The following is a 63654-nucleotide window of genomic DNA, read 5'->3' on the forward strand; positions in this document are numbered from 1 at the left end:
CACATACTTCAACAAAATTAACTTGCCACCAGCCGAGAGACATTTTAATTTCCACCCCAAGTTTATTCCTCACCCAATTGAAAATAGGATCCAAATGTAAATTGGTTAGCCTCCCATTGACAATAGGTGCACCAAGATAAGTAAAAGGAAAAGCACCTTCTATAAAACCAGTGATATTGATTAGCTCCCACTTCCTCCCTGTTGAAAACTGCTTAGCAAAATACATGGTCATTTTCTCCTTACTCACTCACTGCCCAGACCAAGACTCGTAAGTCTCAATAACCTTCAACAATTCTCTCATTGAATTCTTCCCCCATTAGAAAAAATAACTACATCATCCGCATAAAGAATGTGAGAAACAAGAGATGCACCTCTTGCGTGAGAGAAATTTTTAATATTGCCACACAAAAAATTCCTCTTTAATAATCGAGAAAACACTTCTGCCATAATGATAAAAAGATATGGCGATAACAGGTCACCCTAACGCAATCCCCGACCTCCTTGAAGAAAACCCTGAGACGTGCCATTCATCATGATCGAATACCAAGGCGAAGCAATACAATTCCTGATCAATGCACTAACAGAAGGAGAGAAACCAAAAGCTACCAACACATGCAAAAGAAACTCCCACTGCACCCTATCATATGCCTTTGCCATATCAAGTTTCAAAATAACATTATCACCCATAGCCTTCTTATCAAGATAACGAACCATTTCTTGCGTAAGGCTAATATTATCGAAAATACTCCTACCTGGAATAAACGCACACTGCTCGGAGGAGATCAAAGAGGACAAAAGAGGCTCAAGCCCCGCCACCAATACCTTAGTGCAAATTTTGTAGAACACGGAACATAAGCTGATAGGCCGAAACTTATCAAATCCCGTCAGCTAAGCCATTTTCGGAATAAGCACTACAAAAGAAGCCGTATAGAATCTGGGAAGAGGAACCCCCCAAAAAATTCCCGTACCGCCCCCACCACCTTCAAATGTACAATATCCCAGCATGCACAGTAAAATCCTGACCCAAAACCATCAGGCCCTAGACTACTCTCTATGGGAATACTGAAAACTACTCGTTTCACCTCTTTTTCTGCAGGCAACGAATAGAGTCTCAAATTTTCTTCATTAGAAATCACATTAGCCACTAAATCACCCAAATCCAGCAACACTACATGTGTAGACTGCCCCAATAATTCCATGAAATATTGCACGGCACCATCATGTATTTCTTACGGTGACTTTAACATGGACCCATTCGTAAGGCTCATCTCCATGATCCTTACTTGCTTCCTTTTTTTAAGAATGCCATGAAAATAACAAGAATTTTTATCACCATGATTCCACCATCTAACTTTAGCACACTGAGCTAGCCGAACTTCTTCACGATGAAGCCAAGTGTCTAACTACATTTTTTAAGCAAACAGGTCGAGCTCCACCTCCTCATCATACCGGATCTGCAATTGATCTTCCAGCCGCTCAATACGATTCTACAACTCCTGAATGTGCCCATTCGTCCATCCAAAAACTGACTTATTCCATCCTTTGAGAGTTACTTTCACCTTTTTTAATTTTGCCGTAAGATTCATGAGTCCACTACCAACATCAATTTGTTCCCAAGCCTCTCATACGCATCTAGTAAAATCAACATGATCCACCCACATTTGTTAAAAACGGAATGGTGACGACCCATACACTTCAACATTTTTCACCAGAGAAATGACCATAGGAGCATGACCCGATGAGGTACGAGGCAAATATCTCATAACTGAATCCGGAAATGCATCAAAAAAATTATGATTTACCAAAGAACGATCCAACCGAGCCCAACTACGAGTTTGACCAGCATGCCCATTACACCATGAGAAGCTCTTACCCAAGAAATTTAATTCCAGTAATCCGCAAGAGTGGATCCAAGAATTAAACTCCTCCATAGCCACCACAAGTTGTGGCCGACCACCACGTCTCTCTCCATAAGAAGCAATGATGTTAAAATCCCCTGTTACTAACCATGGATCAGCTGAGTTACTCTCCCTAGCAAGATCTGCCCATAGTTCATGCCTTTGCTCATAAGAACATTTTGCATAGACAAATGAGATTTTATAGTTCATCATACCAGTAGTAACAAGAACAAAAATTTGTTGAGTTCCACAGCTTACCATACTCACATGAACATCCTTCATCCACAAAACCCACAATTTATCGCCCCAAGCACCTTCTTAATTTCATCCAATTTCTCATCCCATAAAAAAGGCTCCGCTATCACAACAACTTTTGATTTATACACTTGCATAATCTTTTTCAACCTACTCCAAGAAGATCTTACCCCTCTAATATTCCAATGCAAAATTGGACTAATCATAAATTCAATTTAGATGACCGAGTAATAACCCGCTTACTGTTGCGAACTTTCATGGGTATATCCTCAACCTTTTTCTTCACTTGATCAGGCATTTTAGAGTATGAAAATACATCCTTAGTCTGTACATTTTTCCTTCCACTATCTCAGTATCAGATAAACTGCACAGACCACCTTGTACAGCTTCTGAATGATTAACCATGATGGAGACCAGAGCCTTCTTCTAATGTACATTAATCCTTGTAGGAACAGAGGAACCCACCACGTCAAGCACTATACAGGGTACCACCTCCGGAAGAACCCGTGGATCCTCTTCAAAAACCACCCGAAACTCCACTGCTTTCGGAACCACTTCCTCAGAACCATTAGAATAGAGGATACCACTAGAACCATTAGAACCATCTCCTCAAGAACAGAGGATACCACTTCCGTATGGACGTGCACCCCCCCTCCTTTGCCATATCCCTAGAGTCAATGCCATGCACATCCACCGACTGTAACGTAGTCTCTTCCTCACCCTCCTTATCAACTTTATGTTGATCAACACTAACCAGCACCAACGCATCTGAAACTTTGCTTTCTGTACCCATATCTGCCACATCCGTTAGCGCAAGTTTCGAACATGATGGATCTGCAACTTTCAATAGTTTTGGCACTTCCTTATACACAAGTCAATGCTTCTCTTTCTCCTTCCTTAAAATACCTTTCTTGCAAATCTTCAAATTATGCCCTTGGATTTTACATTCGATGCAGAACGCAGGCATCGTTTCATACACCACCTCCTGCATACGACTCACAGGACAAGATGGTGCACCAATCCAGAACGATAATAGAGAAGATTTAGCAACATCTAATTCTAAACAAACCCTTGCCCCGTCTGCTCTAGTAGCACGCCGCGTAGAATTATCACTTCAAATATATTTTCCAATAGGTGCAATAAGGCTTTTTAGGATGGAAGGATGATAGAAGTTTGGAGCCAAACCTGGTAAGAAAATCCAAACTGGAACCACCAACGGCTCCTCCTCTTCAGAAAATTCAAGGGTCTAGTGAAATGGTCGATATGCCACTCCTATCAACTATTGATCCCTATGAATGCATGCTTATGCAAATTTCTTTAGTCACAAATAATCACTATAGTCCTTAATGATATGATAAAAGCCAATTATTTGGTAAGCAAGTTCATCCCAACACTTAATCAAGGCTAAAAACCTTAATCTTCATTAATCCTCCATTAATCAACCTTGATGTTTCTAGTGTAAATCACAAATGCATACTTTCAAAACTCACACAAAACATGCAATTTCATTCTTATCCCAATCTTAAGGTTTCTAAATGATTAATCATCAAGCCTAGGTGGAATAAATCCAACTTCATGCCTTAATCACAAACTTACTTAAAACTCATGCATGTTTTGATGACCAAAACAAGATAGAATTAAAATCTATCATGGCATGATTTTAATCAAAAATAAAACCTTCCACGATCATTCTAAGACATTAATAAATCATATCAAAATATGTTAAGACATGCCATACCTAAAAGTTTCACTTTAAAACAATTTAAACACTTAAATCATCCTTAATGAACCCAATTTTGAATCAAGCATAGTAACATTTTCCGAATTCATCCAAAAATACTTCAACACTTAAAATCACAACTTGACATGTGAACTAAGATCTAAGGCAAGAATACTTACAAATTTCGTAGCCCACTCAATCTCCTTGCACAAGAACTTTAAGAACACTTAAGCGCACCCACCTTTCAGTTTCTCTCAAAACTAAGGGGGAAGATGGCTCTCAATGTCAAGGGGGAGCTGGAGATGAGGTGTGGAGACAATGAAGGGGTGGAGGGCTATTTAAAGGTGGCCAAGGGGGTGGAGAACTTGGCCTAAGTCCAATGGGATTGGATGAGGTGGGCAGTGGTGTAAGGGGCTGAATTTTCAACTTGCACTTCATCACCTTGTGTCACTTGGCCAGACTGAATAGTCCCTAAAGCCACCATGAATTCACCACTTCAGGTGCTACATTGCTCCTAAGGGTGCTGGTCAAGTCTTGGTGCAAAAGCAAGAGAAGAAAAACCATAAAAAACTATCCATGGAGCTGACGAGTTCAAGTGGTTTTTCCTTGGGCAGTTTGATCATGGCCTTGACTCAACCCTTTGTCTCTTCTTCAAGGCTGATTTGAGCAGGTCAATGGTCACTTCTTGACGGCTTTTTCAAGTCATATAGAGTGGAGGGTTGGCTGCCATGTGATCATGTAGGTGTAGCCCAAAGAAGATGATGCAAGGGAGGATGATTGCCGAGTGGAGTGGTGCACAAAAGCCATTCGGTTTTGGTGCCTTCTTTGGGTGGGAGAAACTGGTCAAAGGCTCATGATGACGACCATGAGTGCCTCTTGGGAATTGGGTGGTGCTGGAGGTGGCGTGGGGTGGTGGCTCAGCCATGGGCAGATGGGAGGTTGAAACCCAATTAATTCGGTTCCTATCCAACTAGCCATTGGGTGCAATCAGTTTGGGGTTTTGGTTTGGTATTTGAAACAAAATTTCATCCAAGGCTTGGTCTGGGTCAAAAAGGATAATATGCGGTGTTTAAAGACTATAGTGCCCTTGAGAAAAAGGCACAAAAAGTTTGGGCTTAAGGGAGAAATAGTTCATTGCACACAAAGAGCACACATGTGTGCCGATTGGTGTAATTTGGGGTTCGATATGTCATTTCTTCTAATGAAATGTTTGGAGGTTTTGTAGGGTCTTAATATGATCTAAGAATGATGTAATTAAATAATGAGATAAGAAAATTTTAGATAAAAAAGGTTAAGAAAGAAAATTAAGCTCTAAAACATGGTATAAAGATTACTAATCAAAGGTAAGTTGATTAATGGTCTTAACCCAATTTCAAAACTTAATTTAGGTACTTAGGGTATGACTTGGCTTGAGAAAGCCCACGGTATGGTGTATTGGGCTTTCAAATTGAAGAGTGAAATAGAAGCAAAACAAGGCTTTGGGCCTTGTGGGCTTAAAAGGGCCATGAGTGTGGGTTAGCGGTCCATGGGCATTTGGGTTTGAGTGAATGGGGGCCTTGTTTTCAGATTTTGAAGGATTAAAAGTCGCCTCAAGATCTACTAAAATGGAGCTTGAAAGGCTTTCCTTGACATAATTGGGCCATGGGTCAAATCTATACCAAGCTTGAACCAAAGGCCTTATGCCTTCCTCATACTTGGGCCAAAGCTATCCAACCAAGTCTTGAATTCCTAAGAGGTTTGGTTAAAGGCTTCTAAGGCTTGGTCCATAAATGTCCTAAGGTTCTAAAGGCCTTAATAGAATTTTTAATGGGCTTGCGTCTCTAATCCTTTATGCTTAATGGCACTAAGTGTCATGGTCTAAATAAATCTAACCAACAACATTGAAGTAAATAAATAAAATAAGCAATAAAATAATATAATAATCATGGTAATGATAAAATAATAAAAAAATTATTTAAAGCCCAAAATCATAAGTTTAATCCAAGGACATTTAAAGATTAATTCTAATGGTTAATTAGGTGAGGTGTTACATCCTCCTCCCTTAAAACAAGATTTCGTCCTAGAAGTCGGAGTCAAAACAAGACATGCAATAAACAAAAGTTAAGTGGGACTCACCAACCATGCTAAAGCTCAGGGCTCGATGGGGGTCTCTCATCGCCATCCTCTGACATCTCATCTTGAGTGTGGTAATAATACTCATCCTTCTTTGAATTATAGAAAGTGTTAACTCTCTCCTCATGGCGTCTCCATTGCTTAAATTCCTTGTCCTTAAGCCAGGGGTTTCCCTCCTCACAAAAATGAACGCAACTCAGGGAAGAGTCAGAAAGATCTTATGTGTCGAGGGGAGTGGGGTCAGGAATAAGCGGCTCTTGCTCAACTTGACACTGCTCGGCTGCCTGGCTCGACTCAGGTTGATCTAGCGTGACTGAGAGAGTCGATCTCATACGACATCTAAGCCATCTAATCCTAGTTTTTCCCATCCATCGGATGGGGTCATAAGGCTCCCGCTCCTTATGCAACAGTGCTCTCCTCAAATGGATGTTACACCTCTACCATCATGGTCGAGGATCTAAGTCCAATGGTACTCCAGCCTTTCCTGCTTAGTCCAAAATGTGTCAACCATATGGTCTAGTCGTCTCCGTCGCTACTCAACTCTCAGTCTTCAAGGTCGACTGGGGGTCATATAAGTTCGACGGGTGATCCAACCATTACTAGCCATGGTGCAACTAAAAATGATGAGAAAGAATGCAGATCACACGATGAAATAACAATGGATGCCATGCATGCATGAATGAAAGCGAATGCCATGATGTGATGTCAAACAATTCACAGGCCAAACAAATAGGGGTATTTATTTCTCATATCGGCTTCTTTTTCCCATGTAGTTTCATCAATATCATGATTCTGCCACAGAACCTTAACTAGAGGAAGTTTCTGATTCTGAAGTTCCTTATCCTTCCAATTTGTGATCTGAACATGAACTTCTTCATAGGTTCGGTCAGGTTGGAGCGAAATATCTCTCATGTCTACAACTGTTGGTATCTCTCTCTCGAAGCTCTTCTTGAGGGAAGATACATGGAAGACATTGTGAATTCCTCAATCAGTGGGAAGATCCAGTCTATAAGCGACTGCTCCAGTGTCTCAAAAGGTCCTACGTATATTGGACTTAGCTTCCCCTTCTTTCCAAACCAAAAAACTCCTTTCATGGGCAATACTTTGAGGTAGACCCAATCTCCAACTTTGAACTCAAGGTTCCTTCTTCAAAGTTCGGCATAGCTCTTCTGTCTATCTTGGGCAGCCTTCATCCTTTCCCTTTTTAACTGGATTTGATCCTTCATTTCTTGAAGAATCTCTACACCATAAATCTTACCCTCTCCTACTTCATCCCAGTATAAAAGAGACCTACATTTCCTTCCATATAAAGCTTTGTAGAGTATCATCTGAATGGTGGCCTGGAAGCTATTATTGTAAGCAAACTCAATTAATGGCAAAAGCCTCTCCCAATCTTCCTTTTCTTGCAAAACACATGCTCTCAGCATGTCTTCCAAAGTCTGAAATGTCTGCTCACTTTTCCCATCAGTATGAGGGTGATAGGCACTACTGAATTTCAACTTGGTGCCTAGAGCATCCAGAAGACCTTGCCAGAAACGGAGGTAAAACATGTATCCCTATCTGATACAATCGTTTTTGGAACTCCATGTAATCGCACTATTTCTGATACAAATAGCTAAGTTAGCTTCTCCACTGGGTCGGTATTTTTTATTGACAAAAAGTGAGCACTTTTCATTAAGCGAACAACCACGACCCAAATAGAGTTATTACCCTTCGAAGTCCTTGGTAGTCCAACTACAAAGTCCATGGATATAACCTCCCATTTCCATTCTGGGATTGGAAGTGGCTATAGTTCACCAGCGGGTCTTTGATGCTCTGCCTTGACTATTCTACATACCAAGCATCTATGAACATACTTCGCTACATCTTTCTTTAAGCCTTCCCGCCAAAAGTGTTGCTTCAAATCTCAATACATCCTTGTGCTTCCTAGGTGAGCCGTGTATGGAGTCTAATGCGCTTCTCTTAGTATTTTATCCCTAATCTCTTGATCAGCTGGCATAACTTTTCAGTTTTGGTAGTATAACAACCCATCATCTCTGAGGGTGAATCCTTATGGTCCCTCCTTCTTTTCTATCTTTTGCCTAATTTATGCCCATTTGGGATCCTCCATCTATCAATTTTTCACCTCTTCCCATTCCATAGGTACAATTTCTTGTACTGTGGTCAGGAATGCCTCAACAGGAAGATCCTTGATCAATAGACTTCTCATACTGTGCAGAAGGGACTCTACTTCTAAGGCAGGGTTGTGGGATCATCCTTTTGCGTCTTCCGACTTAGCGCATCCGCCACTATGTTAGCCTTGCCAGAGTGATACTTGATTTCACACTAGTAGTTGCTAATAGTTTCCAACCACCTTCTCTACCTTATTTTTAAATTCTGCTAACTAAATAAGTACTTGAGGCTCTTGTGATCGGTGAAGATTTTGCATTTTGCGCCATACAAGTAATGCCTCCAAATCTTTAAAGTGAAAACTACAGTGGCTAGCTCCAAGTCATGGGTGGGGTAGTTTTGTTCATGGTTCTTCAGTTGTGAAGCGTAGGCAACAACCCGCTCTTTAGTCGGATGCTTCCAATTTACCATGGCTTCGACCTTGTTGGGATCAATTGATACTCCTTGACTTGAGATCACGTGCCCTAAAAATTTTACCTCCTTTAGCCAAAACTCGCATTTGCAAAATTTGGCATACAACCTTTGTTCTTTTAGCCTTTCTAGTGCCAAACGGAGATGCTACTTGTGGTCTTCTTTGCTCTTCAAGTATATCAGTATGGCACCAATGAATACAATAACAAAGTTATCCAGGTAGGGTCTGAATACTCTATTCATCATATCCATGAATGCGGCAGGGGCATTGGTTAGGCCGAAGGACATCACTAAGAATTCATAGTGACTGTATCTAGTTCGAAACACCATTTTAGGGATATCCTTTTCCCTAATCTTGAGCTAATGGTAACCAAACCTTAAGTCTATCTTGGAGAACACTAATGCTCCTTGTAATTGATCTAACAGGTCATCGATGCGAGGTAACGGGTACTTGTTCTTAACCGTTACTGTGTTTAACTCCCTATAATCAATGCACATCCTTAACAATCCATCCTTCTTCTTTACAAACAGAACTAGCGCACCCCAAGATGATGAACTAGGTCAAATAAAACCATTTTTCAGTAGCTCTTCTATTTGCCCCTTTAGTTCTTTCAGTTCTAGAGGGCCCATACGATAAGGGGCTTTATGGACAGGGGTTCCAGCGAGCTCTTGCTCTATAGTAAACTCTGTTTCTCTATTGGGGGGTAATCCGGGTAGATCATCAACGAAAACCTCAGGATATTCCTCAACTACAGACATCCCTTGAATCTCCTTATTACAACCATAATCTTCCAATATGAATGCTAAGTAGTCTGTGGCACCACTAGCGATGCATTTCCTTGCTTGCAAGGTTGAAATTAGAAACGAGGTAGCCTTCACAATCCCTCCCTTATGACGGATTTGCCCACTTACAGGTGAATCAAAGATAATCTCCTTGTTCTGGCAATCTATCCTAGTACAGTGTTTGGATAACCAATCCATTCCTAGTATAATGTCGAACCCTAGTTGCTCAAAGGCAATCAAGTCAGCGTCCATCAATCTCTATCTCAGGGTTAATGGGCAGTTCTTCAACATGCGGGTACAGGTGATCATGCTTTTATCAAGAATTGACACAACTATAGATTAAGGTAACGTTTGAGTCAGCAGGTTACACGTGTGTACAAATGCCACAGACACAAAAGAACTTGTAGCACTAGAGTCAAACAAAGCGAAAAGCCGTGTACCTATATAACATGATTTTACCTAAGGTGTAATCAACTACTCAGCACTAAGCAACTATTTAAAAAGCTACTTTCTAAAGAGGGGTATTTAAAGAAAAATACCAGTAATGACTCCCATCTCTTCATCTTTGGGTATCTCCTCGTTGATCTCTCAAGGGGTGATGGTGTATACACAAGCTTAAACAGGTGGCCTCTGATTGGGCCGATTGTTAAGAGCGTTCCTTCCACCTTGCGCATTCTGATGGCACTCCCATATCACATGTCTTGTTTGAGTTTAATCTAAATTTAATCTAAGGACATTTAAAGATTAATCCTAATGGTTAATTAGGCGAGGTGTTACATCCTCCCCCTTAAAACAAGATTTTGTCCTCGAAGCAGGGGTCAAAGCAAGACATGCAATAAACAAAAGTTAAGTGTGACTCACCAACCATGCAAAAGCTCAGGGCTCGATGGTGGTCTCTCATCACCATCCTCTAACGTCTCATCTTAAGTGTGGTAATAATACTCAACCTCCTTTCAATTATAGAAAGTGTTAACTCTCTCCTCATGGCATCTCCGCTGCTTAAATTCCTCGTCCTCAAGCCGAGGGTTTCCCTCCTCACAAAAACGAACACAACTCGGGGAAGAGTCAGAAAGATTTGATGTGTCAGGCGAGTGGGGTCAGGAATAAGTAGCTCTTGTTCTACTTGACGCAGCTCAACTGCTGGCTCAATACAGGCTGATCTAGAGTGACTGAGAGAGTCGATCTCATACGGCGTCTAAGCCATCTGATCCTAGTCTCTCCCATCCATCGGACGAGGTCATAAGACTCACGCTCCTCATGCGATAGTGATCTCCTCAAATAGATGTTATCTCTCCCATCATGGTCAAAGATGTGAGTCCTATGGTACTCCAACCTCTCCTGCTGAGTCCAAAATGTGTAAACTTAATGCTCTTGAAAGGTAAGGAAATTGGTGTTTAAGCTCAAATAGGGTAGGGAATATGAGATTTACAAGAAAGAAAAATATAAAGTCAAAATATAATTCAATAAATCTCAAAGGGGTGGCTAGGGATGAAGATAATAAATAGGTAAGTTTAAAAGGCTCAATCGGTCCAAAAAATGCCTTAATCATTTCCCTTGTAACGTTCTGTCTAAGATTTCACCTTGAGTGTAATCAAACAAATTTTAGAAGAAGTTGAGACCATACAAATTCACAAAATTCACAAAAAAAATTCTCTAGGTATGCAAAACAATTAATGATCATGATAAGCATTCATTAAATATAGGAAATCTCAAATTAAGCAAAATCAAGTCAAGGATTAACAAATAGACTCAAGCAATAAGAATGTTTCCTAAAAACTATAATCAATTTCAACCATATTCTTATCATAGGCTTTTTATTCATCAAACCATACTATTTTTTTTCTTTTAAACATAAACTCCCTTCCCCCAAATTTAAATAACACATTGTCCTCAATGAGAAAGAAGAAGAAAAACAAAAAAGAATGAGAAAATGTAAGAAGTGCTCCCTCAATTTCCAATTGAATGTTGTCCTTGAAAGTGCAACCATGTAACTCATTGGAGAGTCCCCAAACTTATACAAACCTACAAGATGAAAACAAAAATAAAAAGATTAAACAAAAATAAAAATTAAAGAGAAAAACAAAAAAACTTGAATTGCCTCCCAAAAAGCGCTTTATTTAAAGTTTATAACTAGACATTATCCTCTCATCATTTATCATTGGCGAGATAATTGGAACACTTTTCCGAGTTAAAGTCTCCATCCACATAGGATTTTAATCTCTATCCATTTACATTAAATGTCCCTTTTGTCTTGTGATGGACTTCAACTACCCCATAGGGAAAGATACGAGTCACAACAAATGGTCCCGACCACCTAGATCACAACTTTCTCGGGAATAGTCAAAGTCTTAAGTTAAATAATAAAAAATTCTACCCGACTTTGAATTCCCTTCTCAGAATATGCTTATCATGCCATCTTTTAGTTTTATATTTGTAAATTTGAGCATTCTCATAAGCATCATTGCGAAACTCATCCATCTTGTTAATTTGCAATATTCTCTTCTCACCAGCCGCTTGTAAATCAAAGTTTAATATCCTTGTCGCCCAATAGGCTATGTGTTCTAGCTCCACAGATAGATGACATGCTTTTCCATAAACGAGCTGATACGGTGACATTCCAATCAATGTTTTGAATGCAGTCTGATAGGCCCATAGCGCATCATCTAACCTTCTCGCCTAGTCTGTCTGAGAGATACTCACGGTCTTCTCCAGTATGCGCTTCAGATCTCGATTAGACACCTCGACCTGGCCACTCGTTTGAGGATAGTTTGGTGTCACCACATGATAGGTAACTCTATACTTAGTCAGTAGCGCTTCGAATTGGCAATTGTAAAAATGTTTCCGCCATCACTGATTATGGCCCTCGGAGTGCCGAATCAGAAAAAGATAGTTCTTCTGTAGGAAATTCACTATGACCCTCGCATCATCGGTCGACAAGGCGACCACTTCCACCCATTTTGTGACTCCCCAACCTCCGCCTGGGATGGAATAGAGACTTAGAGTGTCGGGACATGCAACACGTGGTTACATACCCGGTTTGTGACATTTAATATGCAATGCATCCTAGTATGCAACTAGCAGAATGCAATAATCGCAGCGGATAGAAGGGTGAAAACAAAACTTATGCCAGAATAAATAAAACATCCCAATTTCATTAGAAATCATCAAGTTCAAAAAACCAACATAGCATAGACTTAGGTACAAAATTAAATCGTTCTCTTCATGCAATCTAAGGCATGACGGATTAGGGTTATAAACATGATGATCAAATCTAGTCTCCTCTCGAGGTCAGACTCCTCCTCAATCAGTTGGATCTAGTGCTCCATCTAATCTGTCCTCCTCGTATCCTGACACAACTTCTATCATTCCGGAATGATAGTGGGTCCACAAGAGGTGAGGATTTACATAAAATTTTAGTTAGTTAATAGCCAACTTGCACAAAGATAAATTATGTATAAAGGATGATAAAGATGTAGTGCATGAAATGCAGAGAAATGTATGTTTGTCTCCCATCCAGATTTCCTCGACACTCTTAGAAAAACGGAGACACATTTTCGTTCAAAGAACATTTTTATTTCTCATTCCAAAAACATGACGTTTCGAAGAGAACATTTCATACTTCATTGCTTTCAAAAATCATAACATTTCATCATTTATTAAAGCCATCATTAACATACGTTTGGTAGCAACATGGTTCCCCATATGCACCATGAGCACCTGCCAGTGACCGTAGCACTACTCATGTTGGCACTACATCATTGTCTACAGACATCATTCTCAATGCATTACTAACACAACATCATAACGTGTACACTCACCAGCATTAGGTGTCATAACATATTGACTTCGCTCCGTCGTTCTTTAAATAGAACTCATTCGAAACTCGTTGACTGTTCTTTGTCAACCTAGGGAATACCACTCCATTTTTAAATACTCCAGAGTAGACAAAGGAGTTCAACTAGGATAATTCTCCATCTTAGCCTTTCGGGTTGTGTCAAAAATTATTTTTATACTATACTTGAAAAATATATTTCATGACATGTGCATATGTAGCAAACTTTTTATGTGAAATGTATTTTTATATGCAATATGCTAAAATGGTAGAAATATCACATGTCATGTAAATATACACTCAATGTATCATATAACATGATATTTTATACTCAATGTGATAATTGAAACATGAATGAGACATTTATCAATAAATCATAAATAATCTATCAAGGTGTAAGTTAGAAGCCAACTTATAAATTTTCAAAGTAATTTGAGAAATAATGTCGTAGCTTCGTAAATCAAGTGTGTACTAAGTTAGGATACTTCTATGGGTGGAGTCCAAAATCAAAGTGGAACTTGCCCAAATAGTCCCAATCCTTGGCATGTACTTTAGCTGATGCCTAAGTGTATTTTTAACTATTGGTCCCTATGGTTGCATGCATATGAGATTTTCTTTAATTACAAATGATCACTAACATCTTTGATGATATAGTAAAGACTAATTTTTGGATAATAGAGTTCATCCCAACACTTAATCACAGCTAAGATATCCTTAATCTCTACTTCTTTCAAAACCGATTCATACTTGACGATCAAAACAAGATAGATTCAAAACCTACCATGTCATTCTTCTAATCACAATTTAAACCTTCCATAATTATGCTAAGACAATAATAAATCATGCCAAATCATGCTTAAGACATGCCATATCTAAATTTCCACTTAAAATCATTTAATTATCCAAACCATCCTTAATTGACCAGGTTTTGAACTAAGCTTGATAACCTTCTCAAAACTTACCCAAATTTTGTATCAACACATGGAAACAAAGCTTGACATGCTAACTAAGATCAAAAAGCAAGAAAACTTACAAATTTCATGGCCTTCCAAGCACTCTAGACAGCCTTACACAAGAACACTCAAGAACTCATTTGACTTCGCTTTTTTTATCTCTAAGAGAAGGAAATGCTCTTCAAGGCTCAAGAGAAAACTTGGAGCTGAGGTGTGGAGGAAATGAGAGGGTGATGGGGCCTTTTATAGGCAGCCAAGGGGAAGGGGATGTTGGCTTTGGTCAAGGGGAATGATGGAAGATGGTGTATGAATCTCAATTTTCCATATTTGCACTTCATCACTTGTGTCATCTTGTGCGGGTCAAAACAATGCCCTAAACCACCATGGCTTCACTTCTATAGTTGTTACATTACTCCCATGGGGGCTGGTCAAGTCGTGGTGCAGAGGAGAAGGGAGAAAAATCATCAAAATACCCAAGGGGCCGATGAGTTCAGCTGGTTTTCCTTTGGCAGATTTTAATCATTGTCTTGATTAATCCCTTTGAACCATCATCATGGCTGATTTTATAGGAGCAAGGTCACTTCTCGAAGAATTTTACTGGTGGTAGAGGGTGGAGAGGTGGCTGCCAAGTGATCATGAAGGTGCAGCCCGAAATAAGGTGATGAGATGGAAGTGTCTTGCTAAAATTTCCAAACTGCCTTCTACAGTTTGTGTCCTTTTGAGCAAGGGGGAATAGTGGCCTGCAACCACCATGATTTCTTCCCTACTGTGGCTACAATGGTCATATAGTGGTGACCAGATCATGGGATGATAAGTGTTCTTTTTATTTGATTTTTATCCAAATCGGTAAGAGGCAACGAGATCTGAAGAAAGCCGACAAGACTTAGGCGAGGAGCCTTGTCCCGTTGGCAGCAAAGAGATTTCTCTTACCCAAAGGCGAGAAGGCTTACCTCTCGATAGGCGAGGAGATTCACGACCTTAGGGTGAAGACCAAAGGGCCTGAAAACTTGGCACCAATATATTTTACCTTCTGGGTGAGAAGACTTGGCGACAAGGTTCTGGGCGGTTAGATTGGGCGACTAGTCTAACCGACCAACTTAAAAGTCCAACCTAAACAACATTGTGGGCAACAACTAAAAAAAAAAGGTGAGATGAGTCTTTCATCCTGATCGGGAGCCTTTCCACTAGGGGCAAGGAGGGGGCCGTGTGGTCTTTGTAACCTTTACGCCCATTCATTTCAGTGCGCATGGCATTTACCCGGAGGGATAATTCCTCCTAACCAGGATCGATCTACTACCAACCACCAAAACCAAGTTATGCAATCAATCTGTTGGCGACCAAATCCTTTCGAGCTCCACTATTCAAGTCACATATCACTGATTCTTCCATTTTAGATAATCCCGCTAGTATTATGTGAATTGTACTAAGTGCCAAGATTAAGGCTAAACTTACCATCAATCCTAATGTAATTAATAACCCAAAATTTTAAGCCTAATATAGAATGTTTAAGGGTTGATCTAGTGGTTAATTAAGCGGGGTGTTACACATTTGGAGACATAATCTATAGCCACCAAAATAAATTTATTAGAATATAAGGATGGAAAATGACCCATGAAATCTATACCTCAAACGTCAAATAATTCAATCACTAAAATATTGTTTAAAGGCATCTCATGTTTCCTGGAAATGTTGCCAATCCTTTGACAATGATCACATAAATTAACAATATCAAAAGAGTCTTTGAAAATAGTCAGCCAATAAAAGCTGCATTGTAAAACTTTCGCTGTCGTTTTTGCTATACCAAAGTGGCAGCCAACTTCCAATGAGTGGCAGTGTCTTAGTATGCTCCCCATTTCCTCCTTGGGCACACATCTTCTAATTATTAGGTCCACGCAGTGTTGGTATAGAAAATGTTAGTCCTAAAAATAATATTTCAAGTCCAAGAAGAACTTTTTCTTTTGTTGATATGTCATCTCGGCCGGTAGAATTCTGGACACCAAATAATTTACCATGTTGGTATACCATGGAACGACTTGTATAGCCATTAATTGCTCGTCCAGGAAGATCTCATTAATTGGGAATTTCTCCTCACCAGCCGCCTCTTTAAGCTCAAGACAAGATAAGTGGTTGGCCACTACATTCTCGGTACCTTTCTTATCTTTTATTTTTAAATCGAACTCTTGTAAGAGCAAAATCCATCTTAACAGTCTCGGTTTGGCATCCCTCTTTGACAATAAGTATTTAAGAGTGGAGTGATCAGTGTAGACGACCACCTTTGAACCTACCAAATAAGAACGAAATTTGTCAAAGGCAAACACAACCACTAACAATTATTTTTCAGTAATAGCATAATTTAGTTGAGCTTCTGTTAAGGTTTGACTTGCATAATAAATAACATGAAAAATTTTATCTTTTATCTACCCCAAAACAACCCCTATAGCATAATTGCTAGCATCACACATTAATTCAAAAGGTAAATCCCAATCCGGTGATATAATGATAGGTGCTGAAATTAATTTCTTTTTCAATGTTTCAAAAGCATGCAAGCATTCATCAGAAAACTCAAACCGAGTATCTTTAATCAACAAATTACAAAGTAATTTGGGAAAAATCCTTGATAAATTGACTATAGAACCCGGCGTAACCTAAGAAGCTTCTCACGCCCTTCACATTAGACGGTGGTGGGAGTTTGTCAATAACTTCTATCTTTGTTCGGTCAACCTCAATTCTCTTGAAGAAAATGCGGGGACCGAGCACTATTTCCTCCTCAACCATGAAGTGGCATTTTTTCCAATTTAAAACAAGATTTATCTCATTGCATCTCTACAAAACCAAAGATAAGTTAGATAAGCAATTATCAAAAGAGTGACCAAAAACCAAGAAGTCAGCCATGAAGACTTCTAAACATTTTTCCGCCATGTCCGAGAAGATTAACATCATGCATCTTTGGAAAGTGGCTGGCACATTGCAAAGACCAAAAGGCATGCACATACATGCAAAAGTGTCATAAGGACAGGTGAAAGTGGTTTTCTCTTGATCCTAGGGTGCAATGGCTATTTGATTGTAACCGGAATATCCATCTAAAAAATAGTAGTAAGCGTGGCCAGCAAGTCTTTATAGCATTTGATCAATAAAAGGTAAGGGAAAATGGTCTTTACGAGTTAGATCATTAAGTCTTCGATAGTCTATGCATACTCGCCATCTCGTGACCGTCCTCATCAGTATGAGTTCATTGTTATCATTCTTGATCACGGTTATCACTCATTTCTTTGGGACGACTTGCAATGGACATACCCATGCGCTATCTGATATTAGATAAATGATCCTGGCATCTAACAACTTCAGTACTTCTTTATGCACCACTTCTTTCATGGATGGATTTAGTCTCCTCTGGGGTTGGACAATCGGCCTAAAATTATCCTCCATTAAAATCTTGTGCATGCAAATTGAATGATTAATTCCTTTGATGTCCGAGATGGTCTAACCTAAGACCATCTTGTGTTCCCGCAAGACTCTCAACAACTTCTCATCCTCTACATCACTCATTGAACTATTAATAATAACTGAAAAAGTAGTCTAGTCTTGGCCTAAGAAATCATACCTTAAATTTGATGGAAGCGGTTTGAGTTCAAACTTGGGTGGTTCCTTACTTGGAGATATCGGCAGAGATGAGTTTAGCTCTTCCACTTTCGGTTTTATTGAAGGAGGAAATGTGATGTAGCTACCAAATATCTCTCACATTTCCTAACCTCTTCATCTTCGGATTCAATAGATGTAGAGTGAGTAAAACATACCTCAAGTGGTAGTTTTGGAAATTCAGCTCCATAAGTCTCGTCGACCATAACCACGTCTCGGTCGCTTATTTGAAAACAAGAATGTACCTTGAAAGGGAATTCCATAGATTTAAATATATCAAAAGTGAACTGCTCCTCGCCGACTCTCAAAATGAGTTTCCTTTGCTAAACATCAATTAAGGTTCTCCCCGTCGCAAGGAAAAGTCGGCCCAATGTCAAAGGGATCTCCTTGTCCTCCTCCGTATCGAGCACAATGAAGTCGGCCGGGAAGATAAACTTATAAACTTTCACTAGTACATCCTCAATGAGTCATCTAGGGTATTTAATAGATCTGTCAACCAACTGTAGAGAAATGATGGTCGGCTTTGCTTCTCCAAGACCTAGTTTCCTGAAAATAGAGAGAGACATTAGATTAATACTTGCCCCTAAGTCGCAAAAAGTTTTATCAAAATACGAATTTTCTATAGTGCAAGGAATCATGAAACTCCTCAGATCTTTCAATTTAGGCAGTAGCTTCTTTGTAAAACTGCACTACTCTCCTGGGTCAGCGTTACAGTCTCATGCTCCTCCAACTTCCGCTTGTTTGATAATATATCCTTAAAAAATTTTGCATATTTAGGCATTTCCTCTAAAGTTTCAATGAGAGGAACATTAATACGCAGTTGCTTAAATATACTCAGAAATTAGAGAACTTATTATCAATCTTATTTTTTCTTAATCTTTGCGGAAAATGAGTTTTTGGATCATAAATTGAAGGAAAATAAGTTTCAGATATAAACTCCCTGGATTTCTTGGGTTTTAAAACCCCTTTATTCTCTTTAGTCTTCTCAGCTTGCTAGTCGACCGCATCCCGCTCTGCTTCTTTCACCTCAGACTTAGGCTTCCTTCATCTCAAACTCCACGTTTTCGGTAGCTTCTGCATCTTGCTCAGTACTTATTGTTTGCGGCTGGTCATATGACCACCCACTTCTCAATGTTATGGCTTTGACATATTCTTTTGGGTTGGTCACAGTGTTGCTCAACAAAGTCCCTATTGTCCTCTCAGTAAGCATGAGAGCTGGCCGATTTGTACCTCAAGATTACGGATTGAAGCCGAGTTGTTTTGGATCACCATATCAGTGTTTTGCATATACTGCATAAACATATCCTCAAGTGTCGATTTCTTCTTTTGTTGTGGAAATTGTTGACATGGTCTAGCCAGCCCTTGATTATTGCTCCATGAAAAGTTGGGCTGATTTCTCCATCCGGGATTAAACGTGTTTGAATAATGATTGTTTTGACGCTGGAAATCGGACACGTAATGGGTTTGTTCAAAACTCGGTTAGGCAAAAGGATTCCCCACTTGGCAATCTACACTTGAATGATTTTCTGCGCAATGATCACAAACAACATTAGTTTGAATAACATTAACGTTCATCTTCCCTAGTTATTTGGATAGATTTGCCAACTAGGCCGCAATTGCGGACATAGAATCAAGCTCCAAGATGCTAGCCACCTTCCTTGGCATTGCTCTCTCTCTGCGGCCCACTAATAGTTGTTAGACGTCAACTCTTCCAGAAGTTCATATGCGGCTTCATGTGTCTTACTCATTAATGCTCCTCTTACGGCCACATCAACCATAGTTCTATTTGTGGGTCCCAAACTGTAACACCCTGCATTTTAGTGTATTTTTACTAAAGGATTATTTTTATTTATTTAAAAATTTATTCTCTTATTTTAAAATTGGTTGGATTTTTTAATGAGTTTATTTCTATGATTTTAATTTGGTGAAAATTATTTTTATGTGCTTTCTTAATATTTATTTATTGTTATGCATTTAAATTGCTTTTAATATTTATTTAATTACTGTGGGATTTAATTATTTCAATTTGACTTTACCATTACGTTTAAATTATTTTATTTAACTTGTGGTTTTAAAATCATCTCCGTTGGATCATTTTTGTGACCCAAGTTATGAGGATTGGACCTCATTTCTTTTCCCTCTATTTTTCTTTCCTCTCATTTTCTTTTCTTTCTTTTCTTTTTTTTCTTTTTTCTTTTCTTTCCTCCTTATTTCTCCTCCCCGCGCGCAACTCCCTCTCCCTCCCTCTCTCTCTCCGTCCGTTCTTCCTCTCCCCCAGCCCGCTGCCGTGCGCCGGCAGTGGTCGACACCGCCCGGCTCCCCAGCTCCCCCAGCCACCGGCGACGCCACACCTCCGTTTCCAGCTCCATTCGCGCCGTCGTTAGCCACCACGAGCCCATTGAAGCCGTGGCACTCTTTCCGCCGCTGCACCGCCGTCGCACCACCATTGGCCACCATCTTCCTACCACATCATCCTCGACCTCTTGGCAACCCATTGGACCCAACCCCACCTCCGATCTGTCACCGGTGAAGCACATCCAACTCTATTTCCGTTTTGGGCTTTTTGGTCTTCTACCGCCCATTTCGCCGCCACCCACGGCAAACTACCACCACCATTGGCTTCACCGACCTCCCTAGGCCCTACCCTATCAATCTTGGGTCTTCGTTTGTCTCCGTTTGAAAGTTGGTATTTGTGACCCACGGCCACAGTGTATTTTAAACTGTGGTGTTGCTCAAACGTCGCATTTTTCAACTTCGTGATCCTTCGGAAATTGTTATATTGCACTGTAAGTATTGTCCTTAAAGAACTTTCGTGATTTAAATATATTTTTGCACTAACACATATTATCTGTGAATTGGTTTGTTTTGCCGGACTGAGTCCGAGGAGTTTCGGGGGTCGGATGGATTGTGGACGGAGTTGTGTCTGTTTGCATTGTGAATTGTGGTTGTTGGTTGTTGGTTATGGCTTGTTCATGTACATCGCATACTGCATGCATGATCATGTTTGTAAAGAAAACTGGGTTTTCGCATGATTGCATACATGTTCATGTGTTTATTGAAAATTAGATTTTCATGTGAGTAAAAGTAAAAGAGACTGTAGGGATGGTGGTAAGCAGGGATGGTGGTAGAGTCCCGCCTGCGATTCCCGCCTACGGTGCACGCGATAGGGATGGTGGTAAGCAGGGATGGTGGTTGTGTCTCGCCTGTGATTCCCGCCTACGGTGCACGCGATAGGGATGGTGGTAAGCAGGGACGGTGGTAGAGTCCCGCCTGCGATTCCCGCCTACAGTGTCCGATAAATGGGTTGTTTGTGTAAATCATTTTATGGGAAATTGTTTTACGGATATTTTGGGCCAAAATGGGATTTTTGGCGTGTGTTGGAAATAATCATTTTTCTGGGAAAAAATGGTATTTTATGGCTAAATGTATTTTGTTATATTGTTGGTTGCATTAATGTATTTTTATCTCGAGAGTTGTTTGGTTTATACTTACCTGTGGTACCATTTTATGGTATCGTAGATTTTGATGCAGATGATGATGACGAGCCTTAGCTTGGCTCCGTTGGAGGAGTGATCTGGGATTGCTCCTGTTTAGTGAGTTATGTTTTTATCAATTTATGTATTTACCTTTTGTATTATATTTGGGATGACTGTATAATTTTTAAAGATAAATTGTGTTAAATATTTGTATTTAAATTTCTGGTACTTAGTTGACTTATTTATATTATCCGCTGCGACTTTTATTGTGCACCTTTGCATGTTGCACACACACTTGAGCACATTTCGTTGGGATGCGTGACCGTGTTGTCATCATCCTGACGTCACGATTCCCTTGTTTTTTTTGTATGTGGGAGTCGGGGCGTCACAGGTGGTATCAGAGCAGTTCGGCTCTGGGTAAAACCACATGTCCCTTAGGATAGTACCAGAAAATTATTTTTATTATTTTAAAATAATAAAATTTTTTGTTTAAGTGGTGTAAGTTAAGTTATTTATTTTATATTATGAGTTTATTGCTATTTTATTTTATGTTAATTGATGTTATTTGATTTATTTGATTTTATTGCTTTAATTAGTGTTTACCTTTGGTTGAGTATGGTTTTATTGGCTTTATTTATTTTATTGTATAATAATTATGTTGTTTATTTATTTTATTGTATAATAATTTTGTTGATTATTTATTTTATTGTATGTCATTTTAATTTAATTGTTTTATTTATGTCGTATCATTTTATTGTTTTATTTATTTTATTGTGAACTACTTCATTGGTTTTATGCATTTTGTCGTATGTTATTTTATTTATGAAATTTTATTTTATTTTGTTTTGTTCGAAATTGAAAGGCGGTTAAGGGCTATGTTATGACAGGAAGATGGTACGACTGAGAAGGCCATTGTTAGGCTTAAACATTGGTATAGTAGGCCTGAACTCTTGGTGATTGGTTGTTTTAATATCAAGGCTTGAACATCAGGGTCTGGGTGAACTCTTTGGATTAGGTACTCAAGTTACTGCTAAGGAGGGGAATAGTTTTTAATTGCTTAGGATAATTGAGGATTTAGGTTCCGTAGAATTTAGGTAATGAGTCTTTGGGGTAGGAGGTTGTAAGTTCAACGAATGTCAATGTTAGATTTATGAGAAGTTCATCTAAGGTTTGAGGCCCCATAGTTTTTAGAAAATAAGTTATGAGATTTAAGCTGGTAGGTTCAACAAGCAATTAAGGGATTACTTAGATTAGAAGTTTTTGATCTTGCCGACCTCGATAAGTAATTTGATAACATTTGGGATTTTAGAATTTACAAGTTTTATAAGGCGAATGTTTTAGATTTAAGTTCATCGATCTTGAGGATTTCAGCAAATGATTTATATCTGGGTTAAGGTTTTAGAATTTCAGAGTTGAATGGCTGAATTAAAATAGGATTGATCTGAGTTAAGTTACTGATATGAGAATTTTTTTTTTTTAGGGGAGAATTTCTTTGGAGATGGAAGATGTTGATCTAGTTCGGTTAATAATTGTTTTTAGCTTGAGGTTACAGTGACAGTTTAATGATTTAATCCATATCAATTTTAAGGATAATAGATGGTAATGATGATCACTTGCACATTTGGAGTATTTTTGGTTTTGGCTAAGGGTGCGTAAGATTGATGTATAGTAGTGGTGAGTGGTTATGGATTTCGGAGAGTATAGGTCCTAGTCTCATTTGGTTTGGAAGAAGTTGTTTTGGTTGGTGTGGAAGAGGAGTCAACACAATAGTAGTAATTCAAGAGACCTTGGCTTGGAGTTTTTGGTGAGTCGATCGAATTGTGCAATTGAAGTGGGTTACTCAATGAATCATGGTTGGGAATAGTTATTGTGATTATATTCAGGAATTAATTGTGACTTGAGGTTACCTAGGAATTTAAATTTTTGAGGCTATACTTTCTTTTGGAGTTTGAGCATCTAGTTGGTTGAATGAAGGATCAAGTTCAGTTTATAAGGACTAAAATGGCGGAAGCGCAAAATCGCCAGAAGAGTTATGCAGATACAAGAAGAAGAGACTTATCCTTTGAAGTAGGTGATTGAGTTTATCTTAAAGTCTCTCCTATAAAAGGCGTTAAGCGCTTTGATAAGAAAGGAAAGCTTAGCCCAAGATATGTTGGCCATTTGCAGATCGTAGAGAAGGTTGGGCTTGTTGCTTATAGAGTGGCCTTGCCGGACTATTTTGGCGGTATATTCTTAGTCTACTCTTAGTTAAATCTTATTCCTGTCTTAGTCTTAATGTTGACCTTGCCAATTTCGAGGACGAAATTTTATTTAAGGGGGGGAGGATGTAACACCCTGCATTTTAGTGTATTTTTACTAAAGGATTATTTTTATTTATTTAAAAATTTATTCTCTTATTTTAAAATTGGTTGGATTTTTTAATGAGTTTATTTCTATGATTTTAATTTGGTGAAAATTATTTTTATGTGCTTTCTTAATATTTATTTATTGTTATGCATTTAAATTGCTTTTAATATTTATTTAATTACTGTGGGATTTAATTATTTCAATTTGACTTTACCATTACGTTTAAATTATTTTATTTAACTTGTGGTTTTAAAATCATCTCCGTTGGATCATTTTTGTGACCCAAGTTATGAGGATTGGACCTCATTTCTTATACCTCTATTTTTCTTTCCTCTCATTTTCTTTTCTTTCTTTTCTTTTTTTTTCTTTTTTCTTTTCTTTCCTCCTTATTTCTCCTCCCCGCGCGCAACTCCCTCTCCCTCCCTCTCTCTCTCCGTCCGTTCTTCCTCTCCCCCAGCCCGCCGCCGTGCGCCGGCAGTGGTCGACACCGCCCGGCTCCCAGCTCCCCCAGCCATCGGCGACGCCACACCACCATTTCTAGCTCCATTCGCGCCGCCGTTAGCCACCACGAGCCCATTGAAGCCGTGGCACTCTTTCCGCCGCTGCGCCGCCGTCGCACCACCATTGGCCACCATCTTCCTACCACATCATCATCGACCTCTTGGCAACCCATTGGACCCAACCCCGCCTCCGATCTGTCACCGGTGAAGCACATCCAACTCTATTTCCGTTTTGGGCTTTTTGGTCTTCTACCGCCCATTTCGCCGCCACCCACGGCAAACTACCACCACCATTGGCTTCACCGACCTCCCTAGGCCCTACCCTATCAATCTTGGGTCTTCGTTTGTCTCCGTTTGAAAGTTGGTATTTGTGACCCACGGCCACAGTGTATTTTACACTGTGGTGTTGCTCAAACGTCCCATTTTTCAACTTCGTGATCCTTCGGAAATTGTTATATTGCACTGTAAGTATTTTCCTTAAAGAACTTTCGTGATTTAAATATATTTTTGCACTAACACATATTATCTGTGAATTGGTTTGTTTTGTCAGACTGAGTCCGAGGAGTTTCGGGGGTCGGATGGATTGTGGACGGAGTTGTGTTTGTTTGCATTGTGAATTGTGGTTGTTGGTTGTTGGTTATGGCTTGTTCATGTACATCGCATACTGCATGCATGATCATGTTTGTAAAGAAAACTGGGTTTTCGCATGATTGCATACATGTTCATGTGTTTATTGAAAATTGGATTTTCATGTGAGTAAAAGTAAAAGAGACTGTAGGGATGGTGGTAAGCAGGGATGGTGGTAGAGTCCCGCCTGCAATTCCCGCCTACGGTGCACGCGATAGATAGTGGTAAGCAGGGATGGTGGTTCTGTCCCGCCTGTGATTCCCGCCTACGGTGCACGCGGTAGGGATGGTGGTAAGCAAGGACGGTGGTAGAGTCCCACCTGTGATTCCCGCCTACAGTGCTCTGTTAAGTATTCATTGTGTGTAAAGGAACTGTAGGGATGGTGGTAAGCAGGGATGGTGGTAGAGTCCCGCCTGCGATTCCCGCCTACGGTGCACGCGGTAGGGATGGTGGTAAGCAGGGATGGTGGTTGTGTCCCGCCTGTGATTCCCGCCTACGGTGCACGCGGTAGGGATGGTGGTAAGCAGGGACGGTGGTAGAGTCCCGCCTGCGATTCCCGCCTACAGTGTCCGATAAATGGGTTGTTTGTGTGAATCATTTTATGGGAAAAGGTTTTACGGATATTTTGGGCCAAAATGGGATTTTTGACGTGTGTTGGAAATAATCATTTTTCTGGGAAAAAAATGGTATTTTATGGCTAAATGTATTTTGTTATATTGTTGGTTGCATTAATGTATTTTTATCCCGAGAGTTGTTTGGTTTATACTTACCTGTGGTACCATTTTATGGTATCGCAGATTTTGATGCAGATGATGATGACGAGCCTTAGCTTGGCTCCGTTGGAGGAGTGATCTGGGATTGCTCCTGTTTAGTGAGTTATGGTTTTATCAATTTATGTATTTACCTTCTGTATTATATTTGGGATGACTGTATAATTTTTAAAGATAAATTGTGTTAAATATTTGTATTTAAATTTCTGGTACTTAGTTGACTTATTTGTATTATCCGCTGCGACTTTTATTGTGCACCTTTGCATGTTGCACACACACTTGAGCACATTTCGTTGGAATGCGTGACCGTGTTGTCATCATCCTGACGTCACGATTCCCTTGTTTTTTTTTTTTTTGTATGTGGGAGTCGGGGCGTCACACAAACCATTGTAAAATGTCTGTACCTGAAGCCAGGTTGGGAGGTCGTGATGCAGACACTTGTGCAATAAGTCTTTGTATCTCTCTCATGCCTCATAATGATTCACCCTCAAATTGAGTGAAGGTAATAATATCATTCCTTAACTTCTTTGTCTTGGCCAGAGGGAAATATTTTGTTAAGAATTTTTGTACCAACTCTTCCCAAGTGGTGATGATGCCGGGCGGCAAAGAGTTCAACCAAATTTTTACTTTTTCCCTAAGTGAGAAAGGAAAAAGTTTCAATCGAATTGCATCATCTGTCACTCTATTGTGTTTAAAAGTATCACAAATTTCTAAGAAATTTACAATATGGACATTAGGATCCTCTTGTGACAGCCCCCTAAACTGGACTGTTTGTTGAATTATTTGAATCATGGCCGGTTTGATTTCAAAGTTATTGGCTTGTATATCAGGATCGAAAAGTGTAAGCTCTAATGGTTTAGATCGGGGCATACACTTCTAAATCTTGAAATAGAAATAAAAGAAAAGCAAAAATGAGGTCTATTCAAACAACTTTTAAGAATAAATAAAATAAAATCCAAATTAGTAACAATCTAGCTAGTATCAATATCAATAACAAGTAATTAATCCCTAGCAACGACACCAAAAACTTGTTATGCTGAAAATATTTGCAAATGTACAAAATCGTAACAATTAGTAAAGTGTTTTAAAGAAAACGGATGTTGAACCTACAGAGATTAATTTTGTTATTGAGTATTGAGATTTACTAAATCAATTACAATTTAGAAAACCGAAAAAAATGGAAAGATTCTACTATCTAAATTAAATTGAAATACTTAACAAAAATAAATTTAAGAATAAAAGAGCATAAAATCTAAGATTGTAAATATAATAAAAATAGATCTAGAGCTTTTAATTTCACCTAGTAAATCCTACACAATATATTCTTCCTTGTTATAAAATTCTAATTATCTCAAGTTGATGATAAAAATTACATAATTATTCAATATCTTCCCTCGAATAATATTAAAAATATCTCTGACTAATAACTCATCATATCTCTATGTGAATTTAACTAATTGGAGACTCATTAAGTTCTTTGAATTTTTCTTGAAAATCACATTAATTGTAATAAAGTATCTCTACTTTTGCTCAACTAATGGTACTTAATCCTAGATCTCATTGGGATTCAATAGATCGAACAATAATTAAATAGAAAATTGCAAGTATTAAAAACAAGGAATAAACACTCAATTATGGAAATATTGAAAATAAATAACTTAGAATATAAATTGTGTGTTTAATGCTAGACTACATCAAAGCTCTAGAAAATAAAATTACTTCATAATGAAACTGAAAAGAAAAAGAATAAAACTAGTGTTCTTCGTTGGAGTCGGTTGATGAAGCATGCAGCTTTTACCTCCTCCCCAGATCTGCCTCCTTGAAATAAACTCAAGGAATAAAAACTAAAACTAAGAAACTGGACTCTAAAACTTAGACTCTCTCCTATTCATCCCACAACCCGAGATTAAATAGATATCAAAATTCAAATCCAGAAACAAGATAAATGCAGCTACAATCTAGCCTAAAGATCTGGAAAATAGTTTTTAAAAATAAATGTTAATATGAAAGAAAATTATCCCAAGAATAACGAAATTATCTAAAATGGAAGATTCAGTAATAAGCGGCTTGATTTGCGAAATTCAGGAGAATTTAATGATCATCAAATTGATTGCAAAACTCGAAAGGGTCCCACCAGGTAGATCCGTGTGCATTGAATATAACTGGTCTCCTCGCCGAATGGCCAAGATGTAAGGTTCCTAGCCAAGATGAAAGACTCATCTCACCAACCTATCGAGCGGTAAAGCTGCTCGCTTTTGCTAGTTATTGCCCATGATATCATTTAGGTCTTTTAAGTTTGTCGTTTAGACTGATCATCAAATCTAACCACCCAAAGCAACTTGTCGTCAAGTCTTCTTACCCAGGAGGTAAAACATATCGCTCATCGCCTAACTCTTATCGCCAATTCTAGTCGCCATTGGGTCTCCTCGCCTAAATCTCATCGGCTCTCTTCAGATCTTGACACCTCTCGTCAGTCTGGATCCGTAGTCTCGTTTTTTGTACCAAAATCTCTCCTTTCGCACTAAATCTTCTCATTTCTTCAAATTCAAGAAAATAAAAAAATATATATAGAAATAAAATAAAATTAATACAATTGAAGGAAAACTGACACTTTTTATAAATGAAAGTAATAAAAATTACATAAAAATCACACTTATCAACTACTATTGAAAAATCTCGAATTGTCTTCACAATCTTGTCCAATACATGCACAATCATGTCCAATACATAACAATCCCTCTTCAGATTTACTTCTAACAGTCAAAATACTGCATGATGATTTTTCGGGAAAAAAAAAAACAAAAAAAGCATTGCAAAACTAAATATTTTTTTTCTAACATCGTTAGAAAATTTTATTTGCATAATTTGTAGCAATTTTGTACAAATGAATAAATTCGGATCAGATATTAGATTATACAATCTCAACTTTGATAAAAAGAAAGATACACAACTATATGAAGATCGATAAACTAACTCACAATTGATTCTTTAATTTCCCAAATGGGGCTCCTGATCCTCCATCTCTAATACCAACTGAAAAAGAAAAGCAATCATGAAGCTGACCATAAGCTTCAAACCTATAAAACCTGATAAAAACTATCAAAACCCAGATACAGAAACAACTGAAGTTCACATTAAAATTGCTACTACTTTGTCAAAGAACCAGTGTGCGATCGTCGATTCAACAAGCGGAGTTGCAGTCAACTGTGTTGAAGTCCATGCCGAGCCTGAGCAGTCAACAACTGCTGCTCAGTGCTCAACCCTCAACCCCCAACAAGTAACTGCAAATACAGTTAGGTATTGAATGCAATTAGATGCATTCACACTAATATTTGCCTATAAATTGAAGCTCCATGCGAGAGCTTCAATCACACCCAAGAAGAAGAGAAAAGAGAGAGAGAGCCCGGAGAGCTCTGAGAGAAAAGAAGAGAGTTGAGTTGAGTGGAGAGTGATCCTCCTCCTCTGTAATATTTTCTTGTGTACCACTATTTATTAGTGAAGCTCTTTTCTGTGGATGTAGGCAGTTGCCGAGGCACGTTAAATTCTTGATGTCACTAAGTACGTAAAGTTTAGTCTTTTATTACCGCTTTTATCCCTTCCGATGTGTTAATTTTCCCAACAAGTGGTATCAGAGTTGTTGTTGGGAGGAGTTTTTTAGAGAAAACTCATTTTTAGTGTGTTGCTTACTTTAAAAATTTGAGCATACCACTGTGTTCGTCTCATCGAAACAAGAAAAGCAGTGAAAACCAGAGGCCGAACATACGTTGCACGTGCCCCCACGCGCAGTCTGAAGGTCGTTGAGTGATTCCCACTCTCGACACGCGTCACAGGCGCCCAGTAAGGACCGAGCGCGTGACCCCCACGAGTACCACGCGCCGCAGGCGCTCCAGAGAAGTCCTTGCTCATTAAGTACATGCGCCCCTAACCCTAGAGAGGCGCGTGAGTTACACGCGCCTATGCACTGTTTGTCGGGCCACGCGCTGCACATGCGACAGAGTTCCTATTGTGGTTCTTTTGCTCATTCATTGTGCTATCTAAGTCCGATTTTGACGAAACAAGACAGTTTCCAACAAAATCAAGCGTTCCGGACATAATGGTGCTATCCGTTTTGCGATATTCCACCTCAAGGATCCTGTACTTGCATTTTGTATATAGAATCAGTCTAAATTCATGGAGGATTCAGCATCAAGCGCCATGATAAAGCTGACTGCCTCAAACTACAGTCTTTGGAGACCTCGGATGAAGGATCTCTTGAACTGTAAAGATCTGTCTGACCCCTTGGAAGATGAAGGGAAGAAGTCAGATGAAGTTACGGATCAAATGTGAAAAAAGATGCACAAGAAGACTATCGATCAGATCAGGCAATGGATCAACCATAGTGTCTTTCACCACATGGACCAGGAGACGGATGCATATAACCTCTGGAAAAAGTTAGAAGATATGTATCAAACTAAGACTACTCGAAACAAGCCCCTCTTCATGAGACAACTTGTTAACTTGAAGTTGAAAAGTGACACCTCTGTTGCCGAGCACACTAGCGAATTTCAAAACCTAGTTAACCAGCTCGAGTCCGTCAAATTGAATCTTGGCGATGAAGAACAAGCCCTGTTACTTCTCAGTTCATTACCAGATAGTTGGGAGACGCTGGTAGTCTCCCTAAGTAACTCTACTCCAGATGGTAAACTCACTATGACGATGGTTAAAGATGTCCTGTTTAATGAAGAGGTCAGACGAAAGGAGACGAGCATGAATCAATCTCATACGCTTCTCACCGAGAGTAGAGAAAGGCCTCAAGGTAATGTAGAGGGAGACGTGGAGGCAGAAACAGAGGGAAGTCTCAACCACGTGGAAGGTCCAGCAGTAGTAGGAACCAACAAACGGGTAACATGAAATGTTACCATTGTGGCAAAGAAGGCCACATGAGGAAACACTACCGCAAGTTTTTAAGGGAGCAAGGTCAAAGCAGTAAGCTGAAGAAAGAAGATTGAAACCCTTGTCACTCTTTCTGGAGATGTGGCAATACTCTCCACCAGTGACTAGACATATCTGCACGTTGCAAGCCACGATGTTGAGTGGGTGGTAGACACAGCAGCATCATACCACGCCACTTCCCATAGTAAATTTTTCACTACGAACAAAGCAGGAGACTTTGGTACGGTAAGAATGGGGAACGCCAGTTCCTCAAAGATCGTGGGAGTTGGCGAAATGCAAATAAAAATCAACGTTGGTTGCACCGTGGTGTTGAAAGATGTTCGACACATTCCTGATCTTCGGCTCAACCTGATTTCGGGAATAGCCCTTGATCGATAGGGTTATGACAGCTACTTCAGCAATGGCACTTGGAAGCTGTCACAAGGTGCCATGGTTGTCGCCCGAGGACATATTTGCGGTACGTTGTACAAAACCCATGTGAAGATTGGTTTTGATAGCCTCAATGCAGCGAAAGACGAGGCTTCACCAAATCTGTGGAACAAGAGACTCGGACACATGGGTGAGAAAGGGTCGGATACGCTTATGAAGAAGCACTCATCAAAGTTGCCAAAGGAACAGCGTTAAACCCTTGTGAGTACTGTTTGTTTGACAAACAATGCAGAGTCTCGTTTAATTCCTCTACTAAGAGAATATCAGAGTAGTTGAGTCTAGTACACTCTGAAGTATGTGGTCCCATGGAAGAAGAGTCATTGGGAGGTAACAGCCTGTTACCTGATCAACATATCACCTTCTGCACCACTGAAATTTGAAGTTCCTGAGAAGGTTTCGTCGGGAAAAGATGTCTCTTACTCTCACCTGAAAGTGTTTGGGTGCAAAGCCTTTGCACACATATCCAAAGAGCTGAGACAGAAGCTCGATGTCAAGTCAACTCTATGTATCTTTGTTGGATATGGAGATGAAGAATTCGGATACAAGTTATGGGATCCAGTGACAAAGAGAATTGTCAGAAGTATGGACATTGTGTTCCATGAAAACCAGTACTCCAAATCCTGCACCATTACAGTTTGCCACAGATAATGAAGATATGCAGGATCGAGATCTAGAAGCAGAAGAAGAATCTTAGGGTGTCAAGCAGGGGGAGCAAGAACCCTTTCCACCAGCAACTGGTGTACCACCACAAGGGTTAGATGGTGATGAAGCTCAACCAAGAAGATCGGCAAGAGGCCGCCTATTGATTTCATCGATGAGATATCCGGAATCAGACTATATTCTGCTTACTGATGAGGGGGAGCCAGAGAGCTTCCAGGAAGTTCAAACTCATGCTGATAGAAGCCTGGCAATGCAAGAAGAGATTAGTTCTTTGCAGAAAAATCAGATCTATGAGTTGGTGAAACTTCCTGAAGGAAAAAAAGTCCTAATGGGTGTTCAAGCTGAAGAAAAATGGCCAAGGAAAGCTGATAAAGTACAAGGCCAGATTGGTTGTCAAAGGATTTCAGCAGAAGAAGGGAATCGACTTTGACGAGATATTTTCTCCGGTGGTGAAAATGATGTCAATTCGAGTCATACTCGGATTGGTAGCCAGCTTGAATTTGGAACTCAAACAGATGGATGTGAAGACAACCTTTCTCTATGAAGATTTGGAGGGGGAAATCTATATGGAGCACCAGAAGGGTTTGAAGCTCCAGGAAAAGATCACTTAGTCTGCAAGCTAAAGAAGAGTCTTTATGGCCTCAAGCAAGCGCCGAGGCAATGGTACAAGAAGTTCAACTCATTCATGATGAGTCATGGTTACAAGAGACTTGTTGCATATCAGTGTGTCTATGTTCGAAGGTTCCAGGATGACAAGTTTGTCATACTCCTTTACATTGATGATATGTTAATCGTTGGTGAGGATATGTCCAAGATTAACAAACTAAAGAAGGAACTATCCAAGTCCTTTGACATGAAGGACTTAGGCCCAGCACAGCAAATTTTGGGCATGAAGATTGTTCGTGATAGAAAAGCCAAAAGGGTGTGGCTATCACAACAAAAATATGTTGAACGGGTCATCAGACATTTCAACATGGGAGATGCTAAGCCAGTCATTACTCCACTTGTTAACCACTTCAAGTTGAGCAAGAGCTCGTGTCCTTCTTCAAAGAAAGAGATTGAAGAAATGGAAGCAGTCCCCTTCTCTTCAGCAGTAGGAAGCCTGATGTATGCAATGGTTTGTACCAGACCAGATATTGCTCATGTTGTAGGCATCGTGAGTAGATTCCTTTTAAATCCAGGAAAGGATCATTGGGAAGCAGCCAAGGGGATTCTCATGTACCTCAAAGGTACATCGAATATGTGCTTGTGTTTTGGGGGAGCTAAACCAGTTTTGGAAGGCTATACAGATTCAGATATGGCAGGAGATCTTGATAGCAGGAAATCTACTTCGGGATTTCTCTTCACTTTTGCAGGAAGAGCTGTCTCTTGGTAGACCAAATTGCAGAAGTGGGTTGCGTTATCTACAACAGAGGCAGAGTACATTGCCGCAGCGGAAGCTTGAGATATGCAGAGACATAGCTAGGATGGAGAGCATCTAGGTAAATGGGCATGGAGGGGGAGAATTGTTGAAGTCCATGCCAAGCCTGAGCAGTCAACAACTGCTGCTCAGCGCTTAACCCTCAACCCCAAACAAGTAACTGCAAATGCAGTTACATATTGAATGCAATTAAATGCATTCACACTAATATTTGCCTATAAATTGAAGCTCCATGCGAGAGCTTCAATCACACCCAAGAAGAAGAGAAAAGAGAGAGAAAGCCTGGAGAGCTCTGAGAGAAAAGAAGAGAGTTGAGTGGAGTGTGATCCTTCTCCTCTGTAATATTTTCTTGTGTACCACTATTTATTAGTGAAGCTCTTTTCTATGGACGTAGATAGTTGCCGAACCACATTAAATTCTTGGTGTCACTGAGTGCGTAAAGTGTACTCTTTTATTACCGCTTTTATCACTTCCATTGTGTTGATTTCTCCAACAAACTGGGTCTCTGAAACTGATTAAAAAAAGTCAAAATTAGTCCCAGTTGTGGGTTTTGAAGCATAGATTTGGATCAAAGTGATTGGTCAAGATGGGAGAGTGAGAGAAACTGAAAACAAAATGAAAAATGAAATAGGGAGAAGGATCACAAGTGGAGGCCCGGTCTTCTCCACTCAATGGTTTCTGCAATTTCTTCTTGGTTTGTTGGATATAGACACCATTTATGTAGAGGGATCATTAATTGCTACCCAGGATTGTGAGCATAAATCCAACCCACTATACATAAATCCAATCCAACTCAGAATTTGAGCAACAGAAACTGTCGTCATATGTTTCAATTGGAAAAATCTAAAAATTGTTCTTTACCTCCTCACACAACAGAAATGTCAAGAGTTTCAGCAACCATGAAGAGCATGCTAAGCTAATACAAAACTGTCTAGTTGTTCCAATCCAATTCATACAACAAACTCAATCCAATTCATCATACATGTCATTTCCAAACTCAGTGCAAATATAATACTCAACATTAGAATACAAAACATGTCATTTCCAAACTCAGTGCAAATATAAACAATAGCCATTCCAAACTCAGTGCAAAAATAAAACTTAACATTAGAATACAAAACATGTCATTTTCAAACTTAGTGCAAATACAAAACTTATACATGCCATTTCCAAATTCAGTGCAAATGTAAAACAATAGAGAACATAAATCCAACCCACTATACATGCCATTTCCAAACTTAACATTAGAATACAAAACATGTCACTTTGACTGAAATATTGCAAATACAAAATTTGTCCAGTTGTAGTATCTAACCAAAGGAAAGTCCATCAAATCTGTCCAGTTATTCCATTTAATACAAAACTATCCAGTTCTAGTATCAAATAAAAAAACTGTCAAGTATTAGCTGCCATACATACCACATGCAAATACTAGCAATGTTTACCCAAAAATAAAAAATCATAGTTGCTCCCAGCCACATGTATAAGACCAATTAATATACTCAAACTCCAAATTGAACTTAACATCTATAAGACCAATTAATATCTTCTGATAAAAAGCCTGCACCATGCAGAATAATCCTCACAGCCCCAATCACAACATTGTTCAACCAACATAGCAACCATCGGCATTCCAAGTTAAACCAATCCAATGGATTATCAATTTTGATAAACTTCCTCATAAATTAGATCTCTGTTTTTTGCAACTAAATATCACCCACAGTTTGCTCAAACTCTTCTCTGAAACATGCATTAAACTAAATAGACTCGAAAAAACCCAATTGTACTTCACTCAAAATAAACTCAACTCAGACTACACGACAGCTTCATTTTAGCATAGCCAACCTACTTATCGAAAACAAAAATTATCATAGCCAACCCATGAAGACAATTACCCAACCAAACCATTCTTCACTTTCAGTTCAGAATATTGACACAAAATCTTCCATACTTTTCTGACCGAACCATACGTGCCAACTATCAAATCAAATAATCCTAGTAACTAGAAATAACCCAATCAAATTTAATTAGGAAGCAACCTTCGATATTTACAAACGAATATTTCCAGAGAAAGCACAGATCAGACCACAAAGCAAGCACCAATTTAAACATTATGCATCGAAAGCACCACAGATCAAATGAGTTTAAAAAAAATCAGCCAATACAAATCAAATCAAATCCACAAGGCACAATAGGAATTTTTACCCTTGCCACACAATAGAAATCGAAATAGACCAACTCGGAGAGGCAGTCTAGGGCAAAAATCTCAAGTCCCAACCCAACGATGCAACCAGAAATATTTGATGTCGAGATTCTATCCCAAACCAATACAAAACTGCCGACTACTCTGTTATGGCTTGCAAGGAGAATAAACCCTTAACTTGCCCAATTTGTATTCACAACTCATCTCAATTCATCTCAACTCATCTTACTACTATTCTGCAACTTTAACTCACAAATCTCACTACTATTCACAACCCATCTCATTACTATTCACAACACATCTCAACTCATCTTCGAATCCAAACGACACCTTAGGGTATTGTCTGAAACGTTGTGGGCCGGGTTTGGGCCTACGGGCTTTATCTTATTTAGGGGTTATTTGATTTGTGTTTAGTTAAGTAAGCAGATTCATGGGCCACGGCATGCGATGAGTCTGGTATTTGCTATGTCCACGTTTTTTATTCAGCATTTGTTATTTGTTATTCAGTTCATGTTTTGAGTCCGTGTGTTTAGTGGGTCAATTAGGAGTCGTGGGTCAGCTTAATAATTAACTAAGTCCATGTAAAGTCCTATTTATATGGCAGTTATCAATGCATGAAAGGGGAGATTTCCAGTAATATTGTGTTTACAATTGTGGAGGCCAGGCACCTCGAATAGCCTATCATATTTTCCTGATTTACAAGTTGATCTAATTCATAACATGCTCCTAACCTAAGCCAAGAGAGAAGAAATCGACAACCTTCGGACAAGGAAAGCAGTAACGTAACTAGGGAAAAAAAATGGAGAGAAGCGGTGTCACGGGTGCCTTGGGGCTGGCCTTGAAGAGTTGCAGTGGGGTGTGGCTCTTAAGGAGAGATTTGTATTTGCAATCCATATCAACTTATTTCAACTTATCTCAACTCATCTCACTACTATTTATTACTATTCATCAATTTTAACTCACAAATCTCATTACTATTCACAACTCATCTCACTACTATTCACAACCCATCTCAACTCATCTCAACTCATATTCGAATCTAAACCACACCTTGAAGGCTGAAGGAGGTTAGTGTTGGAGAAAGAATGCGTGAGGAAGTAAAATAACTGAAATAACGGAACGAAGTCTTTAATGAAACGGAGATTTTTGGAGGCTAAGTGATGGGCATCGTTCAGCGTGCAAAACAGTTGGGTTTTGTGAATTGGGTTTAATAAAACGGAGCGTTTTGTATACTTTAGTTTTTGTAGTTGCATTTTAATCATTGTTGTTTGCGTTTTGTTTCTTCCATATAGCCTACGAGTATATAAGCAGTGTGTGGATGCTTATCAGTTTGAACATTGAACATTGATCATACGAAGATTCTCAGCAAGTTTTATAATGGAATCTTGCTCATTCATTTCCTGACTTGAGAGTATCTTTCTTATGTTCTTGTTTGAGATTACGTGTGGATTGCTTAAATTACGGTAGGTTATTTGAAGGAACCTTACAAGGGGAGAGAGGGAGTGTTGGGCCAATTTAAAGGGAAGAAAGAAAGATAGAAAAAGAGAAAGAGAAAGAGAAGTGAAAAAATAGAGAGAAAACAATGAAAGGGGCATTCGGAGCTAGACGGAAGGGAGAAAAGGAGAGAGAGAAAGCGGGTGTTGGGAGAAGGAGATTCACGAGGGAAACCAGAGGAGTTGGTTACGTAATAATAAAATAATAGATATGACTATGAACAGATACTGACCAAATATAGAAATAACTTTGCAAATACTGTAGCTCAAAGTCTGAAATTCAGATCTTCGGCTAGTCCAATGCAGCAATTTTGTTGGAAAACTCTACATATTTTGGCCATGACTAGTGTTTACCTAGTCCGATGCCAGTTCTCTTAGGGTCCTACTCTATGTATATGCGGAAAAATGTCTCTTATATATATATTTGCTCTACTGATGCTATGAGGATATTCCATATAAGATTTTCTTACAAATTTCTAAGATTGTTTAAAATATAATTAAAATAGATTTAATTGGGATTTTTGAAAAATTCATAAAAAATAAGTTTTGATTAAATAGTTATTTAAATATGTTTTTATTGCTAGTTTTATTTGTTACAAAAAGTTAGGTTACATGTCTTTATGATTGAGGTTAATTTAGCATTCGAATGATTGGATTGAAAGCAAAGAAAGTTTTAATTAAAAGAACCTGCCCTAATAATCAAAGCGGGCTGTCTGATTGGATTACCTAACACTTCAAGGGATAGAGACCCCCTTTCTTTTCTAATTGATCGATTACCTATGACTTCAAGGTACAGAGACACTTAACCCAAATCGTATTTTAAAATGGAGAAATTAAATTACACACTATCAATCCCATATTTTAAAATAAATATTAATAAATTAAATTATGTTTAGAAACAATTTTAGAGTTTAGACGCTAACAATCATTTCGTGTAGATCACTAAACTTGTCTTGGGTCGTTGAGGGTACATATCCACCAACAAGATATAGAACACCTATCATTCATCCAACCGATCCAAATTAATTGAAAACCTTAAATCACAAGTCACGAACTCTCATCTCATATTATTAAAATTATATGATTATCAATCTTTAATAATGTAATGTCTTGAGAGTAATCCGTATCTGTACTTTAAATTATTGAGCAATGTTATATACAGTTTTTAAATATTATACGCCTAGTTAATTTTATTTTTAAATTTTTTTAAAATTATAATAATATTTTTATCAAAATAATAAATAATGCCGATCTAACTCCCACTCCACGCACCTGCTGATGTGGCAGACCCGGTCTTTGAGTAAAATGATCGAGTAAAACTAAACTCCCGAAATTCCCGCTCCCCCCCCCCCCCCCCCCCCCCCCCCAAATCATCTCCATCACTCCCATCTCTGTGCCCTAACTCTCGAACCCCAAATCTCCCCCCCCCCCCCCACCCCGATCGTGATTCGTCTCAATGCTCCCTCCCCATCTCGGAAACCTAACTCTCGAAATCTCCCCCCATCGTCTCCATCACTCCCTCCCCATCTCTGTGCCCTAACTCCCGAACCCGAAATCTCCACCCCCCCCCCCCCCCCATCGTGATTCGTCTCCATGGCTGGTCTCCATCGCTCCCCTCCATCTGCGAACCCCCTCTGAAATTGCCCACAGCTCTCTTTCCAGCAGCTGCTCAGAGCTTTTCTCCAGATCCTATACCAACAACACGGTACAATCCGAAACCCATGCCTTGATTTTTCTCATTTATTTTGCTCAATTTTTTTGGGTTTCAATAGCAGATTTCGTATACACCATTTTTGGATTTCCTTGGGTTTGATTTTGTTCATTTTAAGTGCATGCTTGTTGAAAGTGGATCTATGATCTGTGGGTGCCTTTGATATTATTTTCGGTTTTTTTTATTATTATTTTGTTGATTTTGTTTGGGTTCAATTGATTGATGTTATTTTCATAGGTTATTGATTTTCGTTGTTTGCGTGCCATTGATTTCGTTCATACATTCTGGACAGTCGAAAGGAAAGTGGATCTTTGACCAAATTTATGTGTGGCGGGAAGAAAGGTAATATGCGTGGAGCTTCGTATCAATTGAGAGATAAAATTCTTGATATAAATTCAATCATATTTTTCTCATGATCTAGAATAGTATTAATCAGATGAGAGCCTGATTCATAATTTTGTTAAAAATTACCACTCTTGGTTTCCTCCTCGGGTTTGATAAAAGTCCTCTTAGGTAAGAGCCCTTAATCACTTCTAAAGTGATATTTGGTTGAGCTATTATGGTGTTGATGATCTAGAACAGTAAGGGAATGAAAAAAATATATGTTTGAAGAAGGCTGATTGGTATTCCTAATGTACTTCCAACGATGAAGAAGGCTGATTGGTATTCCAAATCTATTCCTAATGTTTGAAGAAGGCTTTTCGCCTTTTCAGCTTTCTATGGGACTATGATGACCTCTTCCCATATTAGAAAGGATGCTAGATGAATTGTTATACTAGGCATTAGAATGTCACCATTAAAAGGCTGAAAGCTTTGGATAATGTCATTTTATAAACTTTCCAAGCTCCAAACTGAATTGCTCAGGATTTAAGAGAATTAAACAGATTGTATAGGTTTGGCAAGTGTGTTTTCATCTTACTCACACACAAGGGAATTGCTTTGCCACCATTTAATGACAGAGGAATTGGACACTCCATAAGTTTGTTCCACGTTTTGGCTTGGACTTGATTTCTACACCAAATTTAGATGTTGCTAGCACCGCTGTATTTTTCTAGGGTCATAAGGAGGGAAGAAAGGCTATCTGTGTGGAGCTTTTTTTCTTAACATGTGTGGCAAACGCATGAATTGAGATGAACCTAATTTCTGTGCAGATTGTATAGCTTTTTTTTCTTAACATGTGTAATTGTTGATCTTCTTGGGCTGCATTTGTCAAAATACAGGGTAATTGCTAAAAGTTTCTGGTTTGAGAAATGATACAAATCAAAGGTCCTAAAGCTCTAGATGGGATTATTATCATATTTTTGTATGCGTCTCAAAATTAGAATGAACTCTTGAGGAAATAATAATCCATGTCATGAAAACATTCCAACTTCTTTGCATGTCATATTTGTGGTCTCTTCTTCTGAGGCATCAGAATCAGAAACCCTCCTAAAGTTCAAGGCCTCCCTTCAATCCAATGACGCATTAATCAGCCGGAATGGCTCAACAACACCATGTTCTGAGCAGGGACTTGAAAGCAAATAATTACAAAAACCATTAGAAGAAACCATCGACATGTATTTATATACCAACAAAAACCATTACAAAAACACATATTATTTATGCGTTTGCACTTGCTTATTTATTCTGTCTAGTTTTCTTTGCTGTAGATATATGGATTGGTTTGTTTACTTTTGGATCTTAGATTAACATCTTGGAGAAAACGTACCAAAACGCATGTATTGAACTGTCTTGTAAAATATATCCAAGGCAATTCTAGGGGCACCACACTTTGCATACATGTATGAGGGAGTTATATAGAGTGACCCCATGTATTGAACTGTTATTGCATATGTAATTAAGGATTTTCTTTTCCATGACCAGATCACCAATTTGGCTACAGGCTGAGAGTATGCTAACTAAGGTAGCCTCATCCGGCACCACCCTCAAATCACACATGTTGAGATATTAAAATGTTGAGTGTTGGGTTATTGAAGTGTTGGGGGTTGGGTTATTGAAATGCTGATTTTGCCATTATTCAGTAGTTATTCAAATGCATCATGTGTGTGGAATCTGTTTTCAATAAAAATTGCTCAATCTTTCATTTAGATCACCTATGTGGCCTCGAGTCAATCATCATGTGTTGTTGATGAGTTGCAAATCGAAGCACCAACTTGTTGGTGTGGGTTGAAAGCCCCATTGAAGACTTCCCATACTAACAAAATTCCTGGAAGGAAATTTTACGCCTGCCCGAAGTATAATACGGTAAAACATATTTTTTTTATCATAACTTTGTAGTACTTTTTAATTTGTCATATTTAACAATTTGTATGTAGGGAGAAGAAATGTGTCAATTCTTTATATGGGCAGATATACTTCAATTGGTAGAGGATAAAATACACACAAAAGAGAATGTAGCTCGAAAAAGGGAGGACGATTTACTGTTGCGCGAGTATGAAGTTCAGAAAACGAAAGATAAACTAGTTGAGAGAGAGAATGTTCTTTACAAGAAAGAGAAGAAAATTGGAAAGCAGCTCGTAGAGAATAGATGTGCACGAATATTATTATGTATTTATTGGGTGTTATCAATTGTAATAATATTTGGTTGCCTTGGACTATAAATGTATTTTGAAGAAGTAAATTGTAGATGGATGGTACGGATTAATGTATATTAATTGTACTAATTGTATTAATGTTAATGTCTGTGTTGGAAAACTATTGTTGCTTGTACTGTTTTACTACACTGCTTTGAGATGACACATATATTGTTAATCAGGGCTAAACTCACTACCATGAGCATACAAAACATACCCAAACTACATCAGTCTTCTAAAAACCCATAAAAATACATCACAGTCTTCCAAAAATTCATAAAAATACATAACAGTCTTCTAAAATCCATAAAAATATATAACAGTCTTCCAAAAATCCATAAAAATACATAACACTCTTCCAAAAATTCATAAAAATACATAACACTCTTCTAATATCCATAAAAAATACATAACACTCTTCCAAAAATCCTGCTAAATACATAACAGTCTTCCAAGATCCAAAAAAAATACATAACACAAAAATTCATAAAAATTCATAACACTCTTCCAAAAATTCATAAAAATACATAACACTCTTCCAATATCCATAAAAAATACATAACACTCTTCCAAAAATCCTGCTAAATACATAACAGTCTTCCAAGATCCATAAAAAATACATAACACTCTTCCAAAAATTCATAAAAATTCATAACATTCTTTCCAAAAATCCATAAAAATACATAACACTTCCAATATCCATAAAAAATACATAACACTTCCAAAAATCCTGCTAAATACATAACAGTCTTCCAAGATCCAAAAAAAAATACATAACACTCTTCCAAAAATTCATAAAAATTCATAACATTCTTTCCAAAAATCCATAAAAATACATAACACTTCCAATATCCATAAAAAATACATAACACTTCCAAAAATCCTGCTAAATACATAACAGTCTTCCAAGATCCAAAAAAAAATACATAACACTCTTCCAAATTCATAACACTCTTCCAATATCCATAAAAATACATAACACTCTTCCAATATCCATAAAAAATACATAACACTCTTCCAAAAATCTTGCTAAATACATAATAGTCTTCCAAGATCCATAAAAAATACATAACACTCTTCCAAAAATTCATAAAAGTTCATAACATTCTTTCCAAAAATCCATAAAAATACATAACACTCTTCCAATATCCATAAAAAATACATAACACTCTTCTAAAAATCCTGCTAAATACATAACAGTCTTCCAAGATCCATAAAAAATACATAACACTCTTCCAAAAATTCATAAAAATACATAACAATCTTCTAAAAATCCATAAAAATACATCACAGTCTTCCAAGATCCATAAAAAATACATAACACTCTTCCAACAATCCATAAAAATACATCAAAGTCTTCCAATCCACAAAAATACAAAACAATACTCAAACTACATAAAATACATCACAGCAACTACTCATTGCCTGATGGCGTTGGTTGTGTGACAGTACTGCACTGAGTTAGAACCACAAAATCATCCTTAGCTACACTGGGCATCTACTCCTAAATTAAAGGAAAAAAAAAAAGTGGTTATGAATGCAGTGGGAAGCAATATAGAATTAATAAACAACAAAAATTTTTACCTCAACATTTTCAGGAGCTTCCGACACCTCACAATCTTGGTTCGTATCATCAAATATTTTTTTGCATGTCTAAATAAATTTCAAGTACAAAAAATATACATCCGTTAGAAATAAATATGCATGCAGTGGAAAGCAATGCACGTAATAAATACTTGGAGAAAAGGAATTACCTGTTTCTTCTTTCGCTTGGTCGCAGCCTTCTCAACAGGCGGAACCTTCCTTTTTGTTGGCGGCCTCCCTTTCCCTCTAACAACGTGTGGGTTTAATATTTTCTTACCTTTGTCCGTGACCACAGTCTCTGTTACCTTCATTGAACTTGACTCAAGTGTTAATGCTTTAAATTGATTCTCAAACTCATCCAAGTGGTGCATGAATGCAGTAACATGAGCATCACTCGACGAAACACGGGTAGCTAATTTCACACATCGTTTCACCACAAACTCATACCTTCGTGAATCCGCATTTTGCCGCCAGTCATCGTAGCTACTTTTTACCACTGTGTATCTCCTCTTTAAGTCCTTTCTTCATCGATCCAACAAGTACTTCTCTGGTAGCGCATGAATCTTATTCCTCTGACAGACGTTCAATGTATGCCTACAGACAATCCCTCTCATCTCAAACAATGCACATGTGCATTTCAGATCAATCTCCTGATCATTAAAGTAAACTATGTACTTTATGCTCTTGACATGGTCATCATCTGTCGTTATTTCATCTAAAACATCGTACGTGGAAATGCAACCCTCCTTACTGATAAGTATGCAGTTACATGAAATCATTCCCCAGACCTCTCTCTGAACCTCTTTAAATTTCGCATTCGTATACACCGCTTGAAACTGCTTTTCATGCGGAACGCAGATGAACATGGGATGGTTTGGTTGGAGGAATTGAAATCAGCTGTTGTCTCGACCTCCACCTTCTTTCTAAGCGCATTGTCAAATTGATCGACGAATTCTTTCAACGTCGTACCAGAATGCACAAACCCATCAAAGAAAGCATTCATGCTTTCAGAATGCTGTGTTGTGCTCATACCAGTCCAAAAAACTCCTTTAAGGTACACCGGTACCCAGAAAGACCTCTTGTTATACAACCCTTGCAGCCATGGATTTTCACCTAGCCCATATTTTTGAATAAGTTGCCCCCACTTCTCCTCAAACTCATCACATGTCTGTGAATCATATAGGGCACTCTAGATGGTAGTCTTCAACCCTGCGTTGAAGGCAGCATGAGATCTCAATTTCTCAGGCAGTTTTCACATTATATGCCATAAACAATATCTATGGCGTGTGTCTGAGAATACCAACGCAATAGCAGCCTTCATGGCTCGGTCTTAGTCTGTTATGATCTCTTTTGGAGCCCGACCATCCATGCACTCCAACCATGCTTGAAACAACCACACAAAAATACTTGTGTCCTCGCTTGAAATCAAGCCAGCTCCTAACAGTATAGATTGCCCATGATGATTTACACCAACAAATGGAGCAAACGACATATCGTATCTATTTGTTAGGTATGTCGTATCGAAAGTGATAACATCTCCGACATACGCTGCTCTACTACGTGCGTCAGCCCAGAACACATTTCTAAGTCTCAACTCCTTATCCACGTCAATCACATAAACAAAACCATCATTCTGTAATCTCATCCTCTTGAAGTACTCAGTCAGTGCTTCACCACCACCTTTACCCAATTTTAATTCTTGGGCTTTGTCTATAAAATTTCGACAGTCTTTTTCTTGAAACTGCAGATTCTCGACCCCCTCCCCCCCGCCTCAACAACAAGTGGCTCGAAATTCTTGTTCATTTGAATACCTGCTCTGTTGTTCAAATCAAGCATCCTCTAATTGTATTCGTCTAGATTCTTGTGCGATCTAAAGAATCTAGACTTTTGTGGACTGACAATACTATGATTATGGGCAATCTCAATAGTGGTCACCACCCAAGTACCATCTACCAAGTGAGCATTTATCCTTACCTTACAATCTGTTTTAATAGTTGGATGTGGCCTCGAGATATTACTATGACTAGGATGGTACTTTCCCCCACGCGCACACCCAATCGTTAAATACGTCACCCTCCCATTAGCCTCTCTCTTCGTCCTTTGTGTTATAACACCAAAACCTTGTTGCTTGGCATATCGAATGTAATAGGCCATAAGCTCATGATCAGTGGCAAACTTCATACCATGTTTGGGCTCCTCCTCAACTTGGTCATGATCAGAATTTTCTTCATTTATCTCCTCAACTTCTGTCTCTACATCTAATGAAGTACCTCCAACATTATATTCACTTCTAGATATAAATGTCGATGTCTCCGCAGTTGACAAATTACTTGCGGTCTTTTCAAAGCTTGTCGAGTTCTCTCTGGTAGTTGACAGAGTGCATGGCATTTGTTGAAGACGGCCCAAACCCTCTGCATTAGTCGACATGAACGTTGTTGGAAAAGGTGGCGTTGGTGGGGGATGCAATCAGACACAGTGTTAGAATGGGTAAGAACGCACGTATAAAAAAATAAATAAATAAAATATTAGAAATGAATCTACCTGATTCGTTTGTTGAACACGTTCCGACTCGTCCGCATTAGTCGACGGAGGGTAGATGAACGTTGATGGAAAATGTGGCATTGGTGGGGGCTGCAATCAGGCACGATGTTAGAATGGATAAAAATGCACGCATCATAAAAAATATTCATATATTATAGAGGAATCTACCTGGTTCGTTTGTTGAACACAACCAGACTCGTCCGCATTAGTCGATGGCGGGTAGATAAACGTTGATGGAAAATGTGGCATTGGTGGGGGCTGTAATCAGGCACGGTGTTAGAATGGATAAAAATGCACGCATAAAAAAAAAAGATTAGAAAGGAATCTACCAGGTTCGTTTGTTGAACACGACCTGACTCCTCCGCATTAGTCGACAGCGGGTAGATGAACGTTGTTGGAAAATGTGGGGCTACAATCAGCCACATTGTTAGAACGGATAAAAATGCACGCATCATAAAAAATAAATATAGACTGAAAGGAATCTACCTGGTTCGTTTGTTGAACACGACCTGACTCGTCCGCATTAGTTGACAGAGTGTAGATGAACGTTGTTGGAAAATGTGGGGGCTGCAATCAGGCACGTTGTTAGAATGGATAAAAATGCACGCATCATAAATATATATATATATATATATTAGAAAGGAATCTACCTGGTTCGTTTGTTGAACACGACCCGACTCTTCTGCATTAGTCAACGGAGGGTAGATGAACGTTGATGGAAAATGTGGTATTGGTGGGGGCTATACTCGTCCACAATGTTAGAATGGGTAACAATGAACTTAAGGAAAAAAATTGGAAAGTTTAAAATGGAATATACCTGGCTACCCCATGCGTATGTATATGAATTCGGATATGCATTTGGATGAATCATAAATGGCGGGTAGTAAGCATTTCCTGGACAAAGAGAGACTTACAATACACAAATAAAAATACATTAACTATTAGAATCAAGATACCTTCCTTTTATGAATGACCAATGTATCATACCTGAGTCGGTGAAACTGGTGTAGAAGGCCTGAGTGGCCTTCTATCTTTCTCTTTGTCCATCACGCTATTTCAACTGAGTTTTTAGATCGACATTACAAGAAAAAAAACCATTAGTCTATTATCATAATATTAAATGACATTACTAGAAAAAAACACTTTTGGTTACTGCTACATTTGTGACTTTTCTATGCTCTGCAACTTAGCTTATTGTTATCTTACTCGACGATATGTTTTAGTTGGTCTTCTTAGTGTGCCTTTAACTCGTGCATTTTATATTGAACATTGTTAGTTTTAATTATTATGGGAGTTTTAAGGTTGAAAAATTGTCTTTAAAACAACCTCTAATTGTATTAAAAACAGCCTCTGATTTAATGAGAGTAACATATGGTTTAGATCTACCCAAAGAAATCTCAAAATCAGTAATTTTATGATTTTATTCTTGCATCACATACATCTAACTGAGGACATTTTAAGTAAATGAGAATGGTATGCAATGCTCCTAAATCTTGAAAGCTTGTTTACAAGATATTAAAGAGTTTTTCAGGCAACTTTCAGTTTACATTTAAGTAATTTAGCAAGTGAAAATGGTATGCAATGCTCAAAAGAAAATCAAATACATACCTTGTTAGATGCTGTTTTGAATACAATTTTTTAACCTTAAAACTCCCAAAATAATTAAACTAACAATGTTCAATATAAAATGCTCAACTCCGAGACACACTAAAAAAAAAAAAAACCAACTAAAACATACGAAAATACAAAATACAAAACAAATGTAGCAGTAAAATGGATGACCACAATGTAGACGCCGGAAGGCAGACGGCACGGCACACCCACACGGCACGACAGAAGGCAGACGTCACGGCACACCCAGACGGCACGGCAGAAGGCAGACAGAATGCGGACGACTGCAGAGGAGCGGGAGGAACCGAGCTGGAGAGAGAAATTCGAAGGGAAGATGGGTTTTGAGCAAATGGCACGGCAGAAGGCACCCAGACGACGGCAGACGGCACACTTTCGACGGTAGGAACCGAGCGGGAGAGCCCTGAAATTCGAATGCACTATTTAGAAAGGGAAGATGGGTTTTGCTCTTTGAGTAAAACGTTTAGTTTTATTGTAGCAGCTTTAAAAAAAAAAAAAAAAAAACGTCGGCAGTGTGTAGTGTTGGGTACTGTAGCGGCTTAAGTGTAGAAGAACTCTTACTAAAATGATATTTTTTTCATTTAATGAAAAACTTATAAAATGAGGACTGTAAATAAAATTTCTCTAAATTATTAGTGAAATCTTATATTTTATAACAAACATGTTTTATTTAAAAAAAAAACACTTAAAAGGGTGAACGTAGGCGGGTCGCGCTCACTGTCTGTCTGGTAACTGGTTCCTCAAAGCGCTCACACTTTTGAACCGGACGTCGCAGTCTCCATGACACAACACGTGCCGCCTCAATCTCCTTCCCCCTCTCTCTGATTGAAGCTGCGTCGTACCCATCGGAGGGTAGTCCGTAACCAGCACACCAAACTCGCGCTCTTTTTGAGGCTGGTTCGGACTTACCTTGGGAGCGGGCCCGATCTTGGTGGCCACAAACCTCGGAACCACCCCACTGGCTGCTGGCCATCCGTAGCGCCCCTGCTATTCGTTCCACCACGTGTGAGTCCCCAATCAATTCCCCCCACCCCCCCCCCCCCCCCCCAACCCGGCTCTCTCTCTCTCTCTCTCTCTCTCTCTCTCTCTCTCTCTCTCTTGTTCTGTGTCTGTCTCTGGAGGTCTGGGGATTGTGTTAGCGTGCAACTATTGTTCGCTTTGATAGATTGATCGAGTGAGTTTGTGGTGGCGGTGGTAGGGGATCTGGTAGGACCATCATGAGCGACGGTGGTGGTGGTGGGGGCAATCATTTGATCTCTGTTCATCCCGATGAGCTCAAGTTTCCATGTATATTTACCCCCCTCTCTCTCTCTCTCTGTGGATTATCTTTGATAGTTATTACGGTTCTCAATTATGGTTGTCATTGGTTTTTTTTCTTTTTTTTTTTTTTTTTGCATGCATCTGAAACTTCTTGAATTTGCATGAATTTGAATTATCTATGTATCACGGTAGGTCGAGCCCTTGGAAATGTGTCAATTTTCTTTGCTGTGATGTATTTCTTGGTTATATTCTGCCGTCGTATCTTTTGTTGATCAGGCAAGACTCCGATTATGTTCCTTATATTCAAAATTTTATTCGAAGTTATGGCTTTATTTCCCGAATAATTATGGTTTGATGCTATTGCCTCGTGTATTTTGAAATGAGAAGGGGAACACTGATTGTTATGGACGTGTTTCACCGCCACCACTTCATGATCACCTGCAACCAAAGAGTAGAGGGCTTGGGGGTTCGAGGGAACGCCTCCGATGCCTAAGTTAGTGACTGAATATAATTTTAATAGTACCAATGAGTTCGATCCCTTTACATACCTGGGTTCTTCACTTATATAGAGCTCCATGAGTTATCTTTGTTTTTTTATCTGATAATGTGTCAATTTTCTTTGCTATGATGTATTTCCTGGTTATATTCTGCAGTCGTATCTTGTGTTGATCAAGCAAGACTCTGATTATGTTCCTTAAATTCAAAATTTTATTCGAAGTTATGGCTTTATTTCCCAAATAATTATGGTTTGATGCTATGGCCTCGTGTATTTTGAAATGAGAAGGGGAACATTGATTGTTATGGACATGTTTCACCGCCACCACTTCACGATCACCTACAACCAAAGAGTAGAGGGCTTGGGGGTTCGAGGGAATGCCTCTGATGCCTAAGTTAATGACTGGAGATAATTTTAATAATAGTAATGAGTTAGATCCCTTTACATACCTGGGTTCTTCCTTTATATAGAGCTCCATGAGTTATCTTTGTTCTTTTATCTGATAATGTGTCAATTTTCTTTCCTGTGATGTATTTCTTGGTTATATTCTGCAGTCGTATTTTGTGTTGATCAGGCAAGACTCCGATTATGTTCCTTATATTCAAAATTTTATTCGAAGTTATGGCTTTATTTCCCGAATAATTATGGTTTGATGCTATGGCCTCGTGTATTTTGAAATGAGAAGGGGAACACTGATTGTTATGGACGTGTTTCACCGCCAGCACTTCACGATCACCTACAACCAAAGAGTAGAGGGCTTGGGGGTTCGAGGGAATGCCTCTGATGCCTAAGTTAGTGACTGGAGATAATTTTAATAATACTAATGAGTTTGATCCCTTTACATACCTGGGTTCTTCCCTTAGATAGAGCTTCATGAGTTATCTTTGTTCTTTTATCTGATAATGTGTCAATTTTCTTTGTTGTGATGTATTTCTTGGTTATATTCTGCAGTCGTATTTTGTGTTGATCAGGCAAGACTCCGATTATGTTCCTCATATTCAAAATTTTATTCGAAGTTATGGCTTTATTTCCCGAATAATTATGGTTTGATGCTATGGCCTTGTATATTTTGAAATGAGAAGGGGAACATTGATTGTTATGTACTTGTTTCACCGCCAGCACTTCACGATCACCTGCAACCAAAGAGTAGAGCGCTTGGAGGTTCGAGGGAACGCCTCCGATGCCTAAGTTAGTGACTGAAGATAATTTTAATAATACCAATGAGTTCAATCCCTTTACATACCTGGGTTCTTCTCTTATATAGAGCTCCATGAGTTATCTTTATTCTTTTATCTGATAATGGTTATCCTTTATTCGAATTCAAACTTGGAGATGAGGGTTCATCTCTTAGTCAATTTGAATGATAGACGTTTCTATCGTTTGCCACCGTTGGATAGTTATCCAGTCAGTATTGGCTATGGGTTGGGTTCTCTTGGCATTGAGCTGAGCTTTTCAGTAATGACGCAGGCTTTGGGCTTAAGTAAGGGCCCAGACCTACCTCGGGGGCTAACCTGTCGGGATGTCCTCTCTAGTTACCCTGCCAAGTCTCATTACGCACAGCATGATGAGACTTGAATCTAAGTGTAGTTTCACTTTTCGAGGTGTGTCAGTGGCCATTTCGTTTCCATTCCTCAGGCACGCCAATCGTCATTTCACTTCAACTCTTATTTAATGCCCATTTTCCCTCTTCTTTTGGACTTCTGCTTCCTTCACGTTTCTTGCCTATCTTTCTGAGTTCTTGCCCTCTTTTTCTCTCCCGATTTTCTTCATTCCTCCATGGCTTCCTCTTCTTCCAAAGGCAAGGTTGTGGTTCCTACTCCAGGCCCTTCACCACCTCGCGACTCCTCACCCCGAGTTGTCATTGCTCCTCCAGAGTCCATTTTTGCGGGTTCTCGCTAATCTTCAACCATTACTTTGCGGGAGCTAGAGAATGCCCGAAATAACTTCAACATTCCTGACTCTGTTGAAATGAGGACTCCTACTCCAAACCAGAAAGCTATCAACGTCAAAGGTATGGTTGTCTCTATTGCCCTTTACTTTGCTATGTTCACCATGGGGCTTCGATTGCCCTTCATGCGACCAGTTCGTGACATGTTAGATGTCCTAGGGCTTGCCCCGGCTCAGTTGGTGCCTAATGCTTGGAGAATTTTGATGGCTTGCTGCGTTTTGTGGCTTGCTTCGTTTGTCCCAATTGAAGCTGCTTTTCCTCAAGAGTATTTTGCTACTGTCTCCTCGCCAGCCATCAACTCGAGAAGTTCTCCTCAAGTTCTCATCCATTAATTTCCACAGCATCCCTGCATACTCGCCAAGTGGAGGTCATCAATGCTTTTGTTCAACAACTTCGTAGTGTTTTTGCGCTGGTACTCCCTTCGTACTCGTTTCCCTTTTACTTAATGCTTTGATCATTAGTTCTAAAGAACTTTTTTTTTTTTCAAGGAGGTGATTGCCTTGCTGCCGACTTGGCGGACAATAGGCTACACTTGGAGTTGATCGGGTTCTTCCCTAGCTGGTTGCCGCCCCCAAGGTCCGATTATGAGCCTGGGCTATAGGTTTCAAGTTGGGTGTCAGACAACTCCATGAGCTTCTTCTTCGGGACCCCACAACGAATATGCATACTCTGGAGTGGAAGTCTATTCGGGCTAGTGAGGTTGCCCTTCATTTTTGTGACTCCCTTGGCCGAGCCGAGATGCCTGACACTTTCCCTCGCCCATCCTAGCATTTGTATATTTTGAAGTTTACGCATCCCCCGAGGGATTTGTTTTGATTTTTCCTAAAGCTTTGTACATAATAGAACTTTGTAAGCCGTTTTGAGGCTATTGAATTTTGTAAGCTTTGAGGTTTGGAACTTTGTTTGTTGGTTATAAAGTATTTATTGTTGTTGCTTGATGACTTGTGTCAAGATATCAACATATGTTATTCGTACCTTAGGTATTAGGTTATGCCGTTCACCATCTTGAGCGTTATGCCAGTAGGAGAGTTCCTCGTCCCTTTTGGTGAGAATGTGTTAACGGGAGATTCCCTCGACCGTTTTAACCTTTATATATTAGGCTAGTGGGAGAGTTCTTCAACCACGTCGCCTTTTGGCAAGAAGGTGTTAACGGGAGATCCCTCGACCGTTTTAACCTTTAAGCAATAGGCTAGTGGGAGAGTTCCTCGACTACGTCATCTTTTGGCAAGAAGGTGTTAACGGGAGATTCCCTCAACTGTTTTAACTTTTAAGTATTAGGCTAGTGGGAGAGTTTCTCAACCACATCGCCTTTTGGCGAGAAGGTGTTAATGAGAGATCTCTCGACCGTTTTAACCTTTAAGTATTAGGCTAGTGGGAGAGTTCCTTGACCACATCGCCTTTTGACGAGAAGGTGTTAACAGAAGATCCCTCGACCATTTTAACCTTTAGTATTAGGCTAGTGGGAGAGTTCCTCATTCTTTCCCGATTGTTGCTACTTCTTGATGATAGTGATCGACATCGGCGGCAGAATTCGCCAACTCCTCCCGGAGTGAAGCAACTTGGGTACGAAGGGTAACCAACTCGCCATCAGATGAATGGGAATGAGTCTCAAGCTGGCCAATTGGTTCTTCTCATCCTCCAAGTGTAGCCTATCGTTTGCCAAGTCGGTGGCAAAGCGATCAACTTCCCTAGAGAAAAAAAAAAAGAAAAAAAAAAAAGGTTTCTATATGGAAATGAGGGCTCCTACTCCAACTCAGAAAGCTATCAACACCAAAGGTATGGCCGTCTCTATCGCCCTTTACTTTGCTATGTTCACCATTGGGTTTCTATTGCCCTTCATGCGACCAGTTCGCGACATGTTAGACGTCCTAGGGCTTGCCCCGGCTCAGTTGGTGCCTAGTGCTTGGAGAATTTTGATGGCTTGCTACGTTCTGTGGCTGCGTCCATAACACTGATGATTTTTTACCGTAAGTGGGTCTAGCAGAAATTCGAGCATATATGGGGAAAAATTTTCTGCAGTTTTTGAGAATTCCAGCAAAAAAATTTTTGAAATGTATTTCGTATTGGGATTTTGAAAATGGATAGGTAGAGTTGAAAAGCTCATTTTTATTTTTCTGTTTTTGTAAAGTTGTTTTGTTTTTACTTGCCTAAAAATAAAAGAAATTTGTTTTGGTTTTTGTTTCTTTTCGAACCTTAAGTAATTAAATTATTTAAAAAAATGAAATTGAAATTGAAATTATTTTTGTGTTAAAAAAACCTTTGGATTGAAGTTGAAATTTAAAAAATAAAAAATAAAAAAAATCTGAAAATCTTTTTAAACCAAATATACCCTAGATTTTCTGATGCTCATGTAGCAAAAAATTTGTTTCGTAGACCTTAAGGTTTGATGTATGGCTTGGAGATTCTAGGACTAGGGATGCGTGCAAGACGAGAGGAACAACATGATAAGACATGATTGCATACGGGAAAAAGTTAAATGCAATTGGAAAAATATCCAAGAAGTTAGCTGATATGTTAGTGTTGTATACTTAGACTCTGGAATAGACAGCGTGCCATCACTTTTTTTTTGTTTTCATCCTCATTACTGTTTGCAGATTCCTTGCTTTGTATTAATATCTGCAAACGAGTTGAAGTCACGGGGGAAAGAACAACCTAGGGATTCCAGGTGAGGGTGAATTTTAAAATAAGCAAAGGTTTGTCTAGAAAGGGATCTGCAATTTGAGTAAATGAATCCTAAGACATGAAGGATGTGGTCAACTCAACTAGAAAAGAAGGAAAGATAGTGATAGATTCAACTGGGTTGGTCCTTTAAATGGATGAACTAAAAGGAATGCTGACCCTGGGTGTGAAATTGAATTGAAAAACTGAAAATTGACATGGGTAAAATATGGGCCTGTTTCCTAGCTGCTAATTTGGTTTCTGTAATGTACTTGTGAGTTTTGTCTTCCATTTTTGTGTTTTTATATAGAATTGTTTTTTTCAAGAAGAAAGTTCTTAACAAACTTATAATTTTGGGATACATGTGACCAGTTGAACTGGAAAAGCAAAGCTACTGTGATGTTAAAGTTGCAAACAACACAGAACATTATGTTGCTTTTAAGGTACCATCTTTGTTACCCTACAAATATAACCATTTTTATTTCTTATTGTATACATATTTTGATATTTATCAAGCCATTTTAAATCGATACTGACCAAGTTCAATTTGAATGTTCCCCTCTTTTTTGCTAGGTTAAAACCACTTCACCCAAAAAGTACTTTGTGCGGCCCAACACGGGTGTTATACAGCCTTGGGACTCGTGTCTCATAAGAGGTGCTTTACAATACCTTGTAAAGAACTTATTTATTTATTTTTGTTTTATTTTCCTCCTTCAAGTAATGACCATTTGATAATATATGGACAGTTTAGCCAGACATTTCTTTTGTATAATTTTTGTGTACTTGAGTTTCGCCTTTTGCACCTTTTAATAAAGGATGAATTATAACTTATTACAAGTAATTCATGTACATATAGTTAGTGACTTGGCTAGATGGTTACAGAGCACCCATTCTAAGGGGTTGGCCTGGGTTCAAGTCCCAACTAATGCACCCTCTTTAATGATATTAAAAAAAAAGAAGTTAAGTGTAAATTGCCTAACATATAGACATGGTCAAAGTAGTGATTGGCCAATAAATAAAGATCTGTCTGGCAAGATCATAAACTCAAGTAGCTTTTGATTGAAGAATGTACTTGCTGGCATTGACCACTCATATGCCACTTGATCACACACTGTTACCATCCCCTCCTTTTAAGTTGCGGGTGAAAATTATATACTAACTAGAAGTAAATAATTACAGCCATCAAGCATGAATCTTATATACAGATGGAGGAAAGGCCTTGGGCAATGAAATCATGTATAGATATGAGCATGCTTGATCTCTCATAGTTGGATGAGCTGCCTTTCCAAACCCTTGAGGCATTGACTTAGCATGGTCTTACTAGAAATAATTTTTTTTTTGACAAGTAAATCTCACTAGAAATATTTTATTGCTGACATAGTTGCTTCTAAGAATTTGCTCCTACAGTCTACCCTGTTTGACACCACCATCCAGCCCACCTTCACAAGAAAGGCATTATAGATGTCTGCGAATAAACAATATCCTGAACCGTCACATTGTTATGAATGGAACAGTCAGTCCTAAGCTAGAGATAATGGGCCGACCTTTAGTCATGTACTTTTACCAGCACAAATGCAAAATATTTGTGTTTAAAGTATTTTCCAATAGACCATTATGATTTTCTTATTTGTCCTAATGCCTTTAACTATCTTCTTGATTTGCAGTCACCCTCCAAGCACAGAGAGAATGTCCTCCAGATATGTATTGCAAAGATAAATTTCTCTTGCAGAGTACAAAAGTGCCTCCACATAGTGATGTTGATGAACTTCCGCAGGATACTGTAAGAAATTGGCGTTGAGATCCACATCTGTGTAACTGTGTTTGACCAGCTTGATTATATCCCTTTGAAAATATATCATGTTGGGACATCAATGTTTAATTTTGAATTCAGTTTAACAAGGACAGTGGAAGGGCAATAGAGGAATGCAAACTTAAAGTTGTGTACATCTCTCCCGCTTCAGCTCAAACAAACTCAGAAGATCAAGCATTAATGGGATCTGCACAAAGTCCTAATACCAATTCTGTAAGTTTTCTTGAACTCGTGCTGTTTTGTTTTGTTTTTGTTTTTATTTTTTTTTAATTTTTGTTGTTTGTCTTGCTTGGGAGTTTCTATGGGCTTTTTTCATTTTGTGCAGCCTTGTGTTTGTGCATGTATGTAGTTTGTTGGTGCATAGTCACCCCCATTTGACAATGTGACTGTAGTCAAACATAAAGAGAATACTTACTATTATTCATTGATGTTCAACAATATATATATATATATATACACACTACATACAATTAACAATTATACCCTCACAAGTTACACTAATTACAACCATGTCCTCTAACACTCCCCCTCAAGCTAGGGCATATATATCATATAGACCCAGCTTGGAACAAATAAAACTTTAACCGACTATAACACAATAACTTAGTAACCATATCTACAAGTTGATCAGCATACTTCACAAATCAATGTCACCACTTAGTGTTTTATCTCGAATAAAGTGACAATCGATCTCAATGTGTTTACTCCTCTCATGGAACACAGGATTAGAGGCAATATGCACTCCAACTTGATTATCTCAAAATAAGTGGAGGGACAGGAGTTGGAAACCCAATCTCTTGAAGAAAGTGTTACAACCATGTCAGCTCACTAGTAGTGTGAGCCATTGCTCTGTATTCAACTTCTGATCTAGACCGAACTACTACTATTTGCTTCCTACTCTTCCTTGTAACCAAGTTACCTCCCACAAAGGTACAATATCCAGTAGTAGATCTTCTATCTGAAGGAGATCTTGCCCAATCAGCATCTAAAAAAGCTTCAACTCTAATATGTTCATTTGGTCTATACAACAATCCAAGGCCAAGAGCTCGCTTAAGATAATGAAGAATATGGATTACAACATCCCAATGTGAGACCCTGGGCATTTGTAGAAATTGACTCACTACACTCACTGCATAATAGATATTAGGTCTAGTAATAGTAAGATAATTCAATTTTTCAATAAGACTTTGATACCTACCTGGATCTCCAAACAACTCCCTTTCCTCTTTCAAGTGTTTACGATTTGGGTCCATAGGAGTGTCAATAGGTCGTGCACCCAACATGCCAGTTTCTTCCAAAATGTCAAGTACATATTTTCTTTGAGATAAGTTAATACCTTTTTTAGATCTACTAACTTCAATTCCAAGAAAGTATCTAAGCTTGTCCAAGTCTTTTGTCTAAAATTGATCATGTAAACATTGTTTCAGCCTAGCAATTCCAACTGAGTCACTCTCAGTAATTACAATGTCATTCACATATATAACCAACAAGATATGACTTGCATCACTATGTAGGTGAAATACCGAATGGTCTGTTTGGCATCGATGAAGACCAAATGCGAATACCGTATCAGAGAACCTCCCAAACCATGCTCAAGGAAATTGTTTTAAACCATATAATGCTTTTTTTAACTTGCACACAGTACCTTGATACTCCCCTTAAGCACCAAACCCAAGTGGTTGCTCCATATAAACTTCCTCATGTAAGTTGCCATGTAGAAAGACATTTTTAACATCCAATTGAAATAAGGGCCAATTCAAATTAGCAGCAAGAAAGATCAATACTCGAACAAAAGAAATTTTGACAACCGGGGAGAAAGTCTCGTCGTAATCGATGCCATAAGTTTGAGTGTAACCTTTAGCAACTAAGCGAGCATGGAATTTGATTATATATATATATATATATATATTCATCTACAGCCAACAAGTTGTTTACCAGGTGGTAGAGTAACAAAATCCCATGTCCCATTATGGTGAAGAGCATACATTTCATTTTTTCATAGTTGTCCTTCATCCCGGATCAAATAAAGCATCTTGAACTATCTTAGGAACATAAAGTTTGGAAAGTTGAGAAGTAAAACACAAGAATGAAGGAGATAAGGCATGAAAAGAGATATATTGGCTAATCAGATAATAACACAAGAACGAGTACCTTTTCGGAGAGCAATAGGTGGAGAGTTTGAAGCACTTGGTAACTCAAGATCTAAAGATGAAGACAATGTTGGTGGAGGCATGGGAGACGGCGGCCGCAAGCGACGCGAGTACACCTGTAATGAAGTGAAGGCACTAAGGAGGGTTGGGTAAGAGTGGGTGAGCGTGCAGGAGAAAGGGTAAGAGTAGTTAATGGTAGAGGATTGCATTCAACAATCGAAGATGTGTCTGAGACATATGGTATGGACTCAAAGAATGTGACATCAGCACTCGTGAAGTAGCATCTAAGAGGACTATAGCAGCAATATCCTTTTTTAGTCCGGGAATAGCCAACAAAAAAACACTTGGTAGCACGTGGATCAAGCTTATCAAAGCCTGGGCCAAGGTTATGAACATAGCAAACACACCCAAATATTTTTGGAGAGAAAATGACGGAGAGGAAGGGATCAAGATGGAGAAGGGAGAGGAAACATCGAGGACTGATGAAGGCATACGGTTAAGGTGACATTGACATGCAGTAAGAACACCATCACTCCAAAAACGTTTAGGAACATGCATGTGCAGTAAAAGTGCTTAGGTTACATCTAACAAATGGTGATTTTTGTGTTCAGCCACTCCATTTTGTTGGGGTGTATAAGAAAATGAAGTTTGATGAACAATACCTTTATTACTTAATAACAAAGGCACTAGATCGATATCTTTAGTATGGTCAAAACGCAAAACTTGAACTTTTTGTCTAAATTGAGTTTTAATTTCTTCCCGAAGGACTTTGAATATGGAAAGAAGTTCAGTTGTGCCTTCATAAAAAACAACCTTGTCATACGAGAGTAGTCATCAACAAATGTTACAAAATACTGAAACTTGTTTGATACAATGTTGATTGGTCCCCATATATGAGAGTGAATCAATTCAAAAGGACTAGATATTCGATTATCAACTCGAGGTACAAAAGACACACAATGGTGGTCTGGACCGAACCATACGGTCCAGTCGGTTTTCCCGGTCCGGACCAATAGTCTTCCACCCCTACCTGCACTATATTTTTCATCACTTCAAAATAAAAGCTCTTTCATTGGAATTACTTACAAGCACTAATGTACCTCCTTATTGGAAACTTAGCTCCTAAACATCTTATCACGGAAAAGTGGGAGAATGAAATGAGGCGTTAGTTGTGAGCATATCTCTATCGCAAGTTGGGATGTGTGGGGATCAGCTTCATGATCAGTGAATGAGGTACTTGGGAACAACAAAAAGGAGGAAGTTGAGAAAACAAATGGAAGGGGCAAAAAAGCTACTTAGAATGATTTCAACATGGAAAAGACAACTTACATCCTATTTCCCACACCGGAATTGCCCACGCTTGTATCAACATGCACCAGAGTTGACCTATCTTTAGTTCATTACCACTGAGGTTAGCAATTAGATGTACTGATCTCTCCCTCCCTCTGCCGGCGGTTTATTTGTGTTATCAGTTTCTATTGGTAATTAATTATGCCTGTCAATGTGACTGATTCTCATGGATCTTCTTCGAGAAATGATGATAATTGTGTTTGAATTCCTTCATTCTTGTATCTGCAGTTACATGCTGTTAGCCTGTCGGTTTACTAATTGCGAATATATTTCTTGGTCATTTCTTTTAGATTTCTTAGTTCGATTGATAGGATTGAATGCTTTACGCAGTTCATTTTGTTATGCTTGCAAGTGGGAATTCTGTTTAATTATGCTTATAATGTAACATATTCTGAAGCGGCCACTGTAAAATCCTACTTTTAACAAGCTCACTAAGTCGAGTACATCTTTTCTTCCATCATTTTCTTTTATATGTAGAACCAGGCTTTGCAGTTGCTGAAGGCTGAAAGAGATGCAGCAGTTCAACAAACACAGCAGCTACAACAAGAACTGGTAATTGTGCTCTGTTTTTCCTTGGATCAGTTTGTTTCCATTTATTGGTTTGATGTTGATAATAACAAAATTAATCTCTCAGACTCCACCAGAGAAGCCCATATATGCATAAACTTACAGGAGCACATTTAACACCACCTTCTTGAAATGCCCTACTTACATGATGACTACGGAAAGTAGAAACTTGTGTTATTTAAGTGGTTAAATGGATGTTTGACATTTATTAAGAGTCCAAAAATATGCATCTTTGCGATTATGAATAAAGATATAGCGTGTAACAGAGTTGGAATCTATGAATTAAGTTTAAATGTGGCAGAAAAAAATCAAACTAGGAGAATGGGACGTTTCATTAGGTGATAAGTGATATCTTAGAGAAGGAAGAAAGGGAAGTTTTTTTGGATTATTAAGATGGAAAAAAAAACAGACAATTGTTGTGTGTCAGGAACCAACACACATATCAATACCCTGGACAAGTTTTACCATTTAACTATCCCTTTCGCCTATTGATTGGAGCTTTAAATGTTTAGTGGAAATTTTGTGGTCCACTAGATAATCTAGCTTTTATAAGATCAGCTTTTAAATTACATACTGCTGCTGATTGATAGTTGTGACTATTGGCTGATTTATCTTGTCTCTGCAACAGGACATGCTGAAGAGACGAAGATCTCGAAAAAGTGACCAAGGCTTCTCACTCACCTTTGCAATATTTGCGGCACTCATTGGCATTATGGTTGGCTTCCTCATGAACCTTTCATTGTTCTCATCATCTGCAGAATGACTCAATACTTTCCAGGATTCATGAGATCCCTTTTCTTATCTGTGCACTGTATAATTTCAAGCTCGGTTGGATGGGAATTTGCCTATTTTGTATATTGGTCAATAGTAAATCTGTTGTGATCAGTTGGTTTACAAAAGATTCTCCTTTTCCATCAACAGGTTACTCCCAATGTGAGTGAAAATTTGTTTAATCCCAAATGTTAATAACCCCACCATCCCCATTTTTTTCCCTCCTATTTTTTTTTTTTCCTTTTTTGTTATGTAATGATGCTACTTTCATTGAACCTTTTGGTCCTTTTAGTTTTTATAGCTCTGCTTCCCAACTGAGAAAATAAAGGTAAGAGAATGTGGCCTTGAAAGCAGTCTCTTAAACCTTCGACTACTATTTAATACAAAAAAGAACAAGGAAACACAATCTCGTGTTGGAATAATCCTGGCTGAATTGGATTGTATATGCCATTATATAATAGAGCTCCAATAGTCCGATTAAAATTAGTACTTTCATATCGTGTAGATACAATTAGAGATCAAGATAGATGATATCAGAATGAATATAACTTCATTTAATTCATAGGTGTCGTAATCGTGTTGTGGGGCTTAATGCGAGTCAATAATTTGAGTAGGAGAGATTGATCATGGATTGGCTTGTCTCAAGATCGCCGCTTCAGACAGGACGTCACGTAAAATTTGGTTTGGTTTTATATCCTCCAATCTCAAACTGTCACGTAAGGACCTCTCTGGTTTCAAATAATCACATCATATAAGATTATTTTCACATCCTTTTAAGAATTCTAAAACCTAAAAACCCTCAAACACTAATTCCTTCATTAGCACTACCATCCACCATCAGTAGCCACTCCAGTCGGCCATCTAGGTGGTTGCCACCACCTAGAGAGTTGGCTGAACCTTCAAACCAACAACCTTGATCATCCCTTAGTATAGCGCTTGGAAAATCACCTTGGGTTGACATGAATAGTTCGATATGATTGTTCTCGAATACACAAACTGTATCTGAGATGAAACGTGACATGAATATGAAAAGACAGAAGTCCTGACGTAGTGTAACATGACATGAAAGTAAGATGACAAACATGACGTACTTGATAGAAAATATTTCATAGCATGACATAATATGTAACAAACAATATTTCGTAACATGGCATAACATGTAACAGACAATATTTCATAACATGGCATAACATGTAACAGTGAATATTACGTGACGTGACATACATGGAATAGATGGCATACATGACATGACATACTTGCAACAAATAGGAATGCGTGATAGAATATATTGTGTAATAAATAAGTATTTCGTGACAGTATACATCATGTGTAACAGATGAATATGTAATGACGTGGCATGGCATGACATATATGATAACATACGAACATAACTGTAGTTTCCTTACTCATCACACATACACAGTAAACTGATAATAAGTTAAGAGCTAACTTATCTCGATTATTGCGTTTTACGAGAATAAATCGCGAAACACGAGGAACTGTAAGAGGGTATTCTAAAAGTTAGAAATTTAATTACTAACAATTAGAAACGTGAAAAAGATACAACTTAGAGTAAAATTATCATTTTACCCTCTACATGTTGGAAAATGATCATTTTACTCCTAACTTAAGAATTTTGCATCCTAACTCCAAAAATACCAAAATTTATATTCCTCATGTAAATTTTGTCCTAAACTCAAATATCAACTTACAAAAAATTAAAACAAAACACAACTATGGAAAACTCATTATGGCCGAATCATCCATAGGTCATTTCTCTTGATTTTTGTTGCAATTTATTCCAACTTCAAAGTTCATGATTAAAACAACAAGTTTTGATCTTAATTAAAACATCTCCAAGAATTCCAAAAAATAAAATCTTACAACTAACATATTCATAACATCATCCTAAGATCAACCATGCTTTAAATCATAAAAAAATGTCACCAAAAATCACAAAACAACACTTGGAGTTTTTGGTTCTACACTTAGTCCAAAAACAAAAACTTTTCCATAACTAGATTTGATCAATATGTTGATCCATGGCTCAACATGATGAGATCTCCAAACTAAAACATCACATAGCTTAAAAATGTGTTCTAAACAATATCCAACCATCAAATTTAAAATCACATAGCTAAAAATCAATAAAAAATCAAATCTTAGGTCTAACCGAAATTCTCTTGCATAGAAAAATCATATCTTTAAAGCTAATACTAAATATCTTCAAACCAACATCCTATCATGCATATAAGAGGCTTAGGATCATCAAATAAAAATATCACAGCCATTGGAGTAAGATTAGACTACGAAATATTCAAACTTTCTCAAAATATAAACTGTTTTTTCCACTTCCAGTTTCTAAGTTTCTATATCTAAGAAACTCTTTCATCAAAGTCTTTAGTCATGCAACAAATACTCAATGAAAATTCACAAACACATGTTAAAAACACTCCATAAAATTTTCGAATCAAGATATGTAACCCCTGCTCCTTTTTTCTTACGTAAGCTTCTCTCTTTCTTACGTAAGGCTCCTCCTTTCTGACGTAAGCAAATTTCGATGACGGAATTATGCAACAGTCTGCCATTCGTTCTGGCGACTGCAAGCATCGTCATGTGTGCCGAACCATGACGACGTGCCTCTCGAGATATTAGGTGACTTCGAAGGCACGCCCAGTGTTTAAATGTACTGAAAATATTTATATGAGGTATTTCCAGTATTGTTGAGTTAAATTTGTTTTTAAATGAGACAATTATAATATTTTGAAGAGCTCCAAAATATTATAATTGTCAGAGATCATTTTAATATTAATTATTAAAATGATTCCAGCTATTTAAAATATTATGGGATTTAAATTATGTTGAAAGCTTTAATTAATTAAATGGTTTCATCCTTTTAAATATATTAAATAAGACTTCATTATTTATTAATGATGAAGAAATATTATTTTATAAACTAAAGTTATTTTAAAATAATAATTACCTTAATTCCTCTGAGTGCTTTTAATTAAGTTAACGTTTACGCATTTTCAAATCAGTACTTTAATATGTCAACGTTAGATCGTTTTGAGGACTCCAAGACGAAGGGACTGGATTATAAACCCAGACCCTCTATCTTTTCCCTCACTTTTCCCCAGCTCTCTCTCTCTCCTCCCTCGCCCCTCAAGCGTACGCTGTATGCAGTCCATCTCCACGCCCGAAGCTTCCTTCCTCCAGCCTGGCGCCGCCGCGCGCCAGCTCTCACCGCAGGCACCACCAGCTCCCCCTTGCTCCGGTGAGCCTCGCCATAGCAGCCCCTCCCTCTCACGCTCTCTCTTCCTCTCCGCTAGAAGCATAAAGCCCGAATGGGCTTGCTGTCCTTAGCGCCGCCGTGCGCCGTTCTCCGGCGCCACCACCGCAACCAACGGCCTCCCCTCTCACCGGTGAACCCCTTCCATGGAACCCAAGCCCCAGGAAGCCCCCCTTCCCCCTCCGTCGCACGCACGCATGAAACCCACTTATGGGTTTTGCATCACTTCGAGCTACAACGCTGCTAGCGCCGCCGTGCGCGACTCCCACGGCCACCATGGACCTCTCCTCCCTTTCCCCTTCCTCCTCCATGTGACTCGAGGCCAGTAGCCTCTCTCCATCGCACGGCCTCCCTCTCTCTTTAACGCACCGCCGTGCACCGCCACCCACGATGGGTAACCACCCTCTCCAGCACCCTCAGGCCACCATCAAGCTATATCAACCACCCACGGCCCCGATCTGTCACCCATGCACGCACACTCTCTCTCACTCTCCCACGGCCTATCCTCCACTGTGCAGCCAAATCCGCCGCCGTGAGCCACCATGGCGCCACCTCGACGTCACCACGAGTTCCACCGCACCTCCCTTAGCCAAGCCCTGGGTCCAAACCACGACTTTACGTGGTGGGTAATCACTGCACGTGATGGACAGTCACTGCACGTGACTGACTGCCACTGTACACGGCTAGAGCCG

General features: G+C 38.8%; 2 protein-coding genes, 1 long non-coding RNA gene and 1 other non-coding gene across 7 annotated transcripts in view; 3 read left to right on the forward strand and 1 right to left on the reverse strand.

Annotated features, from left to right (window-relative positions):
- The window catches only part of LOC121235407, a 2194-nt gene extending 1480 nt beyond the window's left edge, over window positions 1–714 (reverse strand). The window contains exon 1 of the mRNA XM_041131753.1: window positions 498–714. Coding sequence (XP_040987687.1) covers window positions 498–714 — 217 coding nt within the window. The remainder of the gene's footprint in view (window positions 1–497) is intronic.
- A 25194-nt stretch (window positions 715–25908) lies between these two features.
- Window positions 25909–26013, forward strand: LOC121236254. The gene has a single exon (XR_005934695.1). It is a non-coding gene; the product is annotated as a small nucleolar RNA R71 (small nucleolar RNA).
- Window positions 26014–40430: 14417 nt separating this feature from the next.
- On the forward strand, window positions 40431–40707 carry LOC121235871. Its single transcript, XR_005934616.1, has 2 exons — window positions 40431–40580; window positions 40652–40707. It is a non-coding gene; the product is annotated as an uncharacterized LOC121235871 (long non-coding RNA).
- A 6663-nt stretch (window positions 40708–47370) lies between these two features.
- Window positions 47371–59855, forward strand: LOC121235294 (vesicle-associated protein 2-1-like). 4 transcript variants are annotated; one of them, XM_041131629.1, is made up of 8 exons: window positions 47371–47668; window positions 47829–47950; window positions 53398–53468; window positions 53599–53680; window positions 54690–54805; window positions 54917–55048; window positions 58813–58887; window positions 59531–59855. In XM_041131629.1, the coding sequence occupies exons 2-8, from the start codon at window positions 47881–47883 to the stop codon at window positions 59663–59665; spliced, it is 681 nt and encodes a 226-aa protein (XP_040987563.1). In that variant the 5' UTR covers window positions 47371–47668; window positions 47829–47880; the 3' UTR covers window positions 59666–59855. The 4 variants fall into 4 exon arrangements, with proteins under 4 accessions (XP_040987563.1, XP_040987564.1, XP_040987562.1 ...); XM_041131630.1 differs by having other exon boundaries at window positions 47862–47950; XM_041131627.1 differs by lacking the exon at window positions 47371–47668 and adding an exon at window positions 51877–52143 and having other exon boundaries at window positions 47839–47950.
- The last annotated feature ends 3799 nt before the right edge of the window (window positions 59856–63654 follow it).

This window comes from Juglans microcarpa x Juglans regia, chromosome 6D, assembly GCF_004785595.1.
Source record: "Juglans microcarpa x Juglans regia isolate MS1-56 chromosome 6D, Jm3101_v1.0, whole genome shotgun sequence".
In the NCBI taxonomy this organism is placed as follows: domain Eukaryota; kingdom Viridiplantae; phylum Streptophyta; class Magnoliopsida; order Fagales; family Juglandaceae; genus Juglans; species Juglans microcarpa x Juglans regia.

Coding starts and splice junctions, on each gene's coding strand:
- LOC121235294 (XM_041131627.1), top strand. CDS start 51,963: ATGGGAATGAGTCTCAAGCTGGCCAATTGGTTCTTCTCATCCTCCAAG. Junction 52,144..53,397: donor GAAAGCTATCAACACCAAAG/GTATGGCCGTCT, acceptor ACATGTGACCAG/TTGAACTGGAAAAGCAAAGC. Junction 54,806..54,916: donor ATGAACTTCCGCAGGATACT/GTAAGAAATTGG, acceptor TTTTGAATTCAG/TTTAACAAGGACAGTGGAAG.